Here is a 72,089-nt window from a genome sequence, read left to right as displayed (position 1 = left end):
AACATATTTGAATATAAAGAACTTGTATGATCTAAAGGAATTGTCTTATCACATGTTTGTCTGTGTCAGGACCAGAATTCCAGTCAAATAACCACCAAGGATGCACCAGCCTTTTCTTCTGCATCTGGCCTCATCAATCAACAACCACATTACATCAACACCTTAAGGTATTATCCCTGCACATTACAGATATTGTCTATACTGTGATCTTTTGCACATCCCCTAATCAATACCTTTTGCACATCTTGCCCAGTAGGAGTTTTATCATTCTGAAACACTTTTGTACATAGTTGTGCAGTGATGTTGCTAGGTACGCATCATGCGTCCCTGACGCATTAAAATCTGAAAGGACGCAGTAAACTCACTATCCATGCGTCCCAGGGACGCAACTCATTTTTTCCCTTGAAAAACGAAACATTGTGAACAACAACTCGTGTTTAAAATCACAGTAAGTAGCAAAAGTAACTTCGCTGTCAGCAGACCAGGCAAGCGCTGTTTCAACCCTCTGCGCATCTACTCCGCGCAGACGTGATCCCCTGTGTACAGTATCGCGACATGCTAGTTTAGCCACTACCACAACAATTAGCCAGTCACCGCGGATTTCATTTCAACAATTAAAGATACGAACTTCATAGTAGTAAATAAACTCATGTTTCCACTGCTCGATGCTGTGTTCACTCATGTCGACAATGTTTAACGTCTAGGGGACGTACTGTAATGAAATAAATAAAACATACTCCGGTGGCGGTGATGTCTAACCTTTTTTTTTTTTTTTTTTTTTTTTTTTAAGATGAGTTAAAATTATATTGTGTTTATAACATTTAAGTTGTCATATGTAATGCATCAGAAAACATCGTGGATGTGATGATTAATATTTGGCTTGAATACAATTAAAATACTTGTTTGGGAACTTGCTGTGTCTGATTTGTTAAGGAACTTATTGTGATGGAGTAATAAGAAACTACTTAGTAACAACTGTTTATCAATTCACTGACCAAAGCTACAAATAGTAAACTACCAGTTAAACCACAACCAGGTAAGGTGTAACGTAGCCTGCTTTATGCTGAGAGAGGTGTATTAGTAAGCAGATGTTTTTAAAAACAAAACTGTTGTTGGCTGTTTCTGTGTATCCAGGCTCAAATTAAGGGTCAAAATGATTTTGAGCTTGTAAAGTGATGTTTACAAATAATTCCAATGTTTGTAGTTGTAAATCAACCTTTGTAAACCTGTAAAATAAATCTGCAGGAGAAATTCAAGTTTGCATGTGAAACAATTGCGCTTGTGTCGAAGAGATTTGTATTTGCACTGGGGGGGTCGCGAGCTAGCCGCCGGGCGGCTCAATTTATCTTTATTGGTGAAAAATGGACAAACAGAACTGAGAGGGTGGGGGGAGCTAGCATGCTAGCATTAGCAGCTAGTATTAGCATTAGCTTTTCTTTTTTTTTTTTTTCTTTGTTATGGGTGAAAAAACGGACAAACAGAACAGAGGGGGTGGGGGGGCTAGCTTGCTAGCATTTGCATTAGCACTGATCATCAGGATTAGCTTCTTTTCTCTTGCTGCTTGCTGGGCGCAATGCCTGTGCTGGAGCTAGCCGCTGTTCCCATTAGAATTAACTTTTTTTTCTTTTTTTTTCTTTTTTTTTAAATCTTTACTGGTGAAACAACTGGGACAAACAAAATGGGGGGGCTAGCTTGCTAGCATTAGCAATAGCACCTTTTTTTTTTTTTTTTTTTTTTTTTTTTTTTTGGTTTTTTTTTTATCTATTGGTGTAAAAAAACATTGACAATCAACACGGAGGGGGGGCTGGCTTGCTGGCATTTTTCATTGATAAATGAATTTAACAATTTATAAGATTTAAAAATGACAAGTGGGGCTGTTAGTTTGCTAGCATTAGCCTTTTTTTAAATTGGTGGGAAAAAAATGGGGACAAACTGAAGGCAACATGGGGGGGTAGTTTATTAGCATTAACAGCCAGCTTGCTGGCATTGTTCATTGATGAATGAATTTAACAATTTCATAAGAATGCAAAATAACAAGTGGGGGATAGATAGATATCTAGATATATATATAGATAGATATATAGATATATATAGACTTGACACAAACACACAAACACCATCTCCACGATTTGGATTACCTTCAAAATAAAACTCTCAACATGGTAAGAGGGAATTATTGGCTCTGTTGTACAAAACCTTATGCAATTTATACTGTGAAACGCAGAAGCACAGACACTTTCAAAACAAGAGTCTTAAAAATGTAAGAGGTAAGGTAGGTTATACAAGTTCGAGCTATCGTCTATATGGCGATACAGTGGTAAAGCTTTATTGCAGATCAACTTCTGTTAGGACATGTACGTGTGTGTATACATGTCTTGCTGTGGGTGTGGGGACAAATTTGGGGTTGAAACCATCAGTGTGAGGTTATTTTGGCCAGTTATAACAGCTTCAAAAGGCTTTTTGAGGGACGCCTGCAGTGACTGAGGTCAGTGTCAGGATGAGTCTCTAAGACATGAATGAAACTGAAAGTAACGTCCTTTATGCAGATTGAAATGAGAAGAGTGAAGTACACGCACCAAGCAGCAGGAACATTCAAAATTTCTCCAGGAATTTTCTCCAGGAACTTCATTTCTACTGTTGTTGATAGATGATAGTAATAACATTTGAAGAGCAGAATGTGTTCAGCTCTAGCACAGTCACCATCTTCACAGGTGGAAGTATTGACCAGTTTAAAATCAAAACGATGTTCAGTAGGAAACAGATGGAACTGACCCACCAGAACTGCAACCTGGAGCAAAACAAGACTCTTCATAGATGTGATGCTGTGACCTCAGAGACAGATGTGTTCACCTCACACACTCTTTAGTTTGAACTGAAAATTGACAGTTCAGATTTTGAAACAGTTGTCAGTGTAGTACAGCTCATGTACATTAGTTTTATTCATAACTTAATTGTTGTCATTGAAAAGGTGTTTAATAAATAAACCTGTGATTAAATTGTACTGAGTATGTTTTTTTTTCATATTTACCATCTGCCTCATGATGAATCTGACAGTCACTTTGGTGAATTAGTGTTTTCAGTGTTATTAAAATTGGTAAGTTCATAAGACAAATTAGAAAAGCACAAACTCTAGTATCTATCTCTAGATCCTGTATTGTCACTGTTGAAGGACGGACACATTTAAACATTTCTATCATGTTTGTTGTTGATTAAAGCCGACATAGAAAGTCTTTGATTAATTACATTTCAGGAAGAACTTCAGTGTGTTGTGATTTCTATACTGTGCTGCTGCTACTGTTAAAATTCATACCAGACACGCTCCATAAAAACCATCAACAAAGCAAAGCTTCATAAAAAACTTTATTTCACATTAAAACTACATTAATTTTAACCCACTTGACACAGACACGGCACAGTATACAGAATACCATATGTTAGTGTTTGCAGACTGACTGAAGACCTAGTTTATTGAACAAGGTTCCCTGAGAATCTGGTGGCCACAGCAAATTAATTGGTCATTGTCACATTTGTTCTGTTCTCTTTTATGGTATATGGTGCATGCACAAACACACGGCCTAGTAAAGTCTAGGCAGGAAGACAACAGCAAGAAGCACCTGGGTTCAGCTTCAACCCTGGTTCTTTCTTGCAGTGTTGCATGTTTTCCTTGTGTTTCCTCCAGGGACTCTGATTACTACAACAAAGACATGCACATTTAATTCATTGAGGACTCTAAATTGTCCATAGGTTTGGATGTGTGTGTGTGTGTGTGTGTGTGTTGTTGTTGTTGTGTGATAAACCATTTTCCTGCTTTCCTTCCAGTGCATGCTGGGATACATTCCAGTACTATGTTTAATGTAATGAAAAAAAGTTTGCTACATTTCATCCAGAATTACAAAGTTTGAATGTAGAAGTCACATAAATGTAAAACTAATAAGATTTACCCTAAAATTACAGAGAAAATCTTTAAATTGTTAGTATGGACATTAAACTTTATAATAACAAGCTACATTTTTAATTACAGATAATTACTGTCATTTTACATAGATTTGTATGTAATTTAAGAAAGAAAAATGTTCTTTACAAAAATGTGAAATAAATGTAATTCATTATTATTGGCATAATGCTTAAAATAGAAGTTTGGCTGTTAATTCACAGATAATTTCTGTAATTTTATAGACTTGTACACAATATTAAAAAAATTACTGTAAAATTTTCAATTATTTTCTGTAAAATTAGGATTTATTTTTTGCAGTGTACACACATTGATTACACAGCTTTATCAGGTAAACAGGGATCATTAAAATGTATTTTAAAAAAGGATTAGACTGGAGTTAGAATTGTATCTTGATGTTGAGCAAAAGAAGAAAACTGCTCTGCTCTGATCAAACCAAAACTGTCCACAATCACCTATAACCTGATGCATGTTGCATCATCCTTTACTCATTGTCGAGTAATATTATGTTTTTTGAACCATATCCAAAAAGCAGTTTGGAAGACTGACTTCACCTAAAGAAGAAGAGGCCACCCATTGAAGTTGACACCAGAGGGCAGTCAGAAAGCTGCTGGAGTCTGGCGTCAACTGCTGCAATAATAAGGCTGCAGAAAAGTAGAAGCTCATCTACCTCCGCAAGAGCATATGAAGCAGGCAGTTATTTTTATTAACTGTTATTTACTCTGGCTGATTCAGATGAGATTAAGAGCTTCTTTTTCCAGGCCCACAGTTTACACAGCAGTAACTCATAATTTAGTTTAGGGACAAACAATAACATTCCTCTGTAATTAATTAATGATCTCAAATAACAGAAAGTGGAGGTCGGACAGAAAAAGAAACAGCGAGAAGATACAGATATAGCATCGTAAAAAAATTACAATTGGAATGTCAACAGTTTCCAATGGATTCATCGTCCTTGTCGTAGATGCTTTGAACAGTTACGTAAGGTTGAAATGTTTCTGCAGGGTACACCACAGACAGCCTTTCCAAACAGGCTCTGTCCAAGCGTTCAGGCCAGTCAGTAGGAATTAGTCATGGGATTTCAGACTGTATTGTCTTCCATATTTATGAGTAATATAAACACATAAAGGGAAGGGGAGCCATCCCTCGATGGCCTTATGAACAAATTATCAGTGACTAAGCCTATTCATGTAAAGACAGGGCTAATCAAGCCACAGCATATAATGTGTAATGATTGGTGAGGGTTTTGCATTTTCTGATATAACCCAATTAATAATGATGAAGAGCATGTGCGTCACTGTGTGGACGCCGTTGTACACATAATCACTGTGGCCCAATTCAGGGACTGCATCCTTTTGAAGTCTGTGTTTCTTGACCAAATATGACAAGGCTGTCCCCTTCCAAAGGCTCATCTGAATGCAGCCTTAGAAATGGGTCCCACTTTCGCCTGAATTTGGAGGACGCAGTAGGTGTACCTTTTGCAACCCTCATTCTGTGCGCAGATAAAACACACGGTAGGCAGCGGAACAATGTCACCTGTCACAAACTCCCATTTGAAATTAAAAATTTGGCTCGCTTCGACTGATGTTGGCTGGAAAATAGAGCGCTGTCCTTTTTTATTTTTTTTTTATTTTCTGCTATGTTGCAGCCATGTGAGTAGCCAATCACAGCCCACCCTGACACAAAGCAGTTGTTTTGTTTGTTTTTTTAAATTAAGGTGAAATTCAGTGATAGCTGTATCCACTGACATGTGATTTGTGATGCATGTTAACTTCAAATAGATGCAGAGATGGCCATTGGTCTGGAATCGATCGAAAATAAATCTGTTGTATTTTGATGATTGAGTTCTGGTGCTCTTCAGTCAAAATGCATCCAATGATCTGATCCAGGCAAAAAGCCACTGAAATGTGCAAATAATGTAATGCACACATAAATGCCACTGTGTGGTTACAGCCTGTGTAATAGAACAATTGCAGTTACACAGATACAATGTAGTAGATTATGTTGTGAAGCTATGGGGGATCTTGTTTTGTTTTGTTTACAATGTGGGATCACCAGAGCAAATTCCTCTAAATCTAATGTAATTGAAATGACCCTTTTTTTTCCACCAAGCAAATTATCAGAGGAAATAGGTGATGTGTTGTACGCACTGATGGCTGTGTGGAGACTGACGATTAAGGATGGGCACATTCTGTCATACCTTCCTTCATTCCTAGCTACGTAGGTGGCTGCATGCATGAAAGTTAGCAACATAAACATGGCGACAAGTGTGTATGAGATTGAAATTCTATGTTGTTGTAAATCTACTTCCAGAAATAAATCTCTTAAATTGACAATTTTCTTCTAACTCTAAGCAGCTATGTTACTCACTTTGATTGAAAAGGGTGAAACACCCCTCCTTTCCAACAAGACATGAGCCAACGTGACTATGATGCCGAATGAATGAGTTGAAGCAAGTGCAGAATATATATTTTTTTATCTTTGTTTCTTGTATCTTTGTATTTTATATCTTTGTCCGTCCTGACTTGATAGCATCGCACGTGTCCTGCAGATTTTTCGCTCTGCTGTAGCTCATCCCTGAGGTTCTCTGCTGGGTTCAAATCCAGCATCTTTGGAGGCCGTTGGAGTTAAAGTAAGTCACTGTCCTGTTGCATTTTCTTCACAAAAGTATTCATTCGGAAAAAAAGATCAACTGTGGCCATGAGGGGATGCTTGAGTTATGCTGTTGTATTCCGGATATCCACCACTGAGATGGATCTATAAGAAACCCCATCCTTACTAACCCTTACTACAAATCAATCAAGATTAATTTGATGATTATTGTTTTGTCGTTGTGATCACTTTACTATTGCTCTTCTTTATAAAAGCGATGTGCCCGTGAGCCTCCTCTGAATCGAAGGTCAAAATCAGGATCGGCGAATATGGAAGAACCACACAGTTTTATATTATATAACAGGGAGAAACTGCAAATCTACCACCTATTATATCACCATGGTGACTGGTGACAGATTGGCTGGCTGATAAATATGCATCTAAACACTATAGTCGAAACATGTTTAGGATTATTTTTTAAGATGAGATTGAGACACAGCTTATATGAGAGGAGTACCAGCTGTGCAGGAAGTCAGGCACAAGGGAAAACACACTGAGGGTGACTGGTGAACAGGTGGGAAATGTCAGCATCTGAAAGAGAGACATTACACACACACACACACACACACACACACACACACACACACACACACAAAGGGAGGCCGCGGATGAGACTGACGCTTGAGCAGCTGTGACAAACTCAAAACCTGTAACCTGGTTGTGGAAAGAGATTATTGAAACCTCGGGCATTATGTGTACGTATAAACATTTGTGGGTGTTTTTTATGTACCTGAAAACATAATGCCCCCTTCCATAGCTGGTGTGGAGGCATTATGTTTTTAGCCTTTATTGTGAAAGGTGCAGTGAGTTAGAGACATGCAGCAGAGGGCCGTGGGTCGGACTTGAACCCCCCCCCCCCCCCCCCCCCCCCCCCGTGTGGATGCACTATGTTCCTGTGGTTGTACGTCCGCCCCGTGCTCGTGAACATAATATCTCAGGAACACCTGATTAGAATTTGGTGGTCAAAGGTCAAAGGTCAAAGGTCACTGTGACCTCGCAAAACATGTTCATGTGCTAATTATGACACAGTACACTTAACGCCTTTTATTACGTTCCTTCAAAGTCACATTAGCAGCAGTAACAGTAACCGTTTACTTTATTTCATCACTTCTACACAGAACTTCTCAATTTAAAGTAATGAACATTTTAAACCCTGAATTAGCCAAATGGGTTCAGACAATATGTTTTCATTGCATCACTTTCCCAGGCATTACTTTTGCGTGTTTTTTTTTTTGTTTTTTTTTAATGTCAATTGTGAATATACAGTCATTTCAGATTCAGATTTCAGGATTCTCTGCATTCTCTACAGACTCTCCAACTATCACATTAAAAGAAAGAAAGAAAGAAAGAAAAAAGAAGCTTTTCAAATGTTTAAATATTAATACAGTAGTTCTCATCAGGTTTGTCTGCGTGTCGCCTGGTCATTAATTCAAACCACATACTTCTGCAAAATGATAAGCACATATACCCCTCTAAATATGTGAATATCTTTTAAGGGCAAGAACGTGCAGTGCAAGAAGAATGAATATTGATTTATTGGCTTTCCAGTCCATTTTGTGGATATTTTCACACCACCATCTACTCAGAGCCCATCCATGTACCTGATTAAACTGTAGAGGGTGAAGAAAAGAGATGATTTAAACATTCTGCTGTTGAAATCAGACCTGAAGAACTGGCTGTATCTATCCCCCAGCTGTAAACTTAGTAGTGGTAACCCCATCATCCATGCTGATATGTTGTCTCATCTAGTTAGCATGCTATGCTATGCTCAGAAAGCAGATTACCATATTTGTTGAGCCCTCTGAAATGCACAAAGGAGAGCCGTCTCTGTTCAAAATAGTAACTCAGCTTGCTTGTTGTGTTGGCCCGGCTCCCTTATAGCTCCCTCAGGCAAAGATTTTAGCACTTAACACTACTCTGTGCTACAGGTTATGTCTGAATCAGTTCCCTTGTCACTCAAATGCCAAGAGTTAAATATGATTGCTACTGTTGTGTCCTCAGGGTGCTAGTGCTCCCCGTGCTGCCCATGCTGTGTGGCCTGCAGAGAGGCGGCGAGGGCAGCCGGTGTTTATGATGCTGTCAGGGGAGAGATGGGAGCTGTGAAGGCATATTGTTAAAGCTGATTTGATTTAGTGTAAGACTGCATGCACTGTAAGTGTGAGAAACTGCTACAAAACCCACAAATTATTGAACTTTTTGACACTTTGGAGAGAATATACAGTCGGTAGGCAGAGACAGTTTTGGTCATCTTAAAGGATAAAGCTGGGGAGATTCTATATTTTTTTTTCTTTTTGTCAACAAATCTTTAGAAAAGAAAAACCAATAAATTGATTTTTTACCAACAAGTATTTCCAGTGTAACCAAAGTCTGTTGTTCTCTGTGTCGGAGAGCTCCATAAACACTGTGAAAACACACCAGTGAGCCACACCATTACACTGGCTGTCATGTTCCCTCATGAACATGGGCTCTGTAGTTTATTTTGACTCAGTCCCACACACACACTGTTCTGCTGCTGTAAATACTCACTAGAGCACCAAATGTGTATTAATCCACGGGCAAATGCACTATTTACTCCTGTTTGAATAATATCTGGAAAAAAAAAAACAAAACACAAAGTGCCCAGCAGGTTTAGGAAATTATTTAGCAATTTTTTAAATATTAAAATTTTTAAGACTCTTCAGCAGGAACTAAAAGGCACGGGGCTGAGTGAGAGACAAGGTAGGGAAGTCTGAAAATACTGAGAGAAATGTTGTTGGTCTTCGTCTTTATATGAGATTTCATGACAAACAAAAATATAGAACAATACCAGACTTTAATGACCGCAATAAAAACATATTCTCGCATCTTATCCCAACAAGAATCTCCATTATATCAGGCAGATCTCTATCTAGTTCTTCTGTCAATGTATTTGTACAGGAACTGCCTAAAAATACAACATACAGTAGTGAGTGAAAAGACTGAAAACCTAAAGTCTGTGAAGCAAAAGGAGTCTTCAAAAGGTGATGCAGACTGTAAATCCTACTCACAGGTTGAATCACACACACACAGTCGCTATCAAACAATTGTCAAAAATTAATATATAATACATATATAAAATAGTTGAAAGCAAAATGGATTAATGGATAGATGTCATCAGAGTTAAAATGATGTTTATCTCATATGTACACAGCCACTCAATAGCAGGTAAGATAACTACTCATAGATCTTGGGAATCTCTCATCTGTCATCATTGATCGACTGTACTGTCAAACTGGCACCCTGCAGTAATGATGATAGCATAGAGCTGCAGTACAGAATACTCTCATTGCCTTGTTTTTCCAAAACCTCTAGTCTATATATAGCTTGGGCCTTGTGTTCTGAAATAGAGTTTTATGCAATATGAATCCCGTAGAACTCTTGTATAAGGAAACACGGAAAGGGAAATGAGCCATGCAATGGAACATTATGTTTATAGGTAACAACATAGTCCCAGTCACTGCTGGTTATCACTCTTGTCGTCTAGATCAAGGAGCCTGTCCACCTGACAGACCCACACCACAGTCTGGTTCCAAGTGTATTAGTTTATATAAAACATGTCTATTATATTTATCAACAATCCAAGCATTATGCAATACTTACAGTACCACAATGGTTAATCAACAGTGTGCTATGTGATGATTCATAGCCAATTAGGGAGCGCCGTCTGGGGAAATCAGGCAGCGCACAAGCTCGTGTTCAGCGGTAGACAAAAAGAAAACTGTATGGAAGATATAGGAGCCACATCGGTTCAAGCATTGAAAGTGATTAGTCAAATATTACAATCAAATCTAAAGCTAACAAGCAGTTATTATCAGTAATCTTACCAGTGTCGCATTACCCACTTACTGGGGAACAGTCAACTTTAATCCAATCAAGATGACGTAAAAGCATTAGTCTGTGTCTTTAAAAGCATTGCAGGATGACAGAATGACCTGTATCTGAATTAGCCTTGCATTGTGTTGTCAAAGCTTAAACATGAACAAGTGCACTGCTGTGGCTCGGGAACGGGAGAAATATGAAGGCTTGCATTTCTGTGAATCGCTGCGAATAATCAAATGTTTACATTTGGGGCTCTTGGGCTTTACACAGTTAGATGGCTTGATGAAACTGTCACTGAAATAAAACATTTTGTGGGCTGTGTTAGGCCGTTTTAGGACATCACACTGATCCAACTTGTCAGACTCTTGCACGCTAACAACTCAGATGTCAGTCACACTGTTAACAAGTCACACATCATTATCCACACAACTTCAATGCAAAGCATCTTTTGTGCTTCAGGTCTTTTTCTTGACTGTGAGTCAAAAACTTCCACGTGGGCAGCGGCTCTGTGGCTGATGGGATCCAGTGTGAAAAGGACAGAGTAGTGTTAATGGACATGGCCCCATGCTGACACTTAGCATGTTTGCTATGTTAGCATACTAATGTTAGCCCTAGGCTCTCAATGTACAGCTGAGACTGAACTTTAACTTTCACTAGACCGAAGAAAAGTTTGTCTAGTCAGAGAAGCAGAGGAAAAACAGCGGTGAGTGAGACATGAGAGTTCATATCGTAGACTGTATATAAAAATGGACGTAGACTCTGGATCGGAAAAGTGAAGCCGATGCGGAAATGCCTTAAACCTGCATTCTAGCTAATGACCAGCAGGGAGCGACTCTGTTTCCAAGTTTCTTTTTTTTTTTTTCATTAACCAGTTCAGTTCGGGTGTTAATGCCTTTGTCTTCACTCTTGTGTGCGTCCAATGACCTAAACCACACAATCATAGTCAAACCTGCAGTCACACAAAGACATCTTTCTGCACACCTTGTCAAGACATTGTTCTGTTCAGTAATAACATCCTCCTCATCTGAACTTCTGGACTACGTGTGATTTAATCAGTCACTTCAGCGGCGGGGTGTGATTTCCTGGAAGCTGTGTACAAGAGAGAGGCCACTGTCAGTCATTCTCTTTATTTTAACGCCATTATCCATTATATTTTTGAGTAAAAAATAGTTGTTTGCTGCTATATTATTGTTTAATATCTTGTTTACGAAACCTTTAAGATATGCAGTGAACGGCGTCCCACTTATCTCGACATTGAATTTGATTTCCAAGGATATAAGATCAATGTCGTGAAGATGTAAAATATACAATAACGATAAAGATATTTCTCCAAAAATGTGTTTGCAGGCATCATGTCCACTCTCAGTGTGACACAGATTTCATATCATTGTGCTGATTGCGAGACTGAAAATGAGGGAAACAATGCCTCAACTGCTTGGCAGAGCAATTTGTAAGACTCTGGGCCTCAGCCCAGTGCAAGCCCAGTCCACACGCTCAGCACTCTGAGATGTGCATTGTGTGGGTTTTTGTCTTGTGCTATGGAGCAGAAGTAGTCTCTTCCTGTCCTGACATCACACAGCACTGTCCTGTCTTGGGTGGGAGATGAGCAACTGTGCAAAGGAAAGTGAGAGCCAGAGACAAGAAGAGCGGGATGACAACAAAGAAATGGGAGAGTGATGTATAATGAATAGTGTAAAATAGAAGAAAAAATGAACCGAGAATTTCTTAAAGGAAGAAGACAGGGAGAAGGCAAAAGAAGCGATTGTTTGTGTGAGATAGCTACAGGGAGAAACGGCAGTAACAGAACAAGGGACTGACTGAAGTGACTGTGACTCACTGTGTTTTCATTGAGATCCCTTTATTCCAAACTGCTAAACTAATTGGATCAAGTCTAAAAGTGGATCACAGGCCAAACCTTGACGAAGTCTCTGATAATCCGAGGTGCTGCTTTGACTGTCTTGAGTATTTTCAAGCTTCATGGATTCCTGATGTTCAGTGCCTGTGCCATTTAAACCTCAGAGCAGTGTTTGATTTTAATGCGGCCAATAATCTCAAAAACTAAAAATCAGTGCAACTTGTGAGGCCTAAAGGCGCCAATGCCCCAAGAGGATTTTGAAGTAACTTGAGGACATGATACAATTAAGTAAGGAGCAGCGGAGCAGGTGGGGAGGCATGATACTGACTCATTTGCCTTAGCTTTAATGGATGTTGGAAAAGTAAGAACTCTATATTTATATTTTGAAAGTAGTCTTGTGTATCTTTTACTTATTGAAACCAACCCCATGGCAAGTGGGGATAAGCAAATTAAAAACATGGCTCAGAGGGTTGAACTCAAGCTTTGAATAAGCACAGTTATCTGAGGCCCCAGAACTGGGGAACCTGACTCTATGGACACATACACTGGGGCTGAATAAAATAATATAAACACCTGCACAATATAATTTAAGCACTAGCTCCTTAGTCACTCCTTACACATGTTTGTAGGGTTAGACAAAATGTTTGAAAGAACCCTCAAGGGTGATTTTGCAGCCTGTGGTGGTCATTTTCATCAGATCCCAAGCTCCCAGGCCACCTGGTCCGCAAATACATATCTTAGCTTTTAGCATATTTATTTCATTAATTTATTTGTACAGGACCATGTATTATAATATTAAATATAAATGTTCCCATTTGATGCATTGTCACAGAGTTAGCCTCAGGGAAATCTCCCTCTGCAGTCCCCTGGCAGATCACAATTAAAACTCCCAAACACTGATGAAACAGCACTAAGCAAACTAGACAAGACAAAACACATAACACAAATTACACACTGTAATACATCACACACACACACACACACAGCTTGTCAGCACCATGAGTATGTTAGACAAATTAAAAAAAGGATATTTGAATACCAAGCTAAACGGATATAAAACAGAGTCAAGAAAAATATATGGCATCCATAGTATCATTAGTTCTTTACGAGAAAAACAGTCCAATATCCTGTAAAATATGTTCAAGGGATCTCAAAGATAATACAACATTGTACTTCAAGTGCAAAAACCAAAGTATAACCATAGGACTAATATCATGAAGATGACACATTATGCTAAATATAAAGTATGAATTATTAAATTTTGAACACGTCTTTGTCTCACAGCTCTGTACATAACATGATAACATAAAGCCCAAAATCCTCTTTGGTGAACCTATATTGGAAACTATTCTGTCCCACTGATACATAAGGTGTTCCCAATTTGCAGACTTGTAGTGCCCTTAAAAATATGCCATTATGTCAAGATAATGGTGACGAGTTAACATTCACATAACCCACTATAGTGGATTTTGTGAGGATTAAAAGCAGTCGTGTTCTTTTGTCTGCTGTCACAGGCTATTTAAGAAACTATTCAGTGTTCTTTTTTGGAAGTAGTTTGCCTCAGAGTTGAAAAGGTCACTCGATGGAAATTAAAAATTTTTGCTCAAATTTGTGTGGGTAAAGGTTTATAATTTTCATTCTATCTGTCCTGTGTGTGACTGTATTACTTCACAAAACATGTCTCACAAAGAAGAGACTTCCTGTGGAGCTAATGTTTACTCATTTCGTCCATGCATTAGTACAGAAAACAAATTGAAAGTATTCTAACAAATAACCATGTAAAGATGCAAAATAGTGTTGTTTTTGCTGTCTACTGGGTGAAAGGTCTACGTTTGAACCATTCATCCACCACAACAATCTCCTTTGTATGCAGACGTTGTTGCTCTTTATACTATCTTCTATCAGAAAGACTCTCTCAAAGGGCCACAGAACCATGGATGTATTATAAAAGCTACTGGATTTAAACATTAGCCACAAAAGTTTTGAAGTTTCTGCTGCTACTTTATGAGACAATATCACACAAATAGAAAGACATTTTCTTGGCCCTGGAAAAGTCTTACATATATAAAACCTGCGGGGACTTAATATTCATGATAAGACTAATAATCGACCCTAGGCTATGCCCATCTTTACATCCAGTCTGTGGTTAAATCGTCAAATTTGCAAGATGACAGAAAATATGTTGTTAACACACCAATTTTGAACGTCTTGAGGCGTCTGGACCATCGGTGTTTCCATGCTACTGGTTGGGATATTGGCCTACAACCCTTTTTGACTGAGGGGCCTTGTTTCATATACCTTGATCTGTGCGTATGCCTTGTGGTCATGTGGGCTCTTGCTAGTGGGTATATTTGTGCTAGTAGCCTATAAAAAAAATGCAGATAATTATAATGTAAATATTATTTATATGTAAATATTATTAGTAATGTCAATATTCTTAACCTCAATTCACAGGTAAGTTGAATTGGAATCGTTTCTTCTCTTGAAATGATTAAAGTCTATGTAGGATTCCCCCTCAGAAATCGATGAAGTGGTAGCGCCCAAATTTAAACGCGGGTTTTTTTTTTTTGTTTTTTTTTGTCGTCTCAAGACGCGCAAGTTTTTACGTTTTTTTTTTTTTTACGGACGTCGAAATAGACGTATTGGACCAATCCGCCTTCCATAGTCACAGCGCGTTTGGGAAACACCTGCCGGAAATACCTGTTGTTTATGGAGAATTCACCAAGGAAACTAAGGACGCAGCCTCAGGATGACTTGTGGAGGAATCAAGTGTTTGCTACTTGCTTCCGGCTGCTCTCGACGGACTCCTGCTTTCTTTTTGTGGGCCTCAAAGACCAAACTCAAGTCAGAAGGGAAGTTTTCCTGTACCAAGGTAAGATGGCTATTTGGTGTTTTTTTTGCTAACTGTGAATTGTGAGTGGATGTCTTGGCTTGGTTTGTTGGAGGCCGCTCTGCTTTGGCATGTGTTTTATTCGTGTTGTGGTAAAATATGAATAGTCATGTTTTACTATTATTATCTGTGTTATCAGTTTTTGGAGGATTTATGATTCGTTCACTGCAAATTTGGGTTTCTTTTATCAAAGGTTAAATTGTTTTGTAAATTGGCCTTAGGGATAGATTAACAAAAATAATTTCTCTGCAATATTGGCTTTTGTCACACACACACACACACACACACACACTAGAGAGTACTTCACATTTCTCCACACGCATCATATTCAGCTACACATTAGAGAAATATTTCAACTCAGAGCAATGCATTTATGTGACAGTTTGCTTTACTGTTCTTCATATCGTAATTACATCTTAACTGCTCAGCTCCTGTTCTTACACTGCTGCTTCGCTCAGCTGCACTCTTTGTCAGCCCGGAGCTTATATCCATGTACTGATGGTCATCAGCTGCTTATCAACACTACGTAACATTTCATATGAAGAGGCTGTCTGCTCTAAGCCATGAGCTGTTGTGATTTTTTTTGATATGCCTAAGTGAATAATTATCTGCTGTAGAGCTGGTGTGCTTCAGCCTGCTGCTCCTGCTGCATATCAGATGGGTTTCAGGCTTTAGATTTATCCATCTCGCTTCACCTGACGGTACAGGTAGGTGACAAATAAAAGGACAAACTAACATAAAGTGTCTTAGCGAGGTGTTGGGCTGAAGCGTGACTTGGTATTGATTGGACAAGTGTCTGGACTCGACTGGAGGGATGAACGACCTTCTTCCAAATGATATTCCCTCATTTGGCGTGTTGTTGTTGTTGTTGATGATGATGATGATGATGATGATGAAGATGGTGGTACAGAGCGCTGTCTTAACACATCAGTCCACAATCTTCCATAAGTTGTTCAGTTAGGTTGAGATCTGGTGACTGTGAAGGCCATTTGATGAGTATGCAAATGATGTAAAATCATTTGCATACTCATCAAATCTTTCAGTTACTCCTCGTGCTCTTATGTTCTCACCATAAGACAAAGGTGATCACTCAGAACATCTTTTGTATTGATTTGGAGTGACCCCTTTAACTTACATAACGCACTAATGCCCAAGCATCACACTCATCAAATGAGCGCTGTCGACCACAATTTCCAGAACCTATTTTACTGACGTCTTTCCCATAGATGTGAATGTGAATGTCACTGTTCCTGTTGACCAGTCTCCTGCAATCCATGCCTTAACCATGACCCCTCACTTACTCAGATTCTTTTCCTGATCTTCATCTTGATACAAAATCAGAATCAACTGGGCCTTCTCAGTATTTTTTTTTCACACAATGCAACAAAGCGAGATTGGATGTTAATTGGTTAATTGCACCGTGCAATCCACCATCTTTAGTCTTTATGTTTCTCCACTCATTTATGCAGGTTTGTCACCTGTCTGTATATTCCCAGCGATGACTGCATGCGGTTTGTTTGTTATCGTCACTTTCTCCGCTGTGCTGAGCTCCGTGTTCGCTTGTGGACAGTGACAGCGTCTGACTATCTGCTGAATATCAAGTCTACTTTATTTTGTATGCGCACAACAGGTCCGTCCTGTGAGTTTCCTGACTGAACTCATGCGAAGCTGTAGCCTTTCAGAGTCTTTCCCAGAGCAGTGTTTAGTGGGGGCTGTAGATGTTGAACAGCATTAATACTTCTAAAAATGATTTTCTTTCACACTTATAATTACTGCAATCATAATTCCCAAATATAGTGTTTAGATGATGGTGAAGAATTTAAAGGGGCAGCACCTAATGCTCTTTATAGTGACTCAAACCTTTGCTGATCCACATTTGGCCCCCGGTAAATTAATTACAGGATACTGAGGGGCTGCTATGGTTGTTTCTTGGAAATTTTTCGTTTAAAAAACAGTATTTTCCTAAATCTTTGGAATTGGTCAGCCATGTCAGATCATTGTGACATTTCTTGTCTTGAAACGAGGGCTTCTGGAGGAGAATGAATGAATGAATGAATGATTGAATAAAAAAAAGGGAGCTTTCCAAGTCCAGCTAAAAGAGGGGTTGGCTGTTTTTAGCTGGTTTGAGTGGGCTGGATGTCTGTCTGGCTGAGTGTCTGCCTCGCACAGTGACCTGCAGCCATGTATTTAAATGTATAGCATGCTCTGTTGATTTGCCTGCTGCCTGTGTCTGAGAGCTTTCTATGTAACAAACTGGTCGAATGGCAATTATTCACCGCAGCAATAGTAGTAATCAACATTTCATGCAAACAGCCATTTCACAAAAAAGTAAATAGTTGAAGGCATTGTTTGATAGTCTCCCACTGTCAGTGAATTTCACATTGATTGATTGGGCTTGCTTTGCTATGGGGTGTAAACACATTATGTCCTCGGACTTGAGCACTCTCTTTCCTAGGTTTCATAAATATTTTATTTAAACCACTGGAATACAATAAAAATGTAAATAAAATTAGTTACACATGACCAACAGCTGTGAAATCAAGATTGTTTACATAAAGAAACTTGTATTTTTGCATAATTTTTTTTAGAAACAGCACATTTACTTAAAATAGAATAATACAGAAGTGGCACGCACATCTGGTAGCCAGAAGTGAAGCGACTCATAACTCCGAATTAGGCTTTAAAATTGTCTGTGCTGGGATGGAAATATATTTATATACTGACAATTACAGTTACAGTTATCAGTTGTTTTGTTTGTTTGTTTTTTGATTCCCTAATACTATTTAATTACCAAGTTTTTTTTTTATAAATGACACACATGAATATAAGTGTAAACAAAATAAACGAAATCGTGCTTTTGGGAAAAGAGCTGTATCTCTTGCCTCTCATTAGAAATGACCATGGCAATCCATTCTCTACGGACACAAATCTGACAACCTTCAGCTGTGTTGTGCCCCTCCACCGCTAAATCCGATGTGACAATGTCATGACTGCACCTACATTTGAGGATTTCACCGCACACTCGAGGACCGCTCTCCTGCTCCTCTGAGTTGACTTCAGTTTTTTCCGAGTGCCATGAAATGAGATGTGAAGATGATATACCATATGAGATGAAAACCCTGACAGGGACAGGGACAGGACCGAAGTAACCAAAGACACACACACACACACACACACACACACACACACCCCCCCTCCAGCCTGACAGCCAGGCAGTGGCATAATGTGGCTTGAAATACAGTACAGCCTACTTTATTTTCAGGAGGCTGAGCTCATGCTGCCAAGTCCCCATATTTTCAGCTGAAAATCATGAAGCCACAGCAACACTGTTATGCTTCCTGAGTGCACAGTGCTGTTACAGGGAGACTGTAAATTAAATTGTAATTGAACCATGGAGGTAATACCTAGTCGAAATTATTAAATTTATCAGAAAGAATTAGGGTAGAATATGTTTATGAAAATGACTGTGTAGACTCATATTATCCTCATATTAAAGTGTGAGAACTAATTCCACTTCTTCGCTGTGCAGTTTCGCTTGTTTCAGTAATTTAGTTGAGATCAGGGTCAGCAGCTTGAAATGAAGCGTATAAAGCAGGTGGGGGGGGGGGTGATTTTAAAATGAGATGACTTGTGTTGTGACAGGTGGAAATTATATTAATTCACTGGCAGACTTTTTAGTTGTTATAGTAACGTTTTTTGCCACGATTGAGAACGGGACCTTTTGAAAAGGAGCTGAAAGAATTAGTTGGTTGATTGATTTAGTCAGTCAATGGAATAATAATCAGAAACTATTTAATCATTAATGTGATTTTTTTTTTTTTTTTTTTTTTTAAGCAAAAATGGCAATTATATTAATTATACCCTCGTTCCAAATTCTTAGTGGATTTTCCGCTTTTTTTGTCTTGTGTGATAGTAAATTGAATTGAATTGAATTTAAGGGTTTTGTAATGGAACAGAACAGGATATGAAGGTCTCACTTTCGGGCTTTTTTTCTTTATTTTTCTGACTTTTTATAAACCAAACCAAATTGAAAATAATCAGCAGATTAATCACGATGAAAATAATTGTTAGTTGCAGCCGTAAATTGAAGTACTGTATACATCAAAATAATTTAAAATGGACCCGCGTGAGACTGTTTTGATACAGGTGCTGTATATCCACCAAGACTGACTGCAAAGTGACAGCAGACTGACATGTTTCGATTATATCTGCATACTTTAAAACTGTGTTTGTATTGTATAAATCAGCTGTTCTGTAAAATTATCAGGTGTAACATCCTGCAAGAACCAGCAGTGTTTAGGTGCAGCTTGTAGAACTGATGCCTTGTTAATGGTAAAATATTGATTTGTTAGCGTCGGTCTGCATCACCGTCTCTCTCGTCCCACTCTCCTGTATGTGTGTGTGTATAACTCATCTGCATGTTGTGCAGTCGAGTGTGACATTTTACACTGCGGCTCTGCTCCATCTGACAGATTATGATCTACTGTTATATTGTGATGAAAAGAGCAATGCTTGGATTTCAAGTTGATGACATGGGCTTACACAGTGGCTGTTCAGCATTTTTTTTTTTTTTTTCCTGGGAGTGATTTCTCTTTTGTCTCAGCAGAAACGGGACAAAATCATTAGCGCTGTTGTCTGTACGGTGGCTTCCACATGGCTCCTCGTCACAGCACAGATAACGAGTGCGGAGAAAAACAGAAGCGGTGCACAGGACTGTAAAGGAGGGGGGGGGGGGGCTTTTTGACCTCATGGGGGCCCCTAGAGGAAAGGTCATGGGGGTCACCAAACTTAATAATGCGGTCCCTTTGAACGCGCCTAGCAACTGTTGTCACTTGACCTAGCAAATGGTCAATCATGCAGTCAGTTTTTTGTAGTTGTCCCGGCTAGACAGTGGCATTAAAGGAAAGGTCACAGTGTCACCAAATCTGATAGACTTCTTCCTCTGTGGAGTGTGAATGTGCAAAAATAAATTTCATATCAGTCTGAAAACAGCACTAACGCGGTGGAGAACCAGGTCGCCAACAATCACACGTCAGTTCTTGAAAACTGACTGTTACATTGTTCTTGTTTTAGTTTCTACAGTTTAAATAAAATGCTTTACTTTTTTTTTTTTGTCTTTTAAAGCAGTAAAACTGTTCGGCAATGAATGCACAATAATTCTTTTTATATCTAGCTTAAGGTAACGGTGTCTAACAATGCTGCAATAAAGCCTACCTTTTATGAAGGTTATAATTTAATACATATAAATTGATCCCAAAGGGAAATTGCTGCAATATTGCCCAGTGTAGGAGTGGTGCTGATTGTGGCTCTTGAATCGTATTGTGTTAAACTAATAATTTGTGTTCATGGCGCTAGACTGACCAATTACAGCAGCAAGTTTGTATGAATAATACAAATTTCTTTGATTGTCGGGGTGTCCCACATACCGGTATTAACCAGAACTGTGATATTTGTAAAATTAAACATTGATGTGGTGTTAATAATGCACACATGATAATATAGTGATGGAAGATGTTAAGCCTTGTAGATCTTTTCATTATCAGTTTATCCAGTTGCCGGTGTCTCCACTTCCCTACAGTCATATTTGAGTTTAATTGATTTGACATAAAGGAGACAAAACACACAATGAACAGAGTTAAAGATGAATTTTACTGATAGCGTTATTACTTTTTTCATATTTTCTATAGTTACTGCGTTAATTCTTTTGTCGTTTACCTTTCTTTTTCGCTCATTTACCTCTCCCTGACAGTTCAACACAAGTTTAACGGAACAGCTCTGAGAGATTTTGGCCATTTTCCCCCGAACTTGTGAATTCCACTCTTGAAATTATCTTTCCGTGGTGTGTGTGTGTGTGTGTGTGTTGCGTCTTGCTCTCCTCTTACATTATTCTCTCTTGTGTCTTAATTTGTACTCGGCATATTTTAAGTCTCTAAAAGGTAATTAATAAAAAACATCTCAAATCTAGCAGTGCTCTCTCAGACATCTATGACAGATCTGTACTCGTCTATATCGTCTCTAGGCAAGTTTTCTTTCATTTATTTATTTATTTTTTGTCTGTTGCAACAGGACTGGGTGCGTCTAGGACAACCTGAATTCAGGGGGCAGATTCAACACAGGAAATTGTGGACCCTGCTGACTTGTCAAACTCCATGGAGTTCTTGCAGAGTTGTTTGCCAGATATTCACGCTGCAACAGCATTCGCCCCTCAATTAACAGCTGCTCTTGTCGTGTTGAGATCTGGTGGCTGCGCGTGGCATTTTAATGAACCGAACCCTCTGTCATTTAACTTCATCAAATCATCTGGATATGATGGCCGCCTTGTGACACGCTATGTCATCCTGCTGAAAGTGTCAGCTGTAAAAGGGGAACAGCGTTGCCCCTCAAGGAGTGAACCTGGTCACCAGCAACAAACTCAGATGCTGCTCAACTGGTGTTTATAGCCATTAAATAACTCGGCGCTCCATTTCATCACAACACTACCGAGCTAGATATCTGACTCCAGGCAGTCTGTATCCCTGACTGATACTGTTCACTTTTTCCACTCTTCATTTATCTAGGTTTTGCAATCACTTGTTCATTGTAGCATCATGGTCGTGCTCTTGGCTGTCAGGTGTGGAACGCGGTATTGTCCCTCTGCTTCAAGGTTTAAGGCATTATGCTTTCAAAGATGCCCTTTTGTGTGCACCAAGGTTGTTGTTCACAGTTGTCAGTGTACTTGTGGCCTTTGTGTGTCCAGCCTGAAATAGTCTGGCTGTTCCTCTCTGATGTCTTTGTCATCAGCAAGTTGTTTTTGCTCACAGAGCTCCCTCCTAACAGCACGTTGTTGTTGTTGTTGTTGTTTTTTTTTCTTTTGCTTTGTCCTGTTCTCTGTAAAAACAAGAAATCTTTTTATTGTAAGGAAAATCCCAAGAGGCTGAAGGTCCAAGGGCTAATACCCATAAGCCTACACCTGGCACCAGAAATGACAACAAATGTATAGTTAATTACATCACGTGTCTCACCTTTCGTGGAGCAGTCATTGAAACTCTTGACACGTCTGCATTTTATATATTAGATTCAGCTCTGCCGTTAGAGGGAACTGCCTGTTGGTGCTGAGAATTAGTAATAAAGTATGTCTAATCAAGACGCCGCAACTCGTACGCATCTCTTGATTGCTGCAAAGGAGAAATAGGTGTGTGTGTGTGTCTGTGTGTGTGAGAGAGAGAGAGAGAGGACTCAGACCTGCCTCTTCACATTTGGTGAAGGCAGTAAGGGTTTCAGAGCTCAGGATAATTGGAGACTTTGTCCTTAAAGGTGAACTTGACATGTATGTGACATTTTTTTGAGGGACTGCAGCAGCACCCTGAGCAGAGACAGGCCACTGCTCTAACCATCAGCACACAGCCAGGGGACGTCTTGGCTGAGCAACTAGCAATAGCACATAGCATCTGAGCAGAGCTCTGATCTGGGCTTAAACTTCTGTCTTATTTTCTCAATTAATTGCTTTGGCTATGAATGTCCATCAAACAGTCACTTTAATTATATATTAAAGATATTAACTTTAATGTCATGTGAGACAAAGCAGCAAAATCAACGTCTGAGGAGCTGAAACAAGTCACCTTTTGGCATTTTGCTTGTAAGATTACTTAATGATTAATGAATTATCAAAATAATTTAGATCAGATTCATTTGCTGTGGCTCAAACAAACTATTAATTGACTAATTGTTGCAGCTCGACGTCTAAGCAGCAACATACATGCAATACCGCTTCATGTAAGTTGAAACATTTCTGTCTTTTATCAGGTAGTTAATGCATTAAGAATCTCCTTAGAAGACTGCAGACTCATGTACTTAACAAATCCATTTGAATATTTTGTGCCGTATTTGTGGCCTTGAACAAAAGTTCACCTAATGCATTAAATATGATTCCTTAAGAGGGTGTGAAAGCAAAGAACCTCATTATTACTCATTATATTTAATTATTATAAGTGCATTATCATAGAACATTAACAGCAGCCTGCCTGATTAAAATATTTGATTTCCCAATGAGATGGACCTTAAGTATCAGTAGTGATGAGCAGTGAGTTACTCAGCAGAGGAAACCCAACCCTTGCTTAAGCTTTTTACTGCTGAGACACTGTCACAGGGATAAAATGTCACGAAAATGACACAGCTTCTTTAATGTACATCCTGTGCAGCCACAGACCGGCCAAGAGCTTTCATCGCATTTGGTCTTTCCAGCAACTATATAATGAGCACTTTATTCAGTCGTCCTTTTAAATGTACTCAGACCTGATGCATGTCACATCGCATATGCGCTTAAGCTCAAAGATTCGTCACAAGAGGCACAGCTATGCCACTGATCCTTATATCTGAAGCGTCCTCTTGCCCAGAGCTCTCTCAGAAAGAAGATTTGACGCAAATGCAAACGATGTAAGTATTCGAGTGAGTCAACATCTCATGAATCCTTAACCTAATATATATTATGATATAAGTTTAAATTATCTTAAAGCGGCTATAACCTGTATTTCTGTAATAACAATGAACCGACAGAGAATTATTGCTCCAGTCTAAAGCTTCCTTCGGCTTCTTGGCGCTGTCCTGCTGGTTTTTGCAATGCAGCTAATGGTTGCGTTTGCTAACGAGTTGATCATATCAACTTTAAAAAGGTGATGATATGTCAACTTGTTTGCACCGTCCCCAAGTGGCCAAAAAAATAATACTTTATCGTAGGTTTAAATGAATTTGATTTACTACATGTTCACACTGTGACAGTACCACATCTGCCAGCTGCTGAGATACAAGGATTCAGTGGGTTAAGTTCACAGTTCACGTGACCTTCGCTGACATTTACGTTTACGTTCGTAACGAGAAGTGATTTTAGGGTAATTTTTCAGCTGCATTTGTTTTGTAAAAGCTGTGTCAACCCCAGGTTTTAACAATGCAACTGATGAGTATAATTTCATGTTTTTAGTATTGTATTGTTGTATTACTCTGACAGATATTGCCATTGTGATATGAGTCACAATTTCAGTGGGAATGGATATTTTTACATTTCATTTCCAGTGGACAAAATGGTGTAATTTCTGTGTGATATGATTTTTTTTTTTTTCTCGCTGTGGTCTGTACCAAACGAGCACTTTCCTTTACGTCTGGAGAATATTATTTGTATGCCACGGCATCTCTGTAGCACCACAATGCATTACTTTTAATGGTCTGATGTGCCCTAGTCCTTGGTTATAAAAAAAAATAAAAAATAAAAAATAACAACTGTATTGTCGGGGCTGATTGTAAAGGGACCATACATGATTAGGAAAGTATTCTGAGGGCATATGAGGGCAGATGCCTTGAGGAAAAACTCTGCTGAGATTACAAAGCTGGCTATCTTTCATGAAGGCTTTCAGGACGCTATATCTTCGCCAAACAACAGTCGAGTCTGCTGATCATGCGCATGTTTGTATTAAGAGAAAAGTGTTTGGAGAGGAGCACTCTTTCATCTTGTACCCTGGGTTCTAACAATACACACACCGTCTATTTCCATGAAAACAGACACTGAGATATGAACCTGAGTTCTGTCAGTCATTATTAATTTCTATACTGCGGAGTCTTGTTGAAGTTATAATGGTTATAGTGCTGAATAAACCCCCTTGCATACATTGTCTGCAAGTGAAAATGTAGACGCATGAGAGCAGATTTATCATGTTGAGCCTTTGCTCTCAGCGGTATTTCTTGCTGGCAGATACAGCTTTCTAAAGCAGCCAGGCACCATCTAAAAATCTGGAGGTTAGGGATAGACCATTAATTCAATGAATTTGGTTAATTAGCCTACTGCCTCATGCCAAACCCTTAATAAAATACCCAGGGATTTATAGTCAGAGGTTGCAAATAACTTTCCAATGCAGCCGTGCCCTATTTAGAAGCAGGATTTTTTATTTATTTTTTGTGAACAGCAGCGTAGTGGTCTGTCGCAGAGGTTGTTTCATTTAGAGAAAGATCAGTTGATGCTTTTGTGTCAAGGTGATTCCATATTCAAAACCATCTGTTCTTGAACTCTGACACATCTGGAGAAAATCCGGGAGGGGTGGGGTGGGGTGAGTTCGAGTCTTGATGCGTCCTATCTTACCACAAGCCTTGACCCATGGCAAGTACCTGGCAATGCAAACTGAATTTTCTTGTGGATGTAGCGGCGCGTGGTGATGGTTTTTTACTTTGTGTCTCAACGTGAGTTTTTCTGCTTTAATGGAGAGATGTTTGAAAAACAGAGCACTTAACCTCAACCTTGAAAAACACTGACTGCAGCCTGACGTGAAGTGTTTTAAAATGAAAAATTAAAAATCAGATAGAATTTAGTCTAACGTGCTTACTAATGTGAAACCCTGTACGAGAAGGATGAAGCGCCATTTAACAAGCTTCAGGGACATTGTAGATTTTTAGCATGTCATGTGTTACTCCAGGTGGGCAAACACCATCATACCTGAATCTGAAGAAACGTGGCATCGAACGGCACAGCAGGCGTGCAGTTCCTCTAATGTCCACTAGGCGAGGGCTCCCAAAAAAAATAAATTCAGATAATGTAGTACTGCTGTTTACTTGCTACATTTAGAGGAATAAGTGTTGTGATATTTTTCTTTTCATTAACGTTTGTGTCCTGAAATGTTACCGTCATTTTTTTTATTATGAATTGCTGCAGCTGCCGTTTGTTGTTGTAACATGGTCACAAAGGCTTAGGCTACCATAGCAACAGCTCATAATGTGAGCTGCATGCTCACAACATTAACATGCTCCGGTGGTCACTGTTCAGTCTGTCAATACATAACATTGACTTTTTGAATGAATATTTCCACACCTTTGGTCTGTCACCTTGCGAGTCAATTTAAACCACTGCTTGCACTCAATATATGGACTATATCGAGGTGTGTGCATGTATGTGTGTGTGTGTGTGTGTGTGTTAATAGACTGTGTGTGCAGCATTCTCAGTTTTTTAGTTTTTATTGCTGTCAGTCGTATCACAATGGGTGCAGAGAATCGTGGAATTCCTTCGGTATTGGTACCGACTACTAAATGTCTGGTATCATGACATCCCTAGTTGATACTGAACGTATCAATACAACGTTCAGCGCTTGTTTAAGGTTAGAGAATTATTTACATTTAACTAAAATAAATGTAATTGGGAGGACAGGTTAGTTGTACAGTATATGTATGTAATTGTAGGAGACTGGGCTGAATGTATATGTGGTAGATTCTATATCTATATCTATCTATACTCTATTGATCGTCAGTACTTTTTTTTGCTCCTCCCTGCATTGCCAAGTATCAAAATCTGTCAATTACTGAAAGCTGGAAAAAGCTGAATGTCTGGTCAAATTCATAATGTTGTTTGCTTGTGTTATCATCAGATAGTTCCTAATTTAAATAAAAAAATCTCCTAATTTTAAGGCGGCATTCTCATCTTTTTTTTCTTTTTTCTTTTTGAATCAGGGTTTTATGGAAAAACCCGTTTATATCTCTCAAAGAAATGTATTGAAAATAATTTATTTTTATTTTGTTTTTGCCTCAGCACTGAAACTCGGGCATTGTGTCGGCATGAGTATCAAAACATTTCCAACAATGTCTGTGTCTAGATAAATTGTGTCTTCACAGCATGCAACTTTTTTGGGCTCATATCTCTGCCTTGATCCTTCCCGTATAGAAATGTATGATCTCGCCTCAGTCTGTCGTGTTGCATTTGTAGTCTCGATAAATGTATCTGAGGTTAAACGCAGACTCGGGCTGCAGAGATCTGCTCCAGCTGGATTGTGACCTTTTTAAATATTTACATTGTGAAATATTTATTTGCATTTATTAACTACTCATACTACTCATGATTAATGACAGGCTCTCAGATCAAGTCCAGATACAGGATACATTTGTTTGTGATGAACTGTCAGTGCACCAAAGCAGAAGTGATTTTCCACTGCACCTGAGATTCACAGAGAAGCAACTCTTGAGTCTCTGGTATTGATCAGCGACCCTATCATACCTCTGCAGTGCTATCATAGTCATTAGACAAGTATTGCAGTAGTGTAATAGTGTTTTTTTGTCTTGCTTTTAAACACCAGTCTAGCATTGCAATCCTCAAACCACCGCCATCCAGCAACGCCTCTCGGGAATCCTCACTACCATCTTAAATGCTGTTCTGTTACTCCGAAAACTCAAGGGACCTTTTCTGAGCTCTTCTCTTCAATGGCCGAAGTACTGCGGCAACGGCAACGAAAAACAGAATACATTGTGGTCACTTATTGTTTCCTTTACAGAGGACGCGGCAGAAAGTCAATCGATATGTGAACAAAGAATCCCCCCATTCAAAGGATCTGCACACATGTATAAAAATGACTGATTTGAAATGCATTATTTTTCACTTTTATGTGTAAGCTTTATCATTTCTTATCATTCTCAATTATAAGGCCTGCTCGAGGGCAAGTTAGTTCCATTTTAAATCCTTTGCTCCCTCTTGGACCCCGCTCTGCCGCTCTGAAATTGGCCAGTCACATTACGAACTGTGCTGCATATTACCATGTGCCAAGGGGAAGTGAAGGATGGCACATGGAAACAGCATAGGTGGGTCTGACGGAGAGAAAGAGAAGTGTCGGAGATGAGCAAACCTGAAAACCCAATAACACCATTTTATTCCTTTTGGCAGATCTATATTTGTATAACCCAATAATCTCGGTATCCATGTGTTAAGGCGCGAGCTGACTGGCTCAGTTTAACAGGCTTCACAGCAGGCATATTGGGTGTGGGTCAGATGCCTGCAGGCTGCTAATGATTAATGAATTCCATCACTGTCATTCTGGGAGTATGGCCGCATAGACAGAAGCTGTCAGTCTCAGTCCCGCTCGTCTCGCTGCAGAATTAGCTGAAAATATTCTCTGAAGGTTTCATGCAGGAAGGAATTACAAAGCAAAGAAAAAAAAATAAGATACTGCATTGTGTTTTGAAGAACCACACTCATCGCTAAATGCTAGGATAAAAATAAATTGAAGCTGTGTGTGCATTGCACAGTCGTGAAATTTTAGCAGTAGTGCTCTGCTCTGTCAGGGAATACAGATTCAGATTTTCTTTTTTTTGGACAGGTTCACAATTTTTCAAGTCAGCTTTGCGTATAAATATTGAAACAGATTTTGCTTGTTGTAATCATTCCTCCTGATTGGTCACTTATTAAAAAATCATTTTGTGCATGCACACCTGGATTTGAGGATTTCCTGTCATTCTTCTCTGCAGATCCTCTCGAGCTCTGTCAGGTTGGATGGGACAGATGTTGTCTGGGTTTCTGTTGGGAGGTGAACCTCTGATCCAGTCTGAGGTCCTGAGCGCTCTGGACCAGTTTTTCGTTAAGGATATCTCGTTAAGTACAGCCTGATGCTGCCACCACCACGCTTCAGTGTTGGGATTGTATCAGGCAGGTGATGAGCGCTGCTTGGTTTCCTCCGGACATGACGCTCAGATTTGAGGCCAAACAGTTCAATCTTAGTTTCATCAGACCAGAGAATCTTGTTTCTCAGTCTCAATTTTTTGAATTGATTTTTTTTGCAAACTCCAAGAAGCGTTCATGCGCTTGTCACTGAGGAGGAGAGGCTTCAGTCTGGCCACTCTGCCATCAAATACAGATTGATTGAGTGCTGGGGTGAAGGTTGTCCTTCTGTAAGTTTCTCCCATCTCCACACTGGCTCTCTGCCGCTCAGACAGAGTGACCATCAGGTTCTTTGGCACCTCTCTTACCAAGGCTCCTTTGCTCAAAACTTCTGGTGCAAAAACTTCTAAAATTCAGTTTTTTGCTTTCGTCCTGTGATGCTGAGAGTAGATTGATGAATGAAAAAATGAATGTAAATGATTTGGCATAAGGCTGCAACTGAAAATGTGAAAAAAAAAGAAGAATACTTTCTGAATGCGCTGTACTTTATGAAGAAGAGGAATAATTACCGCAACTATGCAAAAGGCACTGTAATTACTGGTGCCATTATGTGCAATTACGAAGGACCAAAACATTTAACTGTCTACTCCTAAAAGACACAACCAGAATCTTAAACTGAGAACAAAATGTCTATGAAAAGCTACTCGAACAAGCTCGTGTCAAAGTGATCACAATGAGATATTGTGTTTTACCCATGAGCTAAGATGTATCGTGTTAAAAATGTTAAAAAGAAGGCAGGTTTTGCCATTGTGCCTTTCCGATTTGCCGTTACTGTCACTATTTGATAAAGAAAAAGTGACTATCACTGTAAACACATTGTTAAATAGATAACAACACATCATCAGTTCAGTCTCATTGAGCATCCGCTGACTCATTTAAAACTCAATCTCAAACTGTAAAATATCAGTGCCCTACAGAAATGTCAGACACAGTTATGAGGCCGCCATTGTACTGTAGTTGAATGTTAATTATTACAAATGGTGGGGCATCATCAAATGTTACTCCTGTGACAAAATATTACGCTTAAACCAGAGAGAGGTGTGAAAGGAGACGGCCGTCCCCACGTCATAACAGATTAGTCCTCGCACGGCCTAAACCTCCTCTCACACACACACACACACACACACACACACACACACACACACACTCTGCTTCTGTCTGGTAATTTGCTGTTTTCCTACTTCCAGTGGATTTGTGCGTGGGGAATTCAGCGAACACGAAGCCTTTAAAAACAACAAAAAAAAACTTTTAAAATATTCAGTCTTCCTGAAAATGAATAATTTGACGCGGTTACAGCAGTTTAGGCAAAGCTTTTGTTTCCTCCACCAACAAAGAAGAGCGTTTTCACCTCTATGTTAAAGGAAGTACATTTAGCTGAAATTGGAGGGAAGCCAGAGCTATTATACTTCCTTCATAGGCTGATGGCAGAGTCCCAAATGACATTATCTGCTATAATAAAACATAAACTGCATTTTAAGCACATAAGGTACTTAGATGAGAATAAGGAAAAACTAATTTAAGTGGAGAATATAATTAAGTGTGTTGATTGATTACAAACAACTGCACGTGGACCATAGTCGGAGTTCTAATGTGCAGACCAGCGAGTTCCCAGTTGGAAACATGAACTGAAACGCCAAGATGGCTGCTCCGTGCATGAACAGTGGTGAAAGCTGTAGCAACTCCTACCTGTGGACATGTTGCTGTGGTGATTGTATGTGCAAAACCCCCTGTAATGTGTTGTTATCAAGTGGTATTGCTAGCCAGACTGCTGAGGTAAATGCAACGTGGCATTTTACCTGCACATCTTTGATATTGTATGAGGTAGAAATATTCTGCAGAACTTTGCGTTTCACAACTTTTTATAGTATTTTTTTTTTTTTTTTGCAAACAAAACTAATGATAAGCATAGGTTTATGAATAAGAAGTGCATCTTCTAAATCTAAGGTATTTCTTTTGTAAGAGTTTGTTTCTTTTGAGCATTGCAAAAAAAACCCCAAATAAATACAAACAATAGAAGTGAATTTGTTCAGTACAGTTTGTTGAGATGTAAAGGCTACAACCAGCTGGGTCTGTATGACGACTGTACAGTTTATCACTATATTCAATGCTATGAGGCATCTTTTTGTACTATTACATTACCCTGTATGAAGCCAGTGAACTCTGTTCAGATCTTTGGTTTCTGGCTCACTCCTTGTAAAGGTAACGCATGTTGATAAGCTGCAGGGAGCTGGAGGCAGGTAACTGCTGCACAGGGAGGTCAACCGCTATCAACTGTCAAGCAAGTGCCCCATTTACATTAGCTGCACATCCAATTACTCTATCGGGTAAAATGTGTCTCCTTATGGATGCATCAGAGCCCTTGTTGAGTGTAATGAAGTGCCACTCCGCTCCGCCTTTTAGAAATTGTAACGACAAAAAAAAAAATGTCCAAGGTCATTGTGTCGTCTCAGACAGAAAAATCTTGAGATGTCAGAGACGTGGTCTCCTCTTGTAGGTACGTATAATCGATATATTCCACTCTTTATGGTGATGCTATACAAAAACTTTTCCAAGGTTGCTTTTGTGGCTCAGAGGAACTTCCAATTACCTGCCATCGTTTTACTAAGTTGTATGACCCACTTCTGTCTCAAGCGTTCCACCGCAGACAGTTATTGGAAGCGATGGCAGGAAAAAGTGGAAAACCTTCTGCTTTTCCTTAAAGATGACATACTGTGCTTGTTTCTGAACATGTGTTTAAAAAAAGACATTTCAGAAATGTAAATAAACGTGTCAAAACCCAGTGTAAACGCAACCACGAACAACAAGACATAAATTACTGTCTAAGGTGGTTTGAGGTGGGTTCTAAAGGTCGCTGTCTCCCCGGGTCTTTACCTGCCACACTGGTAACTACATCAATAGGTGGCGTGTGGAAGAAGCTGCTTGCGGGGCCATGCCCTCATAATAATGACTGGCAGTGCAACTATTGAATGAATCTCTAAACAAAACTGTTGATCCGTGTGAGTCATCTGCCTGTTGTCGTTAGTAGTTGGTTGTCCGCTTACTTTTAGTTTAGTTTAGTTATCCAGAAACTTGAGGTGGCTAAACACTTCCACTTCTTTTGACTTCCTCAGTTGTTGGCAAACAGTTTTTTAGGTGCATTACCTGCTCTGCCGTCACTGGAGTGTGTTATGACCCAGATTTGCATCTAGCAGGAACAGATGCAAATTGGATTTCTTATCTCACCGATGGAGACGCTCGTGGATCGGTGTGAATGAATATGTATTAAATCATCTGTAGAGATTGTATCTGGATTTGAGACAAATTAAATGACAAGTGATGATCTGATAGATCAAAATGTCCCTCAAATGAATCAAAAGATGGCATTTTTGAATGCTGAATGCTTGGTCTATCTCAGTAGTTTTCAAGGCTCCATGTTACCAGTACACTCTTTTGAATGGATTTTTGACTGAGAGTTTTGTTAATGGTTAATAATAACCTCTAGATTTAGCTCCCGTCTTACCTGTCAAAGAGAAAATGCCTCTTGCGTCATTATTTACTTGTGAAATGCCTCCAGTTTCCTCCCCTAAGGTTATTTCTTAGCCGCGTTATTAATCTTAATCTCCTCTGCTACAATCTGCGGTGAAAATACTCCACATTTTTCTTTTTGCATAAATGCAGCCCTTCTTTTATGGCCAGAATACATCTTGAGACAAATTGGTTTCACAGCCATTAAACTGTACATCAAGTTGGTCCAAATGAATTCAGGATGTTATAACTCAAATTTTTAAACTAGGGCATTACTTAATCAAAGTTGGAATATTGAGTGGATTTAGTAGACTGCCTTTCTTAAGAGTACTCGTTTCTGTTTTTAAACAATAATTTGCTGTTTGTCCTCAGGAAGCTGTGGCTTAGCTCCCGTTTGTGCATAATAATGCTGCCAATTAGTTGCTTATTATTGATAAAGAATAAACAGACTTCATTCATCCATATCAGCCTCTTTTTCTCAGCATCTCCACACGGGTTTCATTACAGAATAGATTTTAAAATTTCAGTGATTACTTGGCTCAGCAATGCATGGCTGCTTACTGCGCATCTCTTTATGAGTCAGAGGTGCAGCTGTAATTCTATAAAGTACGGCCTGCAAGTTCCTCCTTCCTTGAAATTGATATATAAATAAAATGGTATCCTTTTAAACATTACAAACTATGTCATGTTTTCTAGTGCAAGCTGCAATGGAGTGTGGGAGCAGAATACAATTCTCATTAATCATAGTAGATGGCCGGTTGTGGTGTCAGCCCATCAGAAATAGAGACAATACTTTGCATAATGAACATACTTCTTTTAAACCAGTGTTGAGCACAGGGAAAAAAGTAAACAACCAAACTTTTTCATCCTTTTTCATTCCTTTGTGGAACTCATTGTGCTTTTTGTCTCCCTGCTTTCTCGCTTTTACAAGTGTCGCAGTTTTTGCTGTATCCAGCTAACCACTTAATCCGGATGCAACAGGTCTCGGCGAGTTCTGCAGAGCATGTCAAAAGGCTTATTCTGAGAAATGTGAGGGATGTTGCCTAGCTGCATGGATACAACAAACTGAGATATGGCGCCGGAAAGCATTGAAACCCGCACGTTGACGATGCACTGTATGAGTCAGGCTGATGACCAGTGACCCAATAATTATAGAACTATGGACCTGAATGAAGGAATGCTGCTAGCTGTTATTTTAACCACATCTCCATGTGGTAGAGGTAACGATAAATATACAGCGCAGTTAGTCGACACTATTCCTGGAGTCAGGTGCACAACAGTCTAGCGTCATTATCATCATCGCTGTAGCCGTGTTATTATTATATGTAGAAGTGAAACAACTCACTCCAGTGTCACTTACATAATTTCTATATATTTGTCATGCGATTTCTACATGATATCGTGTTTATTTCATGTAATAAAAACCAAAAAATAAATATCCTCAGACCAAACAAGTTAGTCTTTGATGATGTCCTTGTGTTACCGCTTCAAAACGTGACCAGGCAATTTTTATGTCCTCAGACTTTTAGTATAACAATCCATCCCCGGTGTCAGGCTGATACTTAAATGACATGTTTATGTTTTGTCCATCTGTTGTCGTTATAATCAGTTCATTTAGCAGCACTCATGACCGCTAACACACTTACCTTGCTTAGCATCCAGAAATATTTTGTGTTGACTTGCAGTCCCAGGTTAATTCAATATAACTTCTTCTCCAGCGCTCCTCGGGACCTAGAGGTAAACATTAGCCTCAGCTACGTATTGTGGAAACTTGTGTACCATAATCATATAATATGCAGCTTTGACTGATAGTCAAACATGACCTCATCTTAGTTTACAGTGCACCAATACATAGCTCTGACATGTGTATACTATAACATTGCCATCATGTCTGAATATACTATATGATTTTATGGTTTAATTGGCAAGTACCAGCAATCAAAGATTGCAGTGAGTTGAGTAAGAGGTATTATTATGTAAGTGTGATTTATTGTGTGCCTCTCAAGTAAAACAATAAGATCTGTGATACTTGCTACCTGCAGCAGGTAGGTCATCTCTCTTGGAGATGAAAAATGTGCAGTCACATTCACTTTTATAGTAGATTAGCATAAAAATAAGCACCCGTTGTATAAAATGTTACTTATTTTAATAGAATTTCCATCTGCCCTTCCCTTTTAAACAAGTATTGTAAGAGTTAATGAACACATTATCTTCAGAGCAGACCTTGACTATGAAATTAATTAGACAACATAAAATCCTTATGAGGCATAAAACTCCATTTTACACATAAATATTGGGTATTGCTCAGCTGAAATCTGGAAAAATGGGTTGCTTAAGGCAATAAATTAATAATGTCACCACTTTTTAGATGCACCGGCGACATTATAACCTCAGGACTTGGGCAGAGTGCTCTCACTTATTGAGCTGCCAAATGAGTAAACAAATTAACTTCCGTTACACTTGATGATAAATTGTTAATCTGATGATTTCAAAGGTACTTTTATACACTCTGCTAAGCAGTGATACTCTTTTGGTTTAGCTACATCAAAAACATGTTTACTGAATATTTTATCTGCTCTTCAGATTGTAATATGTTCAAAACCCACAGCCATTAAAAGCATTACTATTGTGCCATAGCGTAATGTACAAGGAAAGAATAAAATACAGAAAAAATATGTATAGCTGAACAAGTCAATACATTTAATGACAAACTTCCTTTGTTTGCGAAAGGGAGCACATACTGTAGGACTGGCTATTTATCTTTTTCAGTGTGTTAACATGCACACTTTTAATTTGACTCATACCAGATTAAGGAAATAATCTAATTTAATGTAACTGATACACTCAGTAAAATTGAAATTGTCTGTGACAACTAACGGAGATACAGGCTACAGTTTAATGATTTTGGACGTGATTCCTCCCAGACAGCAGCGCCAAAATGGGCAGAGAAAACATCAAAATAAAATTTAATGATGTTGGAAAATAGTTAAAGGCCAGCGTTCGCTGACACACGACGGGTGGTGAGGTGCACTTACTCCTCTTATGGTCCTTAATACTAAAACTTACATTTCAGAGAACTGAGATCCAAAAATGAGTCTTCTGGTAACATCACAACTCTTTAAACATCACAGCTTCGTTCACCTTATATGACCTTATTCTAAAAATTATTATTAAAAGTCTTGTGGCTGTTTTTTTTCTTCTTTTTTCTCAGAATATAACTGTCTTTATAACTGTATGATTTTTCTTGAAAGTATATGTATATGTCAATTGCTTGTTATAGAACAAAAAAAAAAAAGGATTTCAAGTAACAGAACTTGGCTTCTAATAGTGGGTTATTGTGCTTTTTATATCCATCAAAGCAAACTACAAAAAGAGCCTTTCTCTTATTTTGTGATGGTAGAAACAACCTCTACATTCTTCCATACAGTATCCCACCAATCATGTAAACTCTGTTTACTGGGCAAATCCCTCTACTCCATGTGCTTCATTAAAACTTTTACCTTAATTTGGTTACACGCAGTAACAGGGTTGTTGAGTGCATGTTAACATACCGATTGTGTATTGCCAATACAAATTTACAGAAATTGTAATATTTTAAATTCAACATTTGCTTTGAAGATTCAGTCCCTGAAGTAAAAAAAAAAAAAAAAAAAATAGAAGAAAAAAAAAAGAAAAAAGTCTAGGGTATAGTGTCAAGATGCGTTTGCTGCTGTGCGATTTTATCGCTCATAATCTGAGTACATATTTGAAGCGAGGAAAGTATGCATCCCGACTGCAGTTCGTAAGCTTACGTGACCTCCTGTTCACATGATTTTCATGTTGAATTGTATGGGTGCCTCAGTGGGACTGGCCTCCTCTGTTTCCTCTTTACGTGGCACATATTCAACCTCTATACTTGACTTAGTATTGTCTTTCCCTCTACTCCAGAGGAATAATATTACAAGACAGAAGAGAACAACTCCGAGGAAAGAGATAAATCCCATGGTTGTTGCGATGATGAGTGTCTTTACATCGAATGGAAACGGAACTGTGGCCCGGGTCACATTGGCACCTTCGTCGCTGGGCTGGTTGGAAATGAAGGCAAATGTCTTGTTTGGTTGGTGGGGCCAATTGGGGGAGTAGCTATGCACAAAAAGGTGAGCAGCTTTGGTGTCATTGCCTGCTGCATTGCTTGCGATGCACGTGTAGGTGCCGTTGTCCTGGATTTGGGCGTAACGCACCTCCAGCGTGCCCTCGTTAGACACAGAAAGTCTTGACCCCGCAGTTTTGGTAGTGATGTATTCCTTCTTGGGGGATAGCCACATTATCACCGGGACTGGATCACCCTCAGCTTGGCAAGCGAAGTAAACCGTAGTTCCTTCATCTACATGGCTTTCTTGAACTTTATAATCCACGATCTTGGATTTCTGGCAGATGAAATAATCAGAGGGGAGGATGTCTGGGAAGTCCTTGAACTCTTTTCCTTGCACAATCTCAGGTGAAGCACACATGGGCTGTTGTCTGTTAAAGTTCAGCCTCCACCGCCGGCGGAAGACCCAGAGCAAGCGGCAATCGCATGCCAGCGGGTTGTCATATAAAGCCAGGGTCTCAAGGTTTCCCACTGAGTGAAAGACAGACTCCTCCAAGGTGCTCAGGCTATTGCTGGATACATTGAGTACACGGAGGTGGTTGAGTCCTCGGAAAGAGTAGGGCTCAATGGCCGCTAATCTTCCACCGGCCAAATGAAAAGCCTGGAGCTTCTGTAGGTTGAACAGTTGGTTCCCTTCCACCGTATAAATGGGATTGAAAGACAGATTCAGAAACCGAAGATATCTTAGGTGACTGATGGCTTGGTAGGGGATGATGGTAAGATTACAGTTTGTGATGGACAGTGAAGTGAGGTTGAGTCCAAACAAGCATTTTGGGGTCATGGTGTCCAGGGCAGGCATATGAGAAATCTCCAGAACTCTGAGCCGATACAGCCTCTTAAAGGAGTAATCTCTTACGGCGGTGACGTTGAGATAACGTAATCGAAGTGACAACAGGTTATGCAGATGGCTAAGGGCATCGGTGGGCACTGAAGCCAGGTTGCATCCCTCAATGTTGAGGCTTTCAAGGTTGCTGAGGCCATGAAATGATCGGGGTGAGATGAATACGAGGTCATTGTCGCCAACCTCCAAAGCCCTCAGGTTGTACAGCTCCTGGAACATGTAGTCGAGCAGAATGACAATTTTGTTCTCACTAATATCCAACTGGGTGAGGTTGGTCAGGCCAGTGAACACCCCCAGCTGAATGAGCTTCAGCTGGTTGTTGCGCAAACCTAGAGTTCGGAGGTTCATGAGGTTGCTAAAAGCCCCAGGCTCAATGGTTGAAATTGTGTTTTCATTAAGTTGCAGCTCCTCCAGCTGAGGGTAATTAATGAACTCTTCGGGCCCAAGAGTTTTCAGCCGGTTCTTGCTGAGGTCTAGCAGCCTTGTTTCAGTGGGGATGCCCTCGGGAAGAGCTGCCAGTCTCCGTCGATGGCACACGACTGACCGCTCCTGAGCGTTGCAGTCACATCGGGACGGGCAACCGGTGGTGGAGCCAGAGAGGACAGTGCCCAGCATTAGGATCAGGATGGGCTGCCAGCACGCCACCAAGTAGCTGTGCCCTCCTGCCTCCCCAGACACCATCCTACTGCTTACCTGTGGAGACATAGAAAAAGGTAGAGGTTGGTACAGTGGCTTTGACAGTTGGCAACAACGATACCGTATCATGCACAGAAAAGAAAGAGTTTGTTTCAAAATAAAATATCACATTTTGATTTTTAATGAATGCATAAATAACTGACAATGATGAACGCACAAAATGAGCCAGAAGTTATGTTTGTTTATTTATTTTGTTGAGAGATATGGGCAGATGAGGCTCTCCAAATTGTGTCCTGAACTGCTTTCCTTACATTTGGTAGAAATATATATTTATAACATCATTGAAATGTTTTCCTGTGATGTTACTGAAGATACTTTACAATAATAGCTCGATGGACCATTGTTGATGAACCATTAATCATCTGATTCTAATGAGTCTTTCCAAGTTGTGGGAACATTTTGGCTCTTTTCTCAACATAACCCACAGTATGAGTTGAATATTAAATATTTAATCATAAAACCTTTTGCAAAATTTATTACTACAACTTAATAACAAAATAACTTTCACGACAAAGTCAGTGGAAATCACAATTTTGCCTCACAAAGATATAGGCTGCCGTTCCCCTTTGTTGTATAAAATTTCATTTTCTCTTCACTTTACTCGAAAGAAATGAAATCAGCCAATCAATAAAAGGGCTTGGTCACTCAGTACAACCACCCTGCTGTGCCTCGGACTTCTGAGTGTGCTGAAAACAATTACTGTCAACGTCTGCGACACAATGTCCACGCTCGTAGAAACCATTTTTAATTGGCAGCCAAAAATGCCATTGTATGTCTTTAAACAGATCCCCGAAACATTTGCAAACTTAACACATCCCATGCCGCTGCTGCGCTGTTGACCTTGCAGTGATATAAAACAGAGATAGCTGCCAAGTGGTGATAAATGGAGAGAGGGAGATTGTCAGAGGACTTTAAACCCCTATTTGATTTTGACTCAGGGGCACTTTAACTTGCTAAAACCTTCAAGCTCTACTTCTCACATCAATCATGCGATTTAAGTCACAGCTTTATCTGTGGGACACACTCTTAGAAGAGCCCCATGGAAAGTATAAGAGAAATGATGGTGTGGATTGTTTTTTATCGAGACTGGCCTCACCACTGCTTTGTTTGCGTCATGTCCGCTTGGATTGATGTTTTTACTTAGACATTTTTATCTGGACACAAAAACATATAAATGCCTGGAGCTGTAAAAAAAACAAAAAACAAAAACAAAGCCAAACATGAATGTATGTGATAAAACAAACAGTAATCTATGTTACTTTACAACTGGGAAATTAAATTATACATTTTCATTAAATGATTAAACAATAAACAGTGACGTGAATAAATATATCTTTTAATTAAAGACTGAATTCCATAATAAGAGGTTAATACAGTCTCCGTCCAAATGTTGTCAGCATGTTGTCGTGATATGTGGGAGCCGAATCGATGCAGCAGATTCTTCCCGTAACTCATTCGCCGCAAAAGTGGTTTCGTAAGAGTGTTTGAAATTATCGGTATCATGCTTTTTAGAACCTGTTTGGCCGTCGACCGCCTCTGTAGCTCTAAAGAAAAGTATTAAACTCGATGTTGACGATTTAGAATGATTCTGCTTTTATTGCTCCGACACAAATTACACATCACTCTCGGTAAATTAAAAGTCACGGGACCGAAGCAGCTCACATCGTGGTCCGAGTCGTTTCCGACGGAACAGTAATTGCTGCTTCCGTTTTCACTTCCTCCAGAACTGTTGATTTCTGTTGGCTCGTGTGTCAGACGTGTTGGGCGTCAGTACAGTGTATATGGGGCACACTGTCACAGTGAAAGTGTCTTCCAGCAGCTTCTTCCCACTCCTTTCTGTCTCTCACTAATTAGCTGAATTTACAAATGCATAGCACGATTTTTTATTTTTCTTATTATTTTTTTTTCCAATGAGAGGTGAAATGTTAAAAAAAGAATTTGGCGCATATAAAGACAAAAACCTCATACATAGTGTATGCATGAGATCCTTTGTGACAGATGCTAAACCTTGGAGTGAAATGAAATATTACTAAGCTACTGAGCGCTGAAAACGGGCGACATGTTTATCTGTTTGACACAATATGATTTTATATTGTCAAGTCAGGAATATGAAAGAGGATGAGGCTCATTAATGCCATTGCTAATCGAAAACAAGCAAATGCAAATGCAATGGTGATTTTCTTACCAGAGTACCATGCATGATTTATGATTCAGAGTGTAGTAAGGACGGACGGGCGGGCGGGGGGGGGGGGACTATCTGTGTAATCTGGCCTTACAGCCCAGATCTACTCACTGTATCACTTTGTTCTGACCTTGAGCTGAAATTCTGGAAAAAAAAAAAAAGAGAAGTTGCCAAATAACCTCTCAATTACAAAAGCCCAGTCCCTTATATATAGTGTGTCTAGAGTCTCACATGTTTAGAGTAGCATTTATCATTTAGCCTTTGATCTATCGCTTCATATATTCTTTGTCCCACTCTTTTTCTCTCTCCATCCCTCTTTTGATAGTATTGTGCAGGGGAAGAATAGGAGTGGACGAGCCTTTTTCTCCCCATCTCTTCCATGACTGCTCCCATTTTCCCCACAGACCTTTCACCCTGTCGCAGTCTTCTCTCAGAGACGAGTCTTGGCTCACCATTACGTCTCCTGTTGCCTCGAATCTCTCCGTCTCTGCTCTCTCATGACGCTGTGTGGTTTGATACCGGGGCGAACTGAGACAGAGGTGTGCGCCGCTAATGGGTCACTGAATGTCTGCAAGCAGCATGCAGACAAATGAGCGATACGCATCAGTGCGTTCGTGCCCTTTGGTTGTTTTTAAATTATTGTGCTGGGCTTTTGTTGCACAGTGTAATGTTGGTAGGACTGCTGGGATATTTACATCTAAAGGGGAATTGAAAAGAGTGATTATTGCACCTTTTCTACATAAGGGTGGCAGACGAAATAATGCAAACAGTCCGTGAAAAATGACTTTGACTCAGAAGGAACCAAATCGTGGTTGAAAATCCAAAGCTTTGTCATTAGTTGCAGACCAATTAGCACTATTTGTCAGTTGCCTATAAAGTGTACACTCTGTTTATCTATCATTTTCCCGCTGGATACCTTCAACTTGTGACCGCTGTCATGAATCATCAATGCAGCTTGAGTTCTGAGAGTACTCCATTTGATACATTGAATCATTTGGCTTTTTGTTTTGATTGATGCGCCTGCAGTTGGAGCACGGGTGATTTGTCTATTTTCTCTCCTTTATTGCTAACAAATGCTTCTTATTGGGATTCGATAATATGACCCACCTTTGTGGCGGTGTGTAATTCTGATTAAATTACATCAGAGTCTCTTGTTATTTTCTCTTAGGCTTATACATCTGAGCGTTCAGCGTTTGTGGAAACATCATTTAGTGGGGAAAAAAAAGTTGTGATGTGTTTGGTGGAAAAGTTTGTTGCATTACGAAACCTAATCTCCTTAAACACGTCAGTCATATACAATCCATAAGTTCTCTTGTAAACGCCACGTTAGAGTCAGTAATGACAGCTCGTAAATGATTGTACGTTCTACTTCTGACTTCGGTATTCATCATTATAGTCATGAACCGCGTGCTCATTAGCATCTTTCCTATACACAGCTTGTTGTTCGCTGGTAAACAGATCCCAAAGAGCCATGATTATTCTGCAACTGTTTAGAGAATAGCGAGGCTGAAACAAAAAGGAAGCTACAGCTGCAAGTAACAGAGTAAATATATATAGGATTTAAGAGATGAAGATTGCTTCCACTGGTATGTTTGTGCTCAACTGACAAATTTAAAGCAAACATTTAAAAGTCAAAAAGCAAACAAACAAGGAAAACTTTGTGGGTTGCATAGAAGTGAAAATGTTTGTGGACAAGTATTTCAGAATATCTAGAGACTCTTTTTAAGAGACAGAACTACATCTGTAGTATGTCATATCTAAACAGCAAACATTTCCAGTGCTTTTCAGTGAATAATTTATCTATCAACACAAAAGTTTTCATCTTACGTTGGTTCATTTTAGGAAGAAATCAGAATTAAGTGTGTTCACGCCCCGGCCTCAAATTCCCTGCGTCATGATTGTCATGGAAACATTTAGTTGGAAGACAAATCTGTAGCATGTTCAGATCTAAACATTCAATAGCTTAACATACCAACAGTAATCATATTACAAATATAGAATGACCCACAATAATATTTATATTGCAATAAATACTTGGTGGGTGAACATAAACACTTCAGAGCTGTATTGCAGGAAAGTCTGCCAGCTAATCTACATCCTCCAGAAGAGTAAACAGTTAGATACGAGAAATCCCATGAAAACAAATCCTCCATGGATGCCTCAGATAAAGGTAACAACCCCTGCAAACCAAAGAAGGAAACTGCACGATCTGATGATCCACTCTGCCAGGATCAAATGCTTAGAGAAGGACAAAACGGTTCAGTGCATGGGAACTACTCCCGTTGAGATGCAGAAACACACCTGCATGAGGTCATTGAACTCTTTCTTTTTATTTTTTGGGGTTTTTTTTGACAGCAGTATCCTCTAGCTAGCAGCGCTCTCAGCCAGAAAGACAGAGGCTTTTGCCTGAGAAGTTGCTGCACAGAAGATACCCACACCCACAATCACTCCGGAAGGAGACGGTGTCGAGAGAGATTAGAAGATTCAAGATAATTATAGTGATCATTGTGGAGGACAAGCGAATCACGGAAGCTTGTTTTTGAAGGATTTTTATGCAAAAATGAAAAAGTCTCCATGGGACATAATAAATTTATATATATTGTAGATCTCTGACAGCCTGCTTCAAAACAAAAGGGCCCCGGCAGTGATGCTTTTAATTTCCAAAGTGGGTGCTAAAAACCTCAGGCTTCATTATCCAGAATATTAAGTGTCCAAAAACAATTTGAGTCCAACATATTTATATTAATTTTTTTGTCACTAAAACAAGTGTTTTTACCAAATACACTTTCCAGGCTTTTGAAGAAACAGTTTACCGACACTGCGCTGTGAAGCTCAGTGTCACCGTGGAAACGAACATGGCCACAGAATCAGAATATTGTACAAATTATATCGGCACAAACGAAAAGTGAGTAGAGAAGCTGCAGATTTAAGATTTGTTTGACTAAAAATCTATTCGTGTTCACCAACAATGCTCATTAGATATAAAACTTGTACAAGAACGGGCGATGTGGAGGTGATGTGGAGCAGAGGTCTGTGGATTTACTGACTGTTTGGACGGTCTTCGCCTGAGCGTGAGAGAGATACTGAAGCTGTGAAAGCTGTGAAAGCTGTTCACGCTGGATAGTTTTCACTTCGACGGGTTACACTGTACGTGAATGGTCGGGACATAGAGTGCTTTGCCTAAACATCACCAACAACTGTAGTTAATGCAACTGAAAGAAAAAAAACGGGTCTCCATTAGGCTTTCCATTTGACTCTGTCCGTCTCTAAGTACCTCCACTGCACTCTGATATACACTGCATTCATCCAGTCCCTGCCCAGGCAGGTTGTATGCTTTTGTTGTAATGTAATACTTATTTAATCCCAAATCTTATAAAAACTAAAACAGGTGGTATCATCATATGAAAAGATGTTTTTTTTTGAAAAACACACACAAATAAACACATTTTTTCTATATTTCTGTATTTTCTGTGCGTGCCATTTCTCGCGCAATGCAGCAATAATTAATGTGAAGTTTTTAACAGCGAGCGCTGCATTCCCCTTTTCATTTCTCACCTTGCTGTGAATGTGCTTTTGAAAATGAATTGTTCATGCTTTACTCCTGTGGGGCACGGCCTCTCATGTTAAGACTGCAGACCGTGCACGCACCTCCACATGACCGGTGCTGTGTTCAAAGGCATCCCCAAGAGTGCTGGCCAGTAGCAAGTCGGTAAAAATTGAATTGCTCTCACATGTTCAACCTCTATGCTACTTGATTTGGAAATGACCAGTTTCAAGATCAGAAGCCGCCCGCCCCCCCCTCATCTCCGGTGTTGTCAGTTGACGTGACTAACCTAATCATCTTTGATCCTCCCTCTTCAGTAGCGCACGTCAAACAATTCAATAGACCCTTTTTTTTTTTTTGTGCGAGACACTCACCTTATCATGACCTGATGATGATCAGTTCATTCGCTGCCACAACATTTCCAGAGACAACTTAGTCATCTGGCAGCTTTATTATACATATCACAAATCACAAATTTGCCTCAAGGGGCTTTTCAATCCGCGCAGCATCCGACACCCTCTATCCTCAGTCCCCTGAAATTATGTGAAGAGATCTTTCTCACAGAAGACATTTTGACAATTCAGAAATCACGGGGGTAAATAATAGTGAGAGCTGAAATTCATTTAGCTGGTCCAGTCTCGTGGTCCCTAGAATTTCACATCCATTGTTATTGTTATTAGCAACAACAACTCATCCTGGTATGATGATTCAAAATGTCTGCTGTGGAAAAGGCTCGTTATGGTTCCCCAGAGGAACACAACATAAAGTAAGTGATGTGGATCACTGCAAAAACAGCAAAACTGTAAGCAAGAGGCTCCCGGTAACGCAGCGCTAGTCACTAAAAACACTGCAAGAAAATAAAAGCTAATTAAAACAAAAGGAATCAAAACCAAAAACTGTGATTTGCATCATCCCAGCAACAAGAACAGGCAGCACAGGACTTGCTATACACAACAACATCGACGCCATTGCCACAGACGGACACGCTCACAGTGTGTCTTTTTGTTTTAGTATGCCACAACAACATGTAATTTGTCGACAAACATGCATGCACGCATAAACAGAACACATATGGCCCGGAGCTTCTCCACACATCCAGACAAAGGCTCTGAATCATTAAATTCTAACACGTCTTAGTACTAATGGTTTCCATCTGACAACAATCAACGTGGCATGTTAGCGTCTCAGAAGCGGGGAACTGGAGTGTTATTACAACATCTATACTTAAATAAAACAGTAAAAAAAAAAAAAAAAAATCACAGTTAAGAAAGATAAGTTAGTTTAGAGTTGAGGGTTTGAGGCATGAAAATCAAAAGGCAAATATAAAGCACTGAGAGTTCTCAGCTGACACCTACATGTCACGCCCCAATGAAGAATCCTGCTGAAACATGTGGGTGTCAGCCATGCTTGAATAAAAGCGTCCTACTACCCTCTGAACTCTTGAGTCTCTCTGTCTGTGTTACATGTCTTGATTGCATTTTTTTTTTATAATAAAAATGCATAAACACAAAATTATCATGTATCTGCGTCTGTCACCTCATGCACATGAAATACTATACGTCTCAATATGCTGAACTTTAAACGCTGGCAGGGAGCTTGAATAGGTTCATCCTGGTTGGCCGGCGATAGACCTCATAGAGCTTCATCAGAAAGCTCTAACATGTCTGTAGATGTCTGGTTACAGTGTGTAACCATCAGTGGATTTTGTGTAGTTGGATTAACTCCAATATGAAATGTAGGTTTATTCTCGAAATCAAGGAGGATTTTGATGATTTGGTTTGGATTTGGTGATTTAAAAATACGTTTGATCAAATGTAAATGTTCTTCCTTAAAAGACTGGAGTCAGGGTGGCTTTGATGATTGCAGTAAAGGAACAAAAAACAGACTATGAACAAAACATTGAAAATAAATTTGCCAACTCCCAACATTGCAAACTTCACAGGAGGTTTTATCTTTTCAAGGGTCCTAGTTTTAACTAATGGAAGCAGTTGCAGAATTGAATAGATTTAGTTTCAAAAGTAAAGCTGCATTAAGACATTTTGACGACTAGATCCAGAAAGTAGGCTTCAAAACAAAGCCACAGCCAGAGCCTTTAAGTGTGGCCTGAGGTCGGTCCATGCTTACTTACTATATACTTCTTTTCTATGCTACACTAAAATCCTCCTGGGCTCTGTGTGAGAAATAGTCCTGTAATCACTGTCATCTTAGCCCTGGTTTGGTTTTTTATTCTCCCGGTCTGTTTGTTGTCGGTTCGACGGTCTTTAACAGGCACTCAACTCTCCAAAAGATACTGGCTCCCACTCTGCTATTTCACACGGGGCAGGTAGCATACAATCAGTGTGTGGAAGCCTCTGAGTTGGAAGCTTTTGAGCCGGGAGCAGCTGCCCATGGTTTTATAGAGGGGGGACAGTGAGAGCCAGAGCTACTCAACCAGACGAGTTGGTCAACCAAATCAATTAATTGGAAGAGGCTGAAAGCTGCACAGCGCTGCAGACTGGGCTATTCATTCTCTGAAATCAGCAGTACTTAAAGCCCTTTAAAAGACTCATTTGATTTAATGTTGATGTGGAAAAATATAATTTAATGTAGATTTAATTTGCCATCCAATTACATTTTTCTCTAATGTTTATTTTTCTATTTTTTTTATGTTTGTTGGACTTTTTCTGGCTCACAATGGACAACATCAGTCAGAGCCATGACGGAGACGATGGTAAAACAGCTGAATGATCCTAATCCACATTAAAACAGGTCCTGGAATGAACCTTGCAGTACACTCAACCTGCGATGCATTATTACCATGTAGACCTGTTTCTTGGTTCATTGACAAAATCTAACAGTAATGCTACAAAAGAGGCTCCTTTCTTCATTAACACCCATTCCTCTTGAAAGTCAAGTAGGATAAGCTGGAAATTACACAAACCTTTATCCCCTACTCACCATCAGGGGAATATAAGATGTTTTGGGCTGGAATTGAAAAGAAAGAGCTAAATGCCATGCCAAAGGCAATTTTACCTCAGACAAGCCTCTTACAGCCCTTCAAAGAAAGTACAATGGGAGATTTTGAGAGATTTTCACACCAAAGCACTCGGGCAATAATTGCCGGCTACAGCAAAAAATATGAAGTTAGAGTGCTTTGGTATGTAAATACTACAGCCTCAACCTGGAAACATTGTTCGTAAAAATTTAAATTTTATTCACCGAATGAGTTTTCCTCCATCATCCTGGCGTTTGCATCCCGTCCCCAGGCCAGTGTGAAGGACGCACTGGAGAACCCCAGCCAACCGGATAACTGGCTCGGAACAAAAATATACAGACTCACTTTTCTTCAACTGAGCAAAATCAAACCACGAACTACAATTAATTGTTTTGGACAGCGTATTAGCCTGGGATAATAAGACACTGGACCATTGCTACACAAATCTTAAAAGATGCATGTCACTCTCTTCTCAGTGCAGCTTTGGGGGCGCTCTGATCACTGCTTGGTTAAATCCATGCTGCCCGTACAGCATGGATCGATCTTCTGCACATACACCAATAACAAGCCATTGTTTACAGCCAGACTAAGAGAACTTCGACGGGCCAAGGAGGAATGTCCACAGACGTGAGCATAGGGCTGTGTACGAGCAGGCCGGGAGATCGGGTGGCTAAAAGGAGCTACACTGAAAAGCTGAAAAACAGGCAGTTTCAGCCAATGATCCTGCATCAATGTGGAGAGGCCCTGGAAGACATCACAAACTACAGGAGACCACCCCCCACCCCCACCCCCACCCCACCCCGGTGCGGCAAACAAAGATCTGGCTTATAACCTGAGTGTCTCTTATCTTCACAGCGCTGTGTCAGAGCTGGAGAATGGTTTGGCTGCACCTATTATCATCCTACTTTAGGCCTGAAAGAATTTGCTTTGGCTTGTTTATTTTTCTACAAAAACCAATCACAGTTGTCTTGGGTGGCGCTAAACGGAGGATGCAGCATTAGTGGCACCGTCGCCATTTTTGGCGTGTAGGTTGCTAGCTCAGAGGTTGCAATTGTTGATTCCCGTAGCGACGGGGATTTGCTGCCAGTGGCTTGCTTATACCCACAGTCTACATCCAGTGAGTCAGACTACACTTCTGGCAACACCCCTACCCTCCCTCAGTTACTCAGGCTGCACTGTGAGGCGGCTCTTCCAGATACAGAAACCCAGGAAATCACCAGTGCCAGACGGTGTCTCCCCCTTCTGTCTTAAAGCCTGTGCTGACCAACTGGCTCCAATCATCAAGCAGATCTTCAACAGATCCCTGGAGCTCGCCTCCTGCTCTAAACACTCCACCATAATCCCGGCCCCCAAGACACCCTCCATCACAGGACTGAATTACTACAGGCCTGTTGCCCTGACGTCTGTAGTCATGAAGTCCTTTGAATGACTGGTGTAGGCCCGCTTGAAGACCGTCACAGAACACCTCCTGGACCCCCTGATGTTTGCCGAGCCAGTAGGTGTCAACAGGGGACTGCACCACATCCTGCAACACCTTAAATCACCTAAAATCTTATCGACTCCCATCCCTATTAACACCAGCAAAGGCACCTCCAAGGACCCAGCTGTTAAACTCTGGCACTGTGCAGACGCCACTGCTATTAATGGACTCATCCAAGGTGGCGATGTGTATGCAAATCGGCGGGAGGTTGAACGGCCGGTGCTCTGGTGCAGTCAGAACAACTTGGAGCTCAAGACTCCAGCCAGTTCCACGCCGGTCTGGTAAAATCATTACAGACTCCTGGACAGCACTACATTGTGGTTTGGGTCGCATATTTCTGTCTGATCCTGAATCAAGTCCAAGAGTTGTGGTAACTGAACCTGACCCGAACCCGACAGGCATCGAACCCGTTACGGTTAATGTGAGCTCAAGCACTGACCAGGAAGTATTCCAACAAAGGAAGTCGGTCCATTATTTTATTTGTTTTTACACTGTATTATCACCGTGTTACGTAGGCTAGCTCATCCTAGTTAGTAGTTCAGAAGTCGAACGTTTGCTGCCTATTGTTCGGCTGATGTGACCCAACATGACCTGAACCTCATTTCTAAATTTTTGTTGTTTCTGAACCGGGCTCGGGTTGGTCTTGCGGCTGGATATCCACCCTCTACCCAGACACAACCTTTTCCCACTCCTCTCCTCTAGCAGGCACTACAGGCGCTGGTTTCCTTTAAATAGCTGACCAGTATCATCTGCTAGACCGTAGCTACTCTTGTTTCTTCAGATATTTCATTCCCACACATTACTGTTGTTTGCTCTACCACACACAGATGTACTTTATCTTTATTGTTTGTCTTTTATATAATCTGCGTATTACTTGTATATTGGCTTTAAATAATGTGTACATTGTCTGTATATCGTCAGTATTGCTGGAGAGTCATCAACGGCCGCAACCAAATTCCTCACGTGTGATAACACACTTGGCCAATAAATCTGACTCTGATTCCAGAGGCTTAATTGCTTACTGCCCCAGTCCTTGCCATAATTCATTATGTCCTTTCTTTCTGGTGAAAAAAAACCAGACCACTGGTGTCAGATATATTATCAAAACCAGCCAAACAAAAGAAAGGGATGAACAGACAGACAGAAGAATGGGAGGAGACAGTGTTTGTAAAATTTCCACTGTGATCAGTTCCAGTGTATATTATTGTAAGCTCTCCAATGGCAGAGCTTGAAGCCAGTGTGAAGGATGAACATGAGGCAACCTCAGTCCTCCATCCTACTAGCCCCTCACTGTCTCATATTTTGCATAAAGCTGTTATTATTAAATTTAAATGAGGAAGGCCGCTGCAGAGCAGCAGGACTGTGACCTTCTGAATACATTTGTAGAACGCAAATTTGAGTATCCTGTGACAGATCTGCCTCCGTCTGTCACCTCACCATCCAGCAGACACTGTACAAACACGTGGTCTGGCAGTCTTAACCACAATCACTTTCACCATTTCCTTTTCAAGGTGGCCAATGCTATGTGGCTGCATCTTGATTTCAGATGGATCTTGTTTCAGAAAATGCTTTAATAGTAACACCCTAGAAGTTTTCTGGCCAGATTACACACTGCTCCTTTCTAGGCCATCACAAAATGAACTGTTATGTGCAGGGCTGCCCTGATTTTAGCTGTAAATAAAATAAGATATAATTACAATCCAAAATAAAACCCAAAAATAAACCATGACAGACCATACAAAGGCTTCATATGGAGGTGAAATTGTTTATTCTGTATCATTGTTACTTACATAGAGCGTATACAGTGAACTCTGGAACAAATCCAGCTGTGCTGACAATACAAAGCCACATGTGGCTTTCATCTCGGTTTGCTTATTTATGTCTCCTTTGAATTTTGCTACACATATTGCTGATTGTAACTTCCTCTAACATGTGATTTGTAAGCTTGACTATTATTCCATTTGAACTTTGGGGAGAAAAAAAAAAAAAAAAAAAAAACTTGCATCCTACTATAAAAACATTACCTTGGCTTTGATGATCCCCATTTGATCTTACTGTGAGAAAATTGGCTATTGTTCAGTATTATGTGTAGACCGCTGTATCACAGAATATTAAGGACATGACAGCATGGAGCAAAGTACTGTGAAAAATGCACAGCAGCACTGCTTTGATTGTGTCTAGCTGTTTTGTTTTGTTCGGCATAGAACAGAAGTATTGGAGACTCAATAGCTTTTATCTGTGTGCATCGTCTGAATAATTGTACTTGTATTACTTGTAATTGTAAAAGACTAGATAATTTAAATATATTAACTTTATTTACTGTTTATTCTTATTGTGTTCAGCACTGAGCAGCCTCAGAGGGCAGCGGGGGCTGTGTGCCTTTATACAGGTACCTAAACAATAGGTCCTGATTTCTAGTGGAGGTGTTTGAGCTAAGAGCATCTCAAAGTGTGTTTGCCATTTTATCCATTAGACTGTAGTCAGTCTCATAAGTGCATGTGTCATCTATTAGCAGTTTTTGTGCAAAACACTGGAAGTGGAGGGAAGCAATGGTATAATGCAAATTGAATTGAATAGACCAAACCTCATCCTAAATAAACGCACGACCACTGATCTCATGGATCATCTCCACAGAAATACTTAGAAAATGCTCAAAATGGTTCGTAGTGCACAAACTTGACCTCACATTATGCTCTGTTGAGGAAAACATCAGGTGCTATACTCAGTGTTTTTATATTCTTCAAATAACTTTTATGTGAAGAAGGTCACACACAGAATTATCACTTGAATGCAGTTCACCTCAATGTCGTTTAATGTTTTTGGGCTCACTGTTTCGGTCTTATAGCCCATAAAGAAGCGTTTAGCAGCTAAAGAGCTGGATATCCAGGGGGGTGGGGGAGACCAAAACAGAGCTAAAATGGGTGAATGTTGGATTTATAATTATCGGGGGGGGGGGGGGATATGACTCCAATTGAATGCTAATGTTGCTCCGCATCTGTTGAATCTTTTATACGGTGATCATTTTTCAGTATTGTTTGTTTGTGTAATTAAATCCTCATTAGCTTCTGTAAATGCAAATTACTGTTCCGCCCCCCAGTTGCCAAATAAAAAAAAGAAGAAGAAACATTAAGATGCAGGTTAAATATTGTGGGAATGCAAAAAAAAATCTGCTGACATAACACGAATTTGCATCTAATAAAATCAAATCAATGTTAATTTCATTGAAATACACTATAGGGTGTGATGAAATGAAGAAGAAAAAAAAAAAGTCTTGATATGCAGCTGTAATATGTGGCTGTATAATTAGCAACTTCTGCTGATATTGCTTTTACATTCGCATACACTGGGATATTTACTGACACGCAACAAACACAACAAACTGAACAAACTCATCCTGACAGTATGCAGCTTGTTGGAAAAAACAGCCCCCCCCCCCCAGATGTAATCAGAAATTCCAGTCATAAACGTACTTTGCTCATTTCTGCAGATTTTGCACGCAAAGTGTCACGCACAAATAATTATCACAAGCAACAACAAGACAAAAAAAAAAAGATTTCAATCAGCCATCATAACCTGATTACAGGGGCTGAATTAAAAGCCTTGTCTGGCTCATGAAGCCTTGACGTGAAGAGCAGACCCTTCACTTCGAGACTGTTGGGGGGTCTGTGGCTGGCAGAGGTTGTTACTGCACTGTTAAAAAAAAAAAAAACCCAGAGAGGAGAGAGTGCCCCTCATAGCCGTCTGCCCGCTGGAGCGTTGCAGCCATGATTAGGAAGATGCAAATACAACAGGCGATGGAAATTAAACTATGAGAGATCGTTTATTTGGCCTGCATAAATAATCATACAAAGTCGCCCACCCTCCCCGTCGCCACCCCCACCACCACCACCTCCACCACCACCCATCTATCTAACCTGTGGCAAATCAAACACCTACATAGGCTCCCACATCGCCACTGGATGAAGCCAACGGCACTCGGCAGCTGAGAATGAATAAGAGTGAGTCGAGAGGAGTTAACTGGCATTTGAAGGAACATGAATGTTAATGAGGACAGATTAGGAAGCAACAACAACCACCCTGACAAACACTCTGGGAGAAACACAAACAGACACTCTCCTGCTCAGCCTCACACCTTCAGCTGTGATATTAAAAGGTAGGACGTGTGTGTGTGTGTGTGTGTGTGTGTGTGTGTGTGTGTGTGTTAGCCTGCATCCACACACACACATATACAATATTATATTTGCAGTATATACCTGTGTCTAAATGTACACCATGAAAATGATCTGAGCCCCCATACTGTACATTCAGCCGTTGCATGCACACATCATATGTGTGTGTTCCATCAGCACAAACCCAGATTGCATAGCACACAGCAGAATGAAACCCATCTGGATGACAAAGCACAAATAAGATCTGGAGCCCTCTTCAATTAACAATTCTTCTTTCCTTCCCTTCCATTCGCCTACGATACACACGTTTTATTCCTGACATTAATTTGCTCCCTGGCGATCCCCTGGCCCCACCACTGCACCATAATAAATCTGATCCAGTGCCTCAGTGCTCAAAGCCCACCATAGAGACTGAGTACTTACCAGGACTGTCATGCAGAGAATTCTAATTCAGGCAGCTCCATGTTGCCAAGGAAATTCAAAATGCCTCCGAAAGCATGGAGACAGGGATGCAGGATTCAAGACGGGCTGGATTCAAATGGGAGAGAGGGATATATGCAGCGACGAGAATCCCCTTGTCTGAGGGGCATTTGAGAAATGCCTCCGTCCTCTCCAGATGCGCTAAATCCGGCAGCAGTGATAGGCTGACATGTAAACACACAGGCGGCTCTGCTGGCTCACACACGCTCACATACATGCTGCACCTAGCAGAGACGGAGAGGAAGAGGGAGGGGCAGCTGATGAGAGAGGTGGAAGGAGGAGCTGCAGTGCACTGAGAGTATGAGCGGCACAGAGCACAGGCAGCGAGGGGAGTTGAAAAGAAACGGAGAGAAATATTCTCTGATTGCACTGGCAGCGACTTCTGATTTTTTTTTTTTTTGTTTACTGTACGCTTCCTATTTATGGAAGGATTGGAACGATCTGGTTAGCTGGAATAGAAGCAGCTGCGTGCGGGAGAGAGAGAGAGAGAGAGAGATGATGCGTGTGGTGTGACAGAGGGAAAGGAGGTTAGAGAGGGAGAAGTATAAACGTGCAGAAACAGCAGAGGGATGAAGATGAGCAAAAAAAAAAGTGAAGGGGAGGGGGGTGGGATTGATGAAATGACAGGGATATATAGAGCAAATTAAATCCAATTTCTGCAGTGTGCAAACTTTTGCAGGTAATGACAGGTAACGTAAGACGTCGGATGGTATACGTGCTTTCTCCGTTTTCAGGATTCCTCGCCAGAGTCGAGGATAAATGCCACCCATAGTGCAAAGTGAGGTAATCGTCAGACAAGCTCACCTTTCCTGCGAGGAGCAGGGGGGGGTTGTTGGTTAGAAACAGAGGCTTAACGCTGCTAATGGGTATATGGGGTTGGCACACACACGCTGGCAGTGCCAAGGAGGCTCCACAGTCGGGGAGTGTTTATGGGAGATTAGGGGGCTGAGGATTTAGTGGAGTGGTGGTGGACATGAAGGGCTCCTGGCCACTGAATGAACCATGTGACAGATATTGTAAGGCTTAGACAAAGACAGCTATATTTTATTTTATTTCATACGTCCGATTCTATATTTTGTTATTCATATCAATGGATTTATCTTAATTTAATTGCTTTCGTTTTTTTCATCTTACTTTTTGAGACGAAGACGTTCCGGCAATCTACCGTCTACCAGAAAAGTCAACGCCGCTTTTGTACTAAATCTGTTAGACAAACAGCAGTACAACAGAGCTGAAGACAGCCAATGGTGGCACATCTCTGCTGCACAATAAAACATATAGAGGGGAAAGAATTATTCAGGCAGTTGGAAAAAGCGGAAGCACTCTACACCAATACAACATAAAAGAAATTTACGGCTCATTTCGCCAACTAGGAGCTAATCGAAAAGAGATGAGTTATGCCTCATGTAAGAAATAAAACCAGATGAAAGGTGGGTGTTGGAGAAATTTAAATGGATAACGCTATGGGTAAAAACCCCCTGACATGGAGCAGGATGAATTAATCTCATTTTTTTTTTCTCTACATTTTGAATGGTGCTGCCCCCACTATGGCCACTTATAAAAAGATTGGACAGCTGATTCATGACATATGCATTTACATTCAGCCGTGCTATGAATTTTCCTCTTTGTGTGCTAGCAGATGAAGGCCTCAGAATCCATGCGACTCGACACCTGTGATTTATGACCGGATTCGTCCCGGAGACCGTTTTGAAAAAATGATTGCATCCGTACGCTGGTGCCACAGAACTGTGTGGACATTTGATTTGAGAGGGAGGGCTTTCTCTGTTAAAATACAAGCTCTGTTTTTCCCGTAATGTCTGAACACATGCGATAACTTTCCACTCAGATGTTTTGTTCTTTAGAATAGCAAAGAATAAGGAGGAATTACTTGCTTGAGGTAAGCCGGCTGACGGAGGAGCTCGTCAGCTGGTGACACATTCATCCCATTTAAAAGCCTCTAATACTAAAATAAGTTGGTAGTTGTTCCCTCTGAGTTGCATCTGCATTAGTGTCTGTCTGCAGCGTTGCTTGGCAGACTGCTCGCCCACATCAATAAAACCCAAACGGTGTGTTCATGCGGCTGTTGATGGCCTATAAAATATATATCAGACATAATGGTTCAAACTTTTGATAAACTGACCATTGGTTAAGCTCAGCGTGCCTTAGTTACTGTTGCTATGCCTGTCAAGTTTGACATTCATTGCACAACAGTGGCAGATTTATCACTTCAAATTCCTATTTATTTTTTGAAAACATGGCAGACGAAAACATTTCTAGCCCTCAGCTGTCAATTGTTGCTGTTTGAAATGACTCTCTATGGCAGATTTCATCGGTTAGCTAGTCAGCTAGCTATGTAATTAAACTCACCTCAGCTGGGGTCTTACTACGTTTTCATTTCATTTTGTTTTTAATTTTTTAATGTCGCAAGAGGAAAGGCTTTAGGATGTGGACGAACTGACCCAACCGTATCTCGGGTAACGGCGTTGGCGAGGGTTGCTGTAGCGGACTTTAGCTCCTGTACTCCTGGTTTTGGAAAATGGATTGCTCTTACTGCAGGCCCATCAAATCCAAAGCATTCGAGCTCTGCTGTGTGCAAGCTGTGATTGGACAGTTGCTGTTCAGAGGAGGCGTGTCGTGGACAGTCAGTTCAAAGAGTATCTTTTGAATCAGGAGTTCCCACATAGTTTAAACACGTCTTACTTATGAACCCTGACTCCAGGGTGACCTGCTCTTCAGATTTTGGCCGCTCTGCCGCTGCTCGGCTCGGCTCGGCTCGGCTCGGCTCGGCTCAGCTCTGTCCCTGGGGGCTTGTTGCCAACTGATCAGGTTCTGCTTTTTAACCCCACACACTTAATTCACAAACTGAATGAATACAGTGTGGGCACATTGAATTGCTGTGCATGCTTGTAAACATCTGTGCCTGAGCTTCGCGGCTGCTCCGGGGTCTCCGTGCCTGAGCATTTTAAATAGCTGACTTAACATCACCTGCAACAACAAAATTATACAATGTTTTAAAATAAGTGAGTCAAGGCACAAAATCTTAAACCCCCGCTTTCATGCAAACTCCTTTCAGGAAGAAATGTTGAGTTGCAACAAACATCTGCTCTTTACAGTAAAAAAAAAACAAAACATTCTCACATACATTTAAAAAAAGCACATTCACAAATGCAATCAGTGCGATTCTGCTGTTAATCTGACCGTGGCTCTGTGCTCTGTGTGGACATGAACACATTACAAATTCATGATCGGTTGAGTGGTTAAATCTCTGGCACGAGACATTGTCAAGCTACAACCTGGAAGGCTTCTTTCGCCTCTCAGCCAATCACCAGTCAGCTGTCTTCTCCCGAGCCAAACAACTTAGCAGCTTAAAGATACACTCACTGATTTATTTACCTTTTCTACTAGTTCTCTATTGACATTTTATTTGAGATGAGTAGCTGATTTTCTAAGCATGAGCAGTGAAGTGGGGTGGGGGGTGCGCTGGGCGCTGGGGCCACTATTAGCTGCTATATCACAGTCAATTTTCCCCCGTCTTAGTCATTAAAATAGCCGGAAATATCTATGTTTCATGACAGATATCAAGGTAAGGCCCAGACGGGCTGTCAGTAGCATCACTTCATTTTATGTGAGCCAGCTGTTGGAAAAAGTAGTAGATTATAAAGTGGAGGGAAAGCAGGATATCAACGAGGTCTCGCCCTGTCGCCTGCTCTTACAATTACTGACATTACTAATTTCATAGCGATCATTACGAATAGGTCAATGTGACATAATCTAGTCTACATTTACCCGGACGTCCACAGAGGTAATAAAACTCCACTAAATGGCATAACGGTTTAAAAAAAGACGTCAAAGTACTCGGACACTTAGGGTACATTTTTTCCGTTAAGCCTGTCGAGTGAGGACTTAACACCAAACCGTGTCATGTACATGTTTTCAGAGCCGCTATCTCGGCAGCGTTAAGTGTCTCTCGGGCAGCTGCTAAACACGTGGTGGGGTTTTACCAAAATACACATAATCAGCCCCCCCCCCCTCCGTAAGTCTGTAAGTCTGCTGCTGCAGCCCCACAAACAACCAAGTTATTCAGAGAGCGCGAGTCCAGCGGTCGGCTCTAAAGAGGATTCTGCTGCTGGCACCCGGCGCTACGCGTGGAAGCCTGAAGGGCCCCGAAGAGTCATGAGTGAAACGTAGAGCTTTAGCCGTAGAAAAGAAAAAGAAGTTCACAGTTCTGAAATCAGACTGACGTGTTTCTGTGAATATGGATAAATTAGATGCAAATAAAAAAAAAAACACAGAAAGATTCATCCATAAAAAAAGTAAAGAAAAATCCAGCGAGGGCTGCATGGGAGACTCGTCCTCACGCTTAATGAGAGCGAGTCTGACTTTGTCATAGTTTATATCGTATTCGACCTCCGTGACTCCATCATCACTTACAGTCTTTTCTTCCTCCAGTTCAGGACAACATGTAAAACCTTTAACTTATGGTGAATTAATTTGTTAATGTCTTTGTTTCCTGCCGCCTTGGCTTGGTTATTAAATGGTCTTTTCTCTTCACGCTGCACCTAACTGTCAAAATATGCTGCTGCAACAGTTTTTACTGACACCAACAAGAGACTATTTCTCTCCGGTGCTTGGTTCTCTTCACTGTGCATAAAAAAAACATTGATTTTAAGATATTGCATTTTCTTTAATGCACTCAGTGGGAACCCTATACATCTTCAAGCTGCTGGTTGTTTCTTGCTCTTACTTTATTACATAAAAGTAAGCAAAACTTTCTTGTACCTGAACCTTATTTTACCCAAACTTATCTGCCAAGTACTGAAGTCAAAATTTAAAAAAATAGTTGCAGGTTTGCAGGTGGCGAGGAGAATGTACTGGATATTATATATAATAAGTATGGCTCCAAATGAAAGCTAATGTTGCTCCGTGTTTGCTGGTGTATTAATAACCAAGTCTTTGCCAACACATAAAAACTGTTCAATCAATGTTGTGGTTACAGCTCGTTACACTCAATTAAACTCAGTTAATGCAGGTTGCATGTTATAAAAACAGGCCTTTATTTTAAATCAGAATCCCACCAAGGTTTGTATCACTCGTAGCATATTTAAAAACTACAATTATTGACTGAGAATATTTATTCCGCCGCGCTTCACAGTGACCTTTAATTGGTTCTTGTAGCACTTTGAAGACATGTGACGGCTCCGAGCAGAGACAGGACGTACAGAAGAAATTACAGTAACACGTCACCTTATCTCTGTGTCCTTGTCACACGGCTCACGCTACAGTCATCACGCACTCTCACCACACTCAACAGGAGACATCCTTCTAGATCTGTGATTTGTTTTCTAGAAAACAGGCATCGCACAGTACACGGTGATTCCAGGTTAAATCTAACAGCGTTGACACGGGTTGTCATGAATCATGGAGTCGCATCAGAGACAAGCAGGGTGGCTAATTAGGGCGAATCCAGGAGAAACCCTTGTGAACAAAACGACTTTTGCGAAGACAACCGCTCGCATCTGCCGACACGTCACCGCTGAGCTGCACGGAAGGTGAACCGTGCAAGTACCAGCCAGAAAGAACAGAGCTGAAGTTATTTGAGTAAGATGTTTGCCACCAGACTAAAAGTAGAGAAAACACAGATTTTCCTTGCTTACAACACAAGCGCAGTTGCTGTTTCTGTTTTGCCGGATTATCGGTGTCAAAGCGCAGATATAAAAGCACAAGGACAGCCCTCACAGAACTCCAGTAAAGCAAATGTTAACCAGTGGTAGATATGGTGCTCAATTATTCAGTTCTTGACAGATGGTGACTAAGAATGTGTGAAGAATGGCAACGATGCGGCTGGATGAAAAGATGATGGTTGATTGGCAGCCAGATATGCACGCAGTAATGAGACTTAATGTTTTCCCAGCCTTTAATAAACTGTATCTCCAGAGCGGTCGCATGCAAAACGGGAGGGGGGGGGCGGCGGTTAAAGCGCACATTGTATCACTGATGTGTAAAAGTCCTAGGCGCACTGTATGGATAAGATCAGAGCGGTTTTCATGTTTTAATTAAACTTCCACACCCTGCTGTCGTCCTGAAGGCAGCGGAACATTTTCTGATTCTGACAGTTTGTCCACTTAGATGGATAAATTCGTCCCCAGTTGTTCTCTCAGATCCATATTTGATGAGAGTTGTCACAGTGCTGCCACAAAGACCACAGCAGTAAATCTTTCATGACTGATGACTGACATAATATTATTTGGTCGGTATAATTTGTTGGGTGGAGGTTATAACGAAGGTATCGGATGTGGAGCAAGAAGTTTCCTTTCATCTTTACTATTTATCATTATAGTAAAATCAACTCTGAGTTAAATAGTGTGCATCAGGAGAACCGCATCTTAATTTAATTTACAGTATATCCTCATTTAATTAGTGGCACAGTCCATAATCTGCTCACGAACAAAGGCGTGAAGGGACAATTTAAATTCAAAATATTTAGTCTTTTATATATAAGGAAAAGCACATGACAAAACTTAATATATTCTGTAACTGTCAGGGTTTGTTTACACCAATATTAATAAACGCAAGAGAAAAACAGGCATGAATTATATCGGTTATGATCAGCAGTGTTTTATCTGTGAGTCAAACTTGAAAATGACACAGAAATAAAATATGGAGGGTCCATTTGCTGAGAGGAGAAATGAGCGTTGCTTTTGCTGCCCAAACGTTATTAAATGGCTCCACCCTGTGGATCAGAGCCGTAATGACACCTTGCACAATTTATTCATTTTTGTATTTCTATATTTACATGTCTGTTATTCTTTTTCACATTTCCTCCAGCGTTCAGTACGTCAGTGAATAAATCATTTTATCCAAACAGTACCAGAGTGAGAGCCATGACAACTCCTTACAGCTTAAACCCACATATAATAATAATAATAATAATAAAAATGAATAAATAAAAATAATGATAATGGTTATTATTATTATTATTTTAAATGTTCTTATATTACATTACCTCCAGGACTCCCACAGGAGGATTTATTTTATTTTTTTATCTAACAGTAATGTGTTATTACTTGAAACAATCATAGCAGCTGCACGGACACAAAGACCAAAAGGCCACTTCACTGCTAACAGCACCTCATGCAGCTGAGAGTCGTTTTTTTTGTTTGTTGCAGGGACACGTGCAGTTTTATAACCTCAGAATAGCAAAAACAGACAGATTCCTCTGGCATGATGCTGACTGCTCTGGAAGCATGTCAAAGAACAGCGTATGTGCGCGCTACGTGAGCATGACATAACTGCTGAAGATGTTTTTTGGTTTTTGTTTTTTCGCTGCAGTGAGGGAATATGAAGAAGAAAGAGAACACCTGTCCCTAAAATTAGAGAGGGTGCCAGTGAGCACAGAGCTGATTGTGTTCAAAGTGTGTATAATTGTATAAGCTGTGAACCATGTCCACCTTCCATGCTTGGCAGTCATGCACCATTTCCTGTGACCTTGCTTTACATGAGAGAATCTAAACTGATTTTCTGTATTTTCAGTCATTTCGCTCTGTAGTTTAATTTTATGCAGGATGTTTTGGACTCATTGTGCTTAGATTTATGCTGGAGTTCAGCCTCAGTCCATGTATATATATATATATATATATATATATATATATATATATGTGTGTGTGTGTGTGTGTGTATATATATATATAGAATATTACTGCACAATTAATAGAAATATGATCGTTATTGCAACATGGCCAAGTGCAATATGCACATCGCAGCAGGAGCTGCAATTTTTCTGATGAATGTAAAATGTGTCAAAACATCGTTGTGCTACAGAGACGCCCCGGCCAACAAATCATATTCATATTCATAAAGGAACATGATCGTTTGGTACAAGAGCCAATATCTGTCTATCTATCTATCTATCTATCTATCTATCTATCTATATGTGTGTGTATATATATATATATATGTATATGTACATAAGTTATTCCTTATCTGACTCCATTCTTTACAATGCAGTATATATTATTTTTTCTGGCATTTATTGACTTTATTATAGAGAGAGAGAGAGAGAGAGGATGACTTTAACCCAGGCCACTATTGCAAGGGCTAAACCTTAACGGTACACGCTCCGGGGCGCCTCCATGAGGCTGTTTCAGACCCTAAAATTCTCCCAGTTGATGATGTTGAAATGATGCTGAACTGTCCCTTCTGCATACCAAGAGTCTTTTCCTACGTCACTTCCCACCAGTATTTAGATATTGATTGGGAAACGGCTTCCTGGTGTCCGTCAGGCCACTGATGAATTAACACCGTATTGGGGCTTTATCACCTTTGAATATGGGAATATCACGAGGGAACGGCATATGGTGAACATGCCCCTTTTAAAATTTCTCTTCATTTTTTGGTTATTAGATGACCATTTAGAGTAATCAGAGACCTAATGACTCCCATTAGTCTCCTTTACTGTGTGATCACAGTTTGAATAGGAAAGGATTACAGATCTATCCTCTGGTGAAGGCGAGGGCAGCCCAGCAGGAAACACAAGCCTGCTGAAATCAAATGCATCTAACAGCTTTAGAAGAAAAATAAACTAATCTAATCTTTTTATTTATTCAGATTATTAGTCATTGATCATTTATAGGCAGATGTCAGGTATGACACATCCTGAACAAAACTTATTTTCATGTGGGTTAATGTACAATAATGTATAATGTTAACTGAGTTTAGTGCCGTGTGGAAAAGTAACGGGATTAACGAGCGTAAATCCACTTCACCCTCTGACATCAGAAGTGTCCTGGCAATCAGTCCAATGGCTGTGGAGATAATTCACTTACATATGAGAACATATGATAATTGCTTAGTTTTTTTCAATCATATTTATAACCATCTGCTGCAAACTTAAAAATCAAATATTTGAATTGCAGCATTTCTGAATTGGACAATTTAGAAAAATGTACTAAGTAATGTGATGCTATATATATCACATTCATTATTGCTGTAATGCATTTGCTTGTGATCTGGGCTGTACACCTAATTATGAAGATAATCAACAATAGAAATGTTCAGCAGATATTTATATATAACGGCTCCGTGACTCCAGTCTGACTAATTATAAAGTTCTTCCAAAGACTGTCGTCTACGAGACAAGAAAACACAATTCAGCGTCATGTGGTTGTAGAAGAAAAATCACCTCACACACTTCACAAAGTGCTGGCCGGTGATGCCACATTCAATAGAGCTGAGTGTTGTGACGGCGTGGGCAGGACTGCTGACTTCTTCTTTTCTGTCTGCTTAGTTGGAACAAAGAGCTTCGGTAATGCCTCATCACTCTGGCCGAAGTAAAGCTCACACACCATCAGTGTCTGACGCCGGCAGAATCACATGACAGCTGCGCCAGGCTACTTCCTCTCTGAGTGTCTCTCTCCCCACCCGGCAAATAGGGGGCCTCCCGACCGCTCAGCAGAGCCACGGCAGGGACCTGCCTGCCTTCAGAACCGTTCAGTTATGTGGGACCCTGCAGGTCCAAGCCCCAATTTACTTGGACCTGTCACAGGCACGCAGCGGCAGGGTGTCAGGACAGCCAGAGTTATGCTGGAGTGTCCTCCACATCTCCTTAATAGGGAATTGAAGTTTCTTCCCTCTGGCGCGACATGTAGTCGAACAGGCTGAGGAGCCAGTTTCTCATGCTGTGAATGTGCCTCGCTCTGGTTAACATCGTTTACACGAAACGATCAGGATTTTGTTGTTAACATAGTTTATTTACAGGTCGTTCTGCCGATAGTTCGTGTGTCACGTTTGTGTTTCGTCCATGTTTATGAACCTGGGATGCAAGGAGAGTGTGTCTGTTTGAAATTGAATTGAAGGCAAATGATTGGATTGTGCTGTTGTTCACATTTTTTTCATCTCATTCGTTCAGCATGCAGCACGCAGCACGCAGCACGCAGCACGCCCCGTCCAGTCACAACGCCTGCTGACGGCAATGTAATGAACTTTTACTGCAGATACCACGGGTAGAATTTATAAATATGTATAAATATGAAATACAGCATAAAGGCAGTGGTAGCCGATGTTCTCATTTAATAATAATAATCATACATATAGTAATGAACTTTATACATCACATTTCAGAACAATTTCACAAAGAGGGAATGACATTAAAACATCAAAACACATCACGATTCATTTAAATCAAGCAAATAATCCAGCCATCCGCCCCACAGGCAACTGAGAATAATGAATCGTTTATTCAAAATTTGATATTATGCATGTATGTATTATATGTTAATATTGAATGGTCTCTCTTACAATCCTGCAAGCAGCATTGTAATGTTGTCCAGGTGGCACTGGGTCTGACTACTTAATACACTCGTTTACTACTATGTGAGTTTGGGGAAGGTCAGATGATTAACATTCAAGCATTAGCTCTACTATTTAGCTGCCATTAGCAGATGCTAGTCACTTAGCACCCATAACCAGAGAAAATTACATATTAGGCTGCAAGCCATGAACAAACTGAGCTTAGGTTGTGGAAACATTTATTCAGGAGTGAAGCCTCTTGGTCCCAGTGGCATTTGTTTATTTCAGTTTGTCTTTGAAGAACGCTCCCCGTAGACACATTCAGTGTTCCCTCTGTGCAGACATCGACAACAGAATCTGACAAAAACAATCACAAGTTCAAATCACTGCCGCATATTAACTCGGCTCTGCTGGTTATAACCGTCGGCTCCCGTCGGCTGAGTCTTTATCTTCCCTTCTGGCGGCGCAGCTGCACTTTGTCAGTCTCTATCATTTTGTCAAGCAGCTCGGCCGCCTCAGAGATGCACCGATTAAGCTGCGTGTTCATGTCCTCCTGGCTCGTCCTGCGTCTGGCCGCCTGCCTCTGAACTGTTCCTGCGCTTATTTGTGTGAATCCCCCTTTTAATTGCGCAGCCCAGTGTGTGTTGCCTGCGCCTCCTGTAGTTGACCCCTCTTTTCCATTTCTCAGCCTCACTGTGTTCAGGTATGGATGGATTTCCAAACCCCCCTTTACAGCGTAATCCCAACAAATCCTCTCGTCACCGTTTCCTCACTGTGACCGTGCTCCTGCCACGAATGATGTGTTTGAAAACACAGTCACAGATACGACCAGCTGCCGGAGTATATACATGTTAGAACTGAAATTACACTTAAAGCTTCCTGTTGCAGGTTGGATTTCTCGCAGCATGACTTCCCACGTCGTGTCCGCACAATGAAGTGAAATGTTGTCTGAAAGCGCTGTCTGCTTTAATAACCGTTCTTCATGCTGAGTAATGTGTCGTATAATGTTCCACACAGTTGGTATTTTACATCTCAGGCTACTTAGCATTACTTGTGCTGTACAGTTTTTCTTCTTTCTTGATAAACCATCAACTATGGATTTTCACACAGAGACTATTCCAATCATTGGAAACAGCCGCGACAATCTGTCAGTGACATGAATGTTTGTTCCTGGACTTTGCTTGGATCAGTGAAGATTAAAATGTTTACTTGGAAGTCAGTTTTGTGTCCTGATCTCAGTGCTTCAGTTATCCTGTGTCCCTGCTAGTGTTTCTGACATCGCGGCAGCAGCATGCTGTTATTACTGCTGTCCCTGCAGCATTTTGTTTATCCAGGTCATGCAGCAGCTGTTTCACAGGAGCAACTATGTGAGGTATTAAAGATGCCCCAATACCCATTTGAGAGGATTCAGCAGTTTGAGAATAAAAACAAACAAGCAACAAACATCAATATTAACAAAAGACACACTGTAATGATTTAAAACTCAATTTAAAAAGGTGTTTTTTTTTCCCCCCCCCCCCCTTTTTTTTTTTTCTTTTTTTTTTAATCTTGCTTCAGTGAAATATTGTTCCTCAGCGTTGCAGCTTTGGTCAGTTGAGACTTTACTTGCAATGTGAGAAACGACCTGTAGATGGTAGTAAAAATCCACCGGTGAGTTTTAAAAGCCGCCTGCCTTTGAATATGAGCATTGTCAATCCCTTCACCTCAGACGAGTCAGTTTGTTTTCTTGTACCTACTTCACCGCCCCCCCCCCCCCCCCCCCCCCCCCTCCCCCATGTTGGTGGCACAGCATGTGAACTTACGCTACAAACAATATACTCTTGGAAAAAACTTCGGCTCATTCAATAGCTCTACTCAAGAGGGACACCTATGTTTGAGCACGCGAGTAGATGCTCAAATCAATTAGTTATATGCACTCACAATACTCAGTTTCTCTCACTTCTCCGTCTATGGAACAATCTCCAATTGTCATTTTGTAGCGTGACAGAATCGAGGATTCTTCGGCGATCTGTTCTGGTTTTTTTTTCACATTTTTCGAAAATTCGAAACTGCAGGTTCCACGTATTCATATGCAAAACTTGAAAAAGCAGAACCCACGGGGAAAGCAGGGAATTAAACAAAGGTAATGTATTTTTGATGGAAGTAATACATATTTTAATGAGTTTTTAAGGAAAACAAATCGCCAACATGCGGGATGCTCCGTATCGATTGCTGTAATACCGTGTTTAGCCACTCTGTCAGCGGCCGGAGTTAAGCCTCCTTGCTATATATTGGCCTCTTAGCAATTCATCTTTATTAGCGAAACTGATTACATTTCACACCCACACTAACCAGACAAACACAATTCAGCGATTAAAAACAATGGGGTTCGCAAAAACAGTAATACCCAGTGTTTGTTCTGCGGGGTCAAACACGCGAGACCAGGTAGCTCCAGCGAGAGAGAAGGGTGCAAATGGTGAAGTCAGTACGAGACAATGTATCATTTAATGGCGCAAAAACCAATCGAGATAGAACACACACACACACAACACAGTGTGTTCAAATCATGCAGACCTGGAGGTGGACCGCAATGGCGAAGCTGTGCTGACATACAGAAACTAACGAAATCTACTTGTTATAGATCTGCCAAGGAATACGGATTCTTGCCCGGAAGCTGGATGGCCACATACTGCAACATATAACAGCCAACAATCGAGTTGGTGTTAGCATAAAAAAAAGGAGCGCTTCTCTGTATCTTTTCAAGGGCAAGACGGTTGAGACAAGGAACAATAAAGCCGGCAATTGAAAACTTAGCCAGAGTTATACACAGCAGAACAATGCACACCACATAATGGGTAGTTTCAATAAGAAATAGCCTCTTGGTCGGTCTTGACGTCGGTTAAAGTCATCTGTCGTGCTGACCTATCTAGAGCTTAAGCTGTGAGTTATGTCTTCACTTAAAGATACGCTGACCTTTCAAGGTAAGGTCGGCTGCTCGTTTGAATATGGTCGTATACGTGGAATGGACAAACCTGAGATTGGTATTAACTCCATCCCACTCTCTTACATTTGCCTCCTTCCCTGTGACAAACTCTCCACATGGACGGTTATATAGGTCTGTTTTTTTTATGTGTGTTGTCCTCCAGCTTGTCTGTGCTTAATCAGCCACTTCCATCCTGCAAAATTAGATGACATGTAATGTTGCTTTGATGTAGAGACTTATCCTGCTGTTAATTGTTCTCCAGTGAGACTTATCAACTAAAGCTCCAAAATGAAAGCTATATTTCAGCATTAATTATCAGCATTAGTTAACTTCAATTAATAATAGTCTTTCTCATCTCACACTCACACTGGAGCGGAATAGATTGTAGAGAATAGTGTTTAGCAGTTCTGCCATGACTCGGAGGAGGCAGGGCTAAGTAGACTCCAAGGCTACAGCCCGCATGAATCACAATAAAACTGAGGCTCCAATCCTCTCTTCAAATTGCTCCTCTCCGGTGCGCTAGCACTCACCATCGGCGTTTAAGCGCCAGGTGCTCTGCTCCTGGCGTGCTTGCTAGCAACATTGCAATGTGCTGGCGAGTGAATCAAAGCTGTGACATACACAATGACCGAGGTTTTGCTCGCATGCTGGGCGTGGGCGGGGTGTTGGGGAGGGGGGGTTACACCGTCCTGTACTGTGTCTATTACAGCCGTACATATCCATTGCTGCTCTGTACCTTAAAACATGGATGTCCTGTTGCTGTCTTACTGCTAAAATGGGGAGTCCTGGCATCTATAACGGCGGCTTCATGTGGGATGTCCGCCAGTTTACATGGCTTTATCAATGTGGGGCTGTCCTTGGCATCTTGCCTCTCGATTTGTGGGTGTCCTCCTACTGTACTTTGGTTGTTGTGCTACTGCTAACCCCCTTGATCAGGCATATGCCTTGTTTAGCTGTCCCCTGCAGTTGATTCAGCACTGGTGTGATGGGATTAAAGGCTTATGAAGATTGATTCAAATTTGCATTGGTTTCAGTCTAAAGATTCAATTTGAATCCCGACAGCGGTTTGGTATTTTCTGGATATAACTTCGTATGATAAAATAATTCAACCTTCTTCAGCCAGATTTCTCTTTCACAATTCATCCCTTAAGCTAAACATCTATCAAGCAATTAAAAATCTTTCAAGTGAAGAAAAGAAAACAAGGGACTTCGCAATGTATGATAAGTCTCATTAATCACAGATAGACAGAAGCTTATCACACATACACCTTGTTGAAAGCTGTAGGAACCTTATATCACATTTAAAAATATTCAAAGCTAAGATACATTTAAAATGCTTTGTATCATTTTGTAATGCTCAATCTGTAAGCATTTATCATTGACATATGATTAATTTTTTTTCTTCCAATAAAATAAAAGTACTGCAGTTTTGTTGTGAGTTTTTGGTGCACATTGATGAGGTATAGCGGTTGGCGCAATCATGGGATCCTGTTATCTTTCCACCATATTTTTTAACAGAGTTTCGGGCTACCTCTCCCGGAACTAAACGACCGGTTGATTAAAAACACCTGATGTTAAGGAATCCATCCTGGAGGGGGCCGTGAGATGAGCGCTGCCACACATTTGCTAGCTTTGTTTTCTCTGATAACTCCAACATCCAGACATCCCATGAGCTAAACAATCCCACCCGGTTCAAGTGTGTACTTAAAAACACATGACAGTTCATATTTTAAAAGAGTAGCTGCTATTAAAACCAAATTGTTACCTTTGATGTAAAATGACCATTTCTCCAGATTTGCAAAATCTGTGGTAAGAACATTGGGATGAAATCTAAGTACAACAATCAACAAAGTCTTATATAATAGTGTCTACTGTGGAAAAGTTACTTGCTGCTAGTTACTTGTTCAGCTAATACCTTTAAATCAGGCGTGACTATGTTTGGTAGCCTTTGGCTGTCCTCGGGTTGTTTTCAACAATGGCTTTTCAACAGGTGTTGGGAAGAGTTTAAGAAGATTCCCTGTTGTAAAAGAACACGGGGGGAAAACCAACAAATAATATATTTTAATTTCAGTCTTTGTTATTAGCCAAAGACTGTATCGTCCACAATAACTGTGTATCGAAACTAGAGAAACTTAACTTTTATTACACGAGGTTTCTCCCTCTACCATTAATCTCTCCCGTGTCATATCTAACAACACAGATCCTCAATAAAATTAAGCACAGAAGCTTCAAACCTCAGGTCCAATTACATCAGGTATATTAATCAATTAAGAGCCACTGTGTTCAAGTGATTTCAAATAAATAATAAAGAAGTTTAAACTGTGAACACTTCCACCTGTGGCGGACAAGGTGTGTTGAGCGGACTGAGCTAAAAGCCCCGGTCGGTGGAGAATCGAACGGCCATGTTGGGTTGTTTGTTGTGTCTGTTTGCCCTCTAGTTTGGTAGAATCAAATGTGTTAAAACAGCTCCATCTGCCTAACCATCTCTGTTAGCGGCTATTAACTCATGTTAATCTTATTATTACTCAGTATACCTCACATTTCTCAAGCTTTTTGGTTGGTGTCGACGTATATCGTTTGGTGAATTTATTGCTATTTGTGATTGGATTTATTGTGTGATCTATTGTTCCACTTACCTTGCCTTATTGATTGTTTCACATGTGTGCTGCCCCCCCCTTTTTATCAACAGCAATAACTACTTGACCAAACAGCAGTGTGTGGGGTTTACTGACAATTAGGTTTGTTTTTTCTCCCAGTATCTCCGTCTCCATTTGTTCTGCCCTATGTCTGACAAACTAAACATTCAAGAGATGCTGTTCGCAGCTTATCTTTCAGCAGCAGTTCTGTCTGAAAGCACATTTCTTACTCATGCACTGGGGAGAATAGAACCAACTGACAGGGAATGGCCTTAAGCTCAGCTTTGCCTTGCCACGGACTATTTCTCTTTCCTTCTCCACACAAACATGTTGAATGGCAACTGTAGATGTTGAGAATTGGAAATTTATGCAAGGGAATGCATGTATTTCTTTTCTTCCTCTAATTGCAAACCTCTGTAAACATACATAATTAGGCTGTGGAGATTTTAGTTCTTGCTACTTATCTTCTTCAGCTTAATATTTCATGCAGAGGAACAGCAGAGGTGGAATGAGATGCAATCTTTGCAGAACGCAAGCAGTTGTCAGTGGACAGTGGCGATGTTTGCTGGACAGGCCATTATTTTAGCTAGCTTGAATCAGAATTTTTGACTGTTACTTTGGCAACTGTCAGTCAATATCGCTGTCTTGATATGTTATTTGCAGCTCACAACGTGGAAACGCTGCACTGCTGGCAACTGTTGTAGCCCCCTGAAGGTTAAGACAGAGGCTTGAGACAGAAGGCAGAAAGATAAAATTTTCTAGCGTCTGAGGAAATGTGGACTCAAAAGACATGAAGTTCATGCTATGCAATCTATCTTTCTGCGCCTTCTTGGTCTCAAGCCTCTGTCTTTTAACGCTTCAGCTACAACAACAGTGTCCAGCAGGCAGTCGTTTTCCACTTGTCTCGCAATAACATATCCAAGAAACAGCGATATTGCGATGGACAGCTTGCCAAGTACATCAAAATATTCCTGACTTCAGGTAGCCTAAAATAATGGCCTGTCAGCAAAACATCGCCCAACTTCCCATCTGACAAACTGCTTGCGTTCTGCAAAGATGATTCTCTTCCAACCTCTGCTTTCCTCTGCATGAATATTAAGCTGAAGAAGATAAGCTTAGCAAGAGACTAAAATTCTCCCCACAGCCCTATATATGTTATTTTACAGAGGCTTGCATTAGAGGTAGAGAAAAAGAAAATACAGCATTCCCTTGCATAATTTCCATTCCATCAACATCTACAGTGCCATTCAACATTTTGTGTGGAGAAGGAAAGAGAAAAGTCTGCAGCAAAGCTGAGCTTAAGAGCAGTTCCTGTCAAGTTGGTTCATTCTCCCAGTGCATGAGTATAGAATTGCTGCTTTCACAGAACTGCTGCTGAAATAAGCTCGAACAGCATCTCTTAATGTATTAGTTTTGTCAGAACACGTCACCACTATCGGCAGAACAAATGAACGGAGATACTGGGGGAGAAAAAAACAACCTTAATGGTCAGTTAAACCCCACACAACTGCTGTTTGGTCAGTACAGTATAGCTGTTGATTAAAAGGGGGGGGCAGACACACGTGAAAACAATCACATTAAGGCAGGTAATAAACAGATAGATCCTACACAATAGAATCTCAAATCACCAAATAAATAAATTACCAAACCGATTATACGTCACTTCCAACCAAAAGCTTTGAGCAATATGTGCCCGTTTTCTATACTGACAGTTAAAATACAGCGTAACAGCACTTATTAGCCTGTCTTACAGAGGTTACAATGGAGACTGTTTTAACACTTTCCTTTACCACTAGAGGAACCAGAACAACAAACAACCCCCAACATGGCCGTTCGATCTGTCCATCCGACGCCCAAGGAGGCTTTTTAGCTCAGTCCGCTCACACACCTGTCCCGCCCACAGTGGTGAGTGTTCAAAAGTTTAAACTTTTTTTTTTTTTAAATCCTAACACAGTGGCTTTAATTAATTAATTATATTACTGAATTTAATGGACCGCTAGAGGTTTTGAGCTCTGAGTGTGCCTTAATTTATTTGAATCTGTGTTGTTGATATGATCTACGGGTAGAGTATTACATGATAGACGGAGAGAACCCCGTGATAATAAAACGTTAATTTCTCTAGATCTCGATCCAGTTATTGCTGGACCGGATAAACAGGCCTGCTTAGATAACAAAGACTGAAGATTAAATATTATTATTTTTTGGTTTCCCCTCCCCCCCAGGTTTCTTTACCAACAGGAACTCCTTTCCTTCAAAACTTTCAAACAACCTGTTGAAAGGCATTGTTGAAACACACGAGGACGCCAAGCGCTACCAAAATGTCCACGCTGAATTAAAGGTATTAGCTGAAACAGTAACTGGCAGCAGTAACGTTTTTCCACATTAGCCACCTATTATATAAAACTTTTGTTGAGTTGTTGTACTTTAGATTATTCCCCAAATCGTTTCAGTCAATTTTCCAAATCTGGAGGAAGTTTGTTCATTGTCTTAATCAATGTAGGTAACATTTGTGGTTTTAAGCCACTTCTTTTCTTTATACAATTCGATTTTTCTCTTTTAAGTACCATCACTCTGACACCGGTGGATTCTCTGAGTCACCTGGCTTTTGTATGTCGTGAGTGCTTCAAGTTATCCGAGAAAACAAGCTGAGCAAATGGTGGCAGGCCGCTCAGCATCATCGGCCCCTCCAGTGATGATTTCCTCAACACATTTCAGATTATTTAATCACGGGTCCGTTGCACATTGTCCCGGAGAGAGGATCCGGACTTGTAAAAAAATATTGGTTTGAAGGATAACAACTTCCCCATTGTCACCCACGCTACTTCCACAAGTCACCAAACTCACACAAAACTGCTACTTTATTTTATTGAGAGAAAAAAAAATACATATTAAGAGATATTAATGTGCTAAACATCTGACGCATTTTACAGATATATACCCAGCCATATTTAATGTATCTTAGCTTCCTTGAATATTTTAATTGTCGATACAGGTTCCTAAGCAGCTTCACTAAGTGTTGTCAAGCTTCTTCTATTCACTGTGTACATGAGACTATCATACATTTGTGAAGTCCTTGTTTTCTTTCTTTACACTTGAAAGTTTTCTTAATGCTTGAAAATGTACTTAAGAGACTGAATTTGAAAGAGAAATCTGGGCTGACGGGAAGGTTGAATTATATTCATCATTAGAAGTTATACCACCGAAAAATAGCAAACGCTGTCGGGATTTCAAATTGAATCTTTGACTGAGAACCCAACTGGCAAAATTTGATCAATTTCATAAGCCCTTTAATGCCCATCACACCAGTGCCACGCTAATAACTGCAGGACGCTAAACACATTGGGCAATCTGATCAGGGGGCTTACGTAGACACAACAACCAGTCAGTACGCGGCTCAGGGACACCCCACAATCAGAGGCAAGATGCCATAAGCACACCCCCACATTTATACAGCCAGCTAAACTGGGGCCAGAGAACACCCACATGAAGCCGCCGTTAGATGCCAGGACTCCCACTTTTAGCAGTAAGACAGCAACAGGACATCATGTTAGTGACAGAGAGCAAGCATATGGATCATTGTACGCTGTCATAAC

At 40.4% G+C, this 72,089-nt stretch overlaps 1 protein-coding gene across 1 annotated transcript; it reads right to left on the bottom strand.

Moving 5' to 3' along the window:
- Positions 1-35,825: 35,825 nt before the first annotated feature.
- LOC111224379 (leucine-rich repeat and immunoglobulin-like domain-containing nogo receptor-interacting protein 1-B) lies at positions 35,826-52,660 on the bottom strand. The gene is made up of 2 exons (XM_022748852.1): positions 52,558-52,660; positions 35,826-37,782 (listed from the first exon to the last, which is right to left on the bottom strand). The coding sequence occupies exons 1-2, from the start codon at positions 52,567-52,569 to the stop codon at positions 35,923-35,925; spliced, it is 1,872 nt and encodes a 623-aa protein (XP_022604573.1). The 5' UTR covers positions 52,570-52,660; the 3' UTR covers positions 35,826-35,922.
- Positions 52,661-72,089: the final 19,429 nt, after the last annotated feature.

This window comes from Seriola dumerili, unplaced genomic scaffold (genome assembly GCF_002260705.1).
Source record: "Seriola dumerili isolate Sdu_G_001 unplaced genomic scaffold, Sdu_1.0 BDQW01000011.1, whole genome shotgun sequence".
In the NCBI taxonomy this organism is placed as follows: Eukaryota; Metazoa; Chordata; class Actinopteri; order Carangiformes; family Carangidae; genus Seriola; species Seriola dumerili.
Note: the sequence above shows the minus strand (reverse complement) of the source record. Positions and strands in the feature narration are given on the sequence as shown.